The sequence below is a fragment of the Sorghum bicolor genome, chromosome 10 (assembly GCF_000003195.3).
Source record: "Sorghum bicolor cultivar BTx623 chromosome 10, Sorghum_bicolor_NCBIv3, whole genome shotgun sequence".
In the NCBI taxonomy this organism is placed as follows: Eukaryota; Viridiplantae; Streptophyta; class Magnoliopsida; order Poales; family Poaceae; genus Sorghum; species Sorghum bicolor.
The window spans coordinates 13,159,582-13,231,670 of NC_012879.2; the positions used below are offsets into that span (position 1 = coordinate 13,159,582).

A 72,089-nucleotide genomic window follows, 5' to 3' on the forward strand; every position below is an offset into this window, starting at 1 on the left:
AATTTGAAATTTCAAAATTTGAGTGGTCCAAACCATCTCATATGAAAAGTTGACCATTACACCAAATGTGTATCTTGAGAAGGGGAACAAACTTTGTATTCATGACTTTTGCATCTGAGACCATCTCGGGTCCGGTCAAAGTGTATTTTGTCAAAAATCCAATGTTTGACTTGGTCAAACTAGGTCAAACTAGGCAATAAAAGACCTCAAATGAAAAAAAATTGAATACAACATAGTTAGATCTCATCAAGGTCTACCTTTGGTACACAATACATTTTTGCATTTGGAAAAGTTAAAGAAAACTCAGTTCACATGTTTTGAAAACCCAAGGCGTGGCTTGGACAAACCTGGTCAAACGAGTGAGTAAATGACCTCAAATGAAAAACTTTTGAATACAAGGTAGTTAGAGCTCATCAAGATACACATTTCATACATAGGACATTTTTGCATTTGAGAAAGTGTTTGTAAACTCTAGTCACAAAATCTTGAATCACACATAGACTTTATGAAACTACATGCGGGACTTGTGGATTTAGAACTGCACTTTCTTAACGCTTTGTCAAATGCAAAAATGTCCTATATATCAAATGTACATCTTGATGAGTGGAACAAAGTTGCTATTCATGACTTTCGGAGTTGGGGCCATTTAGGGTCCCGAAAACGTGCGTGTAGCAGTAAAAATTTGAAATTTCAAAATTTGAGTGGTCCAAACCATCTCATATGAAAAGTTGACCATTACACCAAATGTGTATCTTGAGAAGGGGAACAAACTTTGTATTCATGACTTTTGCATCTGAGACCATCTCGGGTCCGGTCAAAGTGTATTTTGTCAAAAATCCAATGTTTGACTTGGTCAAACTAGGTCAAACTAGGCAATAAAAGACCTCAAATGAAAAAAAATTGAATACAACATAGTTAGATCTCATCAAGGTCTACCTTTGGTACACAATACATTTTTGCATTTGGAAAAGTTAAAGAAAACTCAGTTCACATGTTTTGAAAACCCAAGGCGTGGCTTGGACAAACCTGGTCAAACGAGTGAGTAAATGACCTCAAATGAAAAACTTTTGAATACAAGGTAGTTAGAGCTCATCAAGATACACATTTCATACATAGGACATTTTTGTATTTGAGAAAGTGTTTGTAAACTCTAGTCACAAAATCTTGAATCACACATAGACTTTATGAAACTACATGCGGGACTTGTGGATTTAGAACTGCACTTTCTTAACGCTTTGTCAAATGCAAAAATGTCCTATATATCAAATGTACATCTTGATGAGTGGAACAAAGTTGCTATTCATGACTTTCGGAGTTGGGGCCATTTAGGGTCCCGAAAACGTGCGTGTAGCAGTAAAAATTTGAAATTTCAAAATTTGAGTGGTCCAAACCATCTCATATGAAAAGTTGACCATTACACCAAATGTGTATCTTGAGAAGGGGAACAAACTTTGTATTCATGACTTTTGCATCTGAGACCATCTCGGGTCCGGTCAAAGTGTATTTTGTCAAAAATCCAATGTTTGACTTGGTCAAACTAGGTCAAACTAGGCAATAAAAGACCTCAAATGAAAAAAAATTGAATACAACATAGTTAGATCTCATCAAGGTCTACCTTTGGTACACAATACATTTTTGCATTTGGAAAAGTTAAAGAAAACTCAGTTCACATGTTTTGAAAACCCAAGGCGTGGCTTGGACAAACCTGGTCAAACGAGTGAGTAAATGACCTCAAATGAAAAACTTTTGAATACAAGGTAGTTAGAGCTCATCAAGATACACATTTCATACATAGGACATTTTTGTATTTGAGAAAGTGTTTGTAAACTCTAGTCACAAAATCTTGAATCACACATAGACTTTATGAAACTACATGCGGGACTTGTGGATTTAGAACTGCACTTTCTTAACGCTTTGTCAAATGCAAAAATGTCCTATATATCAAATGTACATCTTGATGAGTGGAACAAAGTTGCTATTCATGACTTTCGGAGTTGGGGCCATTTAGGGTCCCGAAAACGTGCGTGTAGCAGTAAAAATTTGAAATTTCAAAATTTGAGTGGTCCAAACCATCTCATATGAAAAGTTGACCATTACACCAAATGTGTATCTTGAGAAGGGGAACAAACTTTGTATTCATGACTTTTGCATCTGAGACCATCTCGGGTCCGGTCAAAGTGTATTTTGTCAAAAATCCAATGTTTGACTTGGTCAAAGTAGACAAAAATGAATAAACTTTGCATATATATATATATATATAAACTAATCATAAAAATGTATGAAATAATTCAAAATTATTACATATTAGGTCAAGTGAGGCACTAAAGAATTTTTAAGTTTACACAATTTTATTTTTTAATTCCAAACCAATTTAGTTTGAAATTATATAATGTATATAAATTAAAGATACAAAAACTTGGAATAGTTTGAAATTATATAATATATATAAATTATATATAAAAATACATGGAATAAATTAAAATTATTATATAAATACATTTTAAACTTTAACTAAATTAAAAAAATGATTTTAAATTTCAAGAAAACCACAATAAGGGCGGTTCACATCTGAACCGCCCTTACAGTGGGGCTGCCCTCCATAAAACCCCCTTCCGTTCGCAGCGCCTAAGCCAGGGCGTTCTCATTCGCAGTTGGACGCCGTCAGGCTGCCCGATTCCCCCCGATCGGAACCCTAGCCGCCGCCGCCCGATTCCACGCCACCACTCTCCTCCCCCTCCCCCTTCGCCGGTGCCGTGCAACGCCACCACTCTCCTCCCCGCGCTCTCCTCCCCCTCCCCCTTCGCTGGTGCCCGTGCCACGCCACCACTCTGCTGCCGCCGGGAGCCAGATCTGCACACGGCCGCCCGCCCACGCGCGCCTCCACGAGCTCGGCGAGTCTGGCCGAGGACCTCGGTCGTCCACGAGCTCTTCGTCGGCGCGTCCACGAGCTCTTCTTCCGCGAGCTCGGCGACCTGCTTCCGTCCATGTGCGAGCCCGTGCGCTCCGCCCTGTCAGAACCCTAGACGTCGCCGAGGGCCGAAGATCCACGCGCGGCCGCCCGCCCGTCGGTGAGCCTGGGCACTCCGCCTGCTAGGAACCCTAGGCGCCGCCCGTCCGCGACTCTCTCCTTCTCCTCCAAAGGTATGTGAGTTTGCTCACTTTGCTTTTTTGAAACCATCTAGTTTCATAGGCTGCTCAGGTATGTGAGTTTGCTCACTTTGCTTTTTTGAAACCATCTAGTTCTATATGCATGATCTGCAGTAGATTTTAGGTGCCTAGCAAAGTCACAAAGGTATATATACTTGTTGTCTGTACTGGTGTCTGCGAGGGTTATAACTATGTTTGAAATTCTGGTAGCTCTGTGTTTGAAGTCTTGTAGACATTGCTGCAGTAGTTGAAGCAGCTGGATGGTTTTACCTTTGCACGTTCTGAATATATCAAACTTTTGGTAATAGAAGTCTCTTTCATTTCTGCTATCAGCAGATAGCTATAATCCGGGGCTCTGATGTCATAATCGATGTCGATCATACTACTGTAATTGTCTTTTAGAGCTATGTTGTCTGGTTAATGATGCTTTTGCCTGAGTCATATTTGACATGAATATTATTATAGATTCAGGAAATGTTCCCTCAATCATCTATTATCTTTATGTTTGACTCTGAACTCTATTTGTATGATCTTTGACTTCTAGTTTGTTCCATTATCATTTTATAGTCAATCTGTTTACTTTGACTTCTATGCCTTGCATTAGCTTATCATTTGATAGTCAATCTGTTTCTTATTTCTCCCACAAGTTACATAGTTTAGTCACTGGTTACCTATTACTGGTTACGTTCTGGTGGCTTACTGTCATTTTAATTTGTGGCTTACTGTAATCCTACTACTACTGCTTTTGTACTACAACTGTACTACTACTCTCTCTATGACAGTTTTATATACTGAGGCATAATTACTGTTGTTTATATAGCAGGCTGCTTATATGCCACTCCTCTCTACTACTACTACTACTACTACTACTCTACTGTTGTGGTGGCTTACTGGGATAATTTTGAATTGGTGACATTTTTTGAACCGTGCCCCTCTATACTACTACTATACCCTCTCTCCTCTACTATTGTTTTGCCGATGATGAAATTGTCTAATTCAATACATTATTTTAGAATATGAGCTGATGATCCAAAACTTATGAGTAACTTGGCATCATTACTAGCCGCCTCTATAGTGCCTTGTTCTCTATTTTGATGCCTTGATGCTCCAAGTTCTTGATCAAATGATGCTAGACATGTTTCTGAGGCCTTTTTTAAACCTTTCCCTCTCCTCACCTCTCCTTCCTCTCTGCTCCTTCTATCTCTCTTCTATTCTCTACTCTCATCCTCTCTCCAACACTACTGCACTAGTCTACTACTAGTGCTAGCTGCTGCTCTACTCTAGTACTCTACTAGTACTACACTACTGTTGGGGCTTACTGTAATCCTACTACTACTGCTGTTGTGCCCAACTCTCCTACTACCCTCTCTATGACAGTTTTATAAACTGTGCTCCTCTATACTACTACTACTACTCTCCTCTTCTATTTTTCTTCTCTCCTTTGTTTTGCCGATGATGAGATTGTCTAAGTCCATTCATTGTATGGAATATGAGCTGATGATCAGGAACTTGTGAGGAACTTGGCATCGTTACCAGCGGCCCCTATATGACCTCATCTTCTCTATTACGATGCCTTTATGCTCCAAGTTCATGATCAAATGATGATTGACATGGTACTGAGGCCTTTACTACTTGTACTACTTTTTTTTTCAAAATTTCTTGCTCGATGATACAAAAGGTGTAGTGAGACAACATGACAGTCAAATACCCATAGCTTCTCCTAGACCGAAAGCTTCTGGGGGAAACTCGTCTCGAATGGAGTGCCATTGGATACTAGCCTCCCCCAGAGGTTTTCGGTCTTGTAGTGCAAATGGGTTTTCTCTTAACCTATTACTGACTGTCATATAAGTCTATGATCTATGATCACCACAGAGCAGCGGATGGCTCTATAAAGCAGCAACCCGCTAATTTGAGGGCACATTAGTTTCTTCTTCTTCTTCTACTACTACCAAACTAATTTGTCTCCTTTGTGTGTTCTCTCTCCTATCTTCTCCTCTCATCTGCTGCTGCTGCTACTACTAAAGCACTGCTACTACTACTAAAGCACTGCTGCTCTCTCTTCTCCTCTCTTCAACCTACTTCTCTGTTTTGATGCCTTGATGCTCCAAGTTCTTGATCAAATGATGGTAGACATATTTCTAAGGCCTTTTTAAAACCTTTCCCTCTCCTCACCTCTCCTTCCTCTCTGCTCTTTCTGTCTCTCTTCTATTTTCTACTCTCATCCTCTCTCCAACACTGCTGCACTAGTCTACTACTAGTCCTAGCTGCTGCTGCTGCTGCTACTACTACTACTACTACTACTACTACTACTACTACTACTACTACTACTACTACTACTACTACTACTACTACTACTACTACTACTAATACTACTACTAAAGCACTGCTGCTCTCTCTTCTCCTCTCTTCAACCTACTTCTCTGTTTTGATGCCTTGATGCTCCAAGTTCTTGATCAAATGATGGTAGACATATTTCTAAGGCCTTTTTTAAACCTTTCCCTCTCCTCACCTCTCCTTCCTCTCTGCTCTTTCTGTCTCTCTTCTATTTTCTACTCTCATCCTCTCTACAACACTGCTGCACTAGTCTACTACTAGTCCTAGCTGCTGCTCTACTCTAGTACTCTACTAGTACTACACTACTGTTGGGGCTTACTGTCATTATAATTTGTGGCTTACTGTAATCCTACTACTACTGCTGTTGTGCTCCAACTCTACTACTACTGCACTAGTCTACTACTAGTGCTAGCTGCTGCTCTACTCTAGTCCTAATTCTACTACTCTTCTCTCCTACTTCTATGATTTTTCTTCTCTCCTTTGTTTTGCCGATGATTAGATTGTCTAAGTCCATTCATTATATGGAATATGAGCTGATGATCAGGAACTTGTGAGGAACTTGGCATCGTTACCAGCGGCCCCTATATGACCTCATCTTCTCTATTACGATGCCTTTATGCTCCAAGTTCATGATCAAATGATGATTGACATGGTACTGAGGCCTTTACTACTTGTAATACTTTTTTTTTTCAAAATTTCTTGCTCGATGATACTAAAGGTGTAGTGAGACAACATGACAGTCAAATACCCATAGCTTCTCCTAGACCGAAAGCTTCTGGGGGAAACTCGTCTCGAATGGAGTGCCATTGGATACTAGCCTCCCCCAGAGGTTTTCGGTCTTGTAGTGCAAATGGGTTTTCTCTTAACCTATTACTGACTGTCATATAAGTCTATGATCTATGATCACCACAGAGCAGCGGATGGCTCTATAAAGCAGCAACCCGCTAATTTGAGGGCACATTTGTTTCTTCTTCTTCTTCTTCTTCTACTACTACCAAACTAATTTGTCTCCTTTGTGTGTTCTCTCTCCTATCTTCTCCTCTCATCTGCTGCTGCTGCTACTACTAAAGCACTGCTGCTACTACTAAAGCACTGCTGCTCTCTCTTCTCCTCTCTTCAACCTACTTCTCTGTTTTGATGCCTTGATGCTCCAAGTTCTTGATCAAATGATGGTAGACATATTTCTAAGGCCTTTTTAAAACCTTTCCCTCTCCTCACCTCTCCTTCCTCTCTGCTCTTTCTGTCTCTCTTCTATTTTCTACTCTCATCCTCTCTCCAACACTGCTGCACTAGTCTACTACTAGTCCTAGCTGCTGCTGCTGCTACTACTACTACTACTACTACTACTACTACTACTACTAGTACTACTACTACTACTACTACTACTACTACTACTACTACTACTACTACTACTACTACTACTACTACTACTACTACTACTACTACTACTACTACTACTACTACTACTACTACTACTACTACTACTACTACTACTACTACTACTACTACTAATACTACTACTAAAGCACTGCTGCTCTCTCTTCTCCTCTCTTCAACCTACTACTACTACTACTAAAGCACTGCTGCTGCTACGACTACTACTAATGCTGCTGCTGCTACTACTACTACTACTAAAGCACACTTTATTCCTTTCATCTGTTAGAACAAATCACGAAATGACACGGACAACAAGCAATGCAGCCCGATCCAACGAACATGAAGAGCACCCTAGCCCTAGAGAGCAAGAAATACATGATCAGTTTTCTCAGGAACAGTTTGATGAAGAAGTGGGCAATGGTGTAGCATTTATGCTTACTCAGGAGGAGTCTGGCGAGGAGCAAGGGGGAGAAGCGGGAAGAGGAGAGACTGATGAAGGATCTAGCAAGGACGATGACTCAACCTCGGGATATGAAAGTCCTGAGGATCCACACCCATGTGAACCTAGACGGAAGCCAACGACGGATGAGTTGGACAAGGACTTTGACCCAAACGAGGAGGTAGGGATATGAAGGTCACTTAGTAAACCATAAATTTTGGTAACGATATGGTTGTGTTACCTCTACTAACACTTTGACCTGTTGTTTATACAGGTCCCTCCTAAACCTCCAAAAAGACCACGTCGGCGTCCGACACGTTTCGCCGGACACGACGGGGCAAGGGAAAGGAGGGCAGAGGCAACAGGCACAGAGACTACGATTGTGGCCTCTGCTCCGCAACCTGAAGGCACAACCTCGGCCTCGACTACCAAAGTGAAAAGGAAAGGAGGGGTCAGAAAGCCAAACCACTATCCAAATGCAAAAATGGTTTATGTGATTGATGAGGTTGGGGAAGAAGGGCAGATCCTTAAGCCAAAGGAGTTCCAATCAAAATTCCGCAATGCAATTGGGGCCCTAGTCAGAGACAAGTTGAACCCATCAATCCGTAATTGGCACGACTATCCAGAGGACATAAAGGATGACCTATGGAAAAATCGTCTGTTGGTCAATTTTAATTTTAGGATTCCGGCAGAGAAGCTACCCCTAGTAAGACGACGTGCTATGAAGATGATGGGAGAATCCTTCCGACGTTGGAGGAATGAGCTGAACACCGAGTACATCAAAAAGGGGTTAACTCCGTACCATAAGTATGGACACATCACTCCTGCTATCTGGGCGTTGCTCGTGGCTGAGAAGACTGCACCAGAATCTTTGGCCTTAAGTGAAAAGAACAGCTTGCAGGCGAAGAAGAACATCCACCACCCTCGTCTAGGCCCCGGTGGCTACGAGGGCAAGGAAGAGATGTTTAGAAAGATGGAAGAGGAGGCCGTAGCTGCTGGGAATACAAAAGTAATGAAATTGAAGCCACGCACCAAGCGTTGGCTCTTTGCCAGGAATCTTGAAGAATCAGGCAGCAGTCTGAAATTTGCCAAGCCAGAGACCGAGGAGGCAGTGTCAAGGATAATGAAATATTCTGAAGACATCGAGGAGGGCTCATTCACTCCTTCTAGAGAGAAGGACGAGCTTAGCCTTGGCTTGGGAAACCCCGAGCACCCAGGCCGTGTCAGGGGGTTAGGGAAACATAAGACCTGGAAGGAAGGATTTCGAGAGGATGTGGAGATGTACAAGAAACATGGTAGAAACCGGGAGGAGAGTCTTGCCACCCTAGTGAAGACCCTAGTTGCCAAGGAACTACAGGAGCAAGGACTGTCTACTGAGCGACGGTCACAAATGGAGCCGCCTAGGGATTTGGTTCTAGTTGGTAGCCCTCCAAATGTTCAAAGCAGCCAAGGTTCCAATGCAGCCTCCGCCTCAGTCGATCACATACGGGTGCCAACTCGTTGCATCCTGTTGATTCCCATCGGTAGGGGACAGGAGATGGCTGAGGTGGCAACGGGTCTGGCACATCCTCCAATTCCAGGCGACATCTGGCACCATAAACCGGTCCCGGCCGACTATAGTAAGGTTGAGGTGCATACCGTGAATCCCGAGTACGCGAAGCATAAGATTGAACACCCAACTAGCGAGGGGATTCGTGAGCTTGGACTACTCATGAAACAGTTCATCCTATGGTACAAAAAGGATATTGTGTTGAATGTTTCCTCGCCAACTCCAAGTGATGTACACCTGGAGAGAGTCCACCTTGAGGATGGAGCGGTGTATTCACCGTCTCATGAGGACCACTTGATGCATGAGAGGGTACCGGCTTCTCCAACCGCTGGTGAGCAAGGGGTCGAGCCAGGGCATGATGAGACGCCACATGAGCCTCAAATAGGTGAACCTTCTGTAGCTCGTGCGGAGCCAGAGCATGAGATGCCACATGTGCCTCAGAGTCCGCAATCTTCTACAGCTCGTGCCGAGCCAAAGCGTGATGAGACACCACATGTGCCTCATAGCCCAAAACCTTCTACAGCTCGTGCCGAGTCAGAGCATGACGAGACACCACATGTGCCTCCTAAGCCACAACATTCTCCAGCTCGCCCCGAGCAAGGCCATGATGAGATGGCACAGACTTTTCAACAAGCACCGCCGACACATGAAGAACTACTCCCTCTAGTATGTGAAGCTCGTGAAAAGATCCCCATCATGATAAGGTCGACAGGGTCAAAATCTTTTGTGGATATGAATGTCTCGGGTATGTACAAGTGGTATGCTCATGACCAGTTCAAGCCTGAGAACCAAGGCCCGAACAAATTTGCCTACAGGATGCCCACTGACACCTCAGACTACACAACGATAACAAAGTATCCAGATGTTGAAACCATCAAGTGGTCAAAGGATTGCCCGAAAGAATATGTAAAAGGCAAACGTTTCCTACCAAACCGGGTCTTGTGTAAGATGCCATATGGAATGAGAAGGTTCCATGATTGGTACTACTTGCATGTTTCACGTACAGAACTGAATGTGTTGGAAGCAGTAATACCTGCTCGCACATTTGGAGGCCCTGCTTCGGGTATTGCCTTTGACTTCAGCGACATCCAATCATGCTTTCACCTTAGTTCAATGTCGATGAATCTGATTCGCACTTGGTGCCTGTAAGTCCTCTTCCTCTTGATATGATTTGAAAGTAACCTAGTTGGATTTTGCTAAAACTAACTTACGTCATGATTTTTAGAATGCAAGCAAACTTTATGAAATCTACACGCTCAACGAAAGCCGGGTATGTAGACCCTATGCCTATAGCACAAATAAATTTTAATTACCCATCGAGATGGGAATTGGATGCGCCACAGCTAGCTGCTGGAGGGACGTTGGCGGAGAAAGAAAAGATCCGTGCGGCCAAAATAAGAGAAGAGTCTCTTAAGGTTGCGGCATGGCTTGCCGTATGTTTAAAGAATCTCCAACACTTCGAAACAATATGGATTCCATACCACTTCAAGTAAGTTCGATTAATTGTATACTTAACGATTGTTCGGTTTATCTTATTTTGATGCAAAGGTACTTATGTATTTATTTAAAATTGTTGTAGCAATCACTGGATAGTCATAGGTCTCGATGTCGGGATGAACATGGCATGGATTTGTGATTCTGCAGATTTTGACCCTCACACATATAAAGACTTCATGTCAATTCTCATTACGTAAGCAAATTTGTAATCCTAGTAACCTTATATGATTCACTTTAATATCGACTTCTGCATACTACAAGTCACATCGATTCTCATTCAAACAGGGCATTCAGGGCCTATGTCAAGAATCACAAAGGAAGGCATGATCCAGGTCTGGGGAGCCACTTGCGTTTCAAATCTCTATGTTCGGTAAGTGCGACTTAGTTTGGCATAAAATTACTAATTTTTTCAGTACTTATACTTGACACATCTCCATTTGCAAATTGAAACAAAGTTTCCCAAGCAAAGGCCAGGGAGTCTGCATTGTGGATACTATGTATGTGCTTTCATCAGTAACACAAAAGGCTACAGGAGACACCCTGAATTGGTAAGTTTGAATCTCTTAGTGGGTTGTAGTATGAAAACATAGTATTTCTCACTTAGCTTTGCAATCTCTTCTTTACACTAGACCTAAACTTGTCTTTTACGATCTTGTAGTGGAAAGAAGAAAAAGGACTAAAAAGGGATGTCTACAGGGATGATGACCTCTTAGAGATTGTCGGTGACCTTTGCAACTTTATAATGGACCATGTTGTTTATTACAAAGGTGATTACCATAACCCACAGTCCGACTTAGGTAGCAATCCTCTTTACCAGCACCTCCGTCAGTGGGATAGGCTATGTCTAGGTCGTTGATTACATGTGAACTTGTTGGAATGGACTGTGATCGATTTGTATTAGTACCTGAAAAATTTCGGACTCTTTTGGATGGATTTGGACATGGAAACATTTTGGACTTGAAATGTGGTGCTGTGTATATGTATGGATATTTATGTTGTGAATCTGTGATGTTTTCTGTCTCTGATTATATATGTATATATGTATGTGGTGCTGTGCTGTGCTGTCAACTCGATTATTGTAATTTTTATTTTTTTTTCTGAAAAATAACTGTAGGGGCGGTTCTAGATAGAGCCGCCCTTGCAAATACAGATAATAGAGGCGGCTGAGACACAAGCCGCCCTTACTAAGGCTCACTATAAGGGCGGCTGGAAGCACCAACCGCTCTTACAGTAGGCCACTGTAAGGGCGGCTGTTGTTTCCAACCGCCCTTACAGTGGGCCTCTGTAAGGGCGGCTGGTGTTGAACCGCCCTTACAGTGAATTCCACTGTAAGAGCGTTTGCATAAGGGCGGTTGGGCCAGCCGCCCTTACAGAGCTTATTTAGCCGCCCCTGCAGTACCTGACTGTAGTAGTGAGTGAGGAGTGCAACCGAGTGGCGATTGGGCACTACAAAGAGGTGGTGAAGATGCTAGAAGGTTTCAGGAGTGAACCCTCATTATACTATGAGTGCTAAAGAAAATCAAGTAGCAACAATTAATCAAGTTCAAGTCCATTCATAAGTCATAGATCGAGAAGTAGTCTCACAATCCATCATCCGTACACAACCTTGTTTAGTTCTATTTTTTTTTTGCAAAATAGGAATAGTAGCACTTTCGTTTTTATTTGACAAATATTGTCCGATCATAGACTAACTAGACTCAAAAGATTCATCTCGCAAATTACAGATAAACTGTGTAATTAGTTATTTGTTTTATCTATATTTAGTGCTCCATGCATGTGTCGCAAGATTTGATGTGATGGGAAATCTGAGAAATTTTGCAAAATATTTTGGAAACTAAACAAGGAGCAAATCGAGTTCAATTCAATGTTGTTGCCACCACTTGTGCTCACCTGCACGGTGTCCGGGGCTACGTTACCATGGAAGTAGGAGCGGTAGGAGGAGAAGCCACTTCCAGAGTTTTGGGGAAGAGAAGGTGAAATGGAGCCGAGTGGAAGAGAAGCCATTGGCCAAGGAGAGGAAGGATCGAGCTAGTTAGGGTTTGGTTTTGGAAGGGTACCTAGGCCTTGTTTATACATGGGGCAAGGTAACGGGCCCACATTTAATCAAGCCACACATGTGTCGCCTACTCGTCAGGTCTAGGCAACAACCCAATCATGGCAAGCCTCTATGGGCCATGACGACATAGGCCCAATTTAATGTTGGTTGTGCTTGGGCTGGGCCAAAAATGTAGGCCTCACAACAATCTAACATAGTCTTTGGTAGGGAACTTCGAGTCATAGAGCTCGTTAAAACAAAGAGGAGGGGGGAAATTGGGTCTTTAGAAGTTTGTAAGTCTTGGTGCTTTGCTTGATTTACACTAGAAAAAAACTAATCTAGCTAACAAGATGTGCACCTATGTTTTTTCTAGTGTTCTCTATCTAGTATCTACTCAAACCCACAAAGAGTTTAGCAACCTATAACCAAACCTCTCAACTAGCCTATACTAATCCAGAAATGGTAAAGGTCACACAAGACAAGCACAATGCAGAAGCTTAAATATATATGGTATGTAAATAGATCAAGAAGGACAAATTGCTAGAGACGCGAGAATCCTATAGTGCCAAATTGTTAGTTGCCAAAACATAATCCTTAATCCACGTTGGAGTTCCATTGAGGTACACTCTTGGTCAGCAAGCATTCACACGACCACGATGTTGAGTTTGCCACAAAGGCTTGCATCCACTAAGGCAAGTGTCGCAAGACACTAAGACTCATCACTGCAAAACCCAACTCTCGATTACCTTGATGTCATCCACTATAGAGTTTCTCCAGCAAGGCAAGGGTCTCCTCGTCAACCACACGCCAAGTCGCTGCCTTTCCATACCAAGCTCGGAGATTCAACATTGTCATAGAGGAAACAAGGCTCCAAATTGCTCTGGCTCTCTAGATTACAAGTGCACAAATCACAAACAATGTAGCTGAAAAGCTAATAAAGCCTAATCCCTACGCTAAAGATGGCACTAAGCACAACTAAGCCTTTGGATGTGAACACTAAGCTCTCAATGGTGATTTTAGTGACCTAGATTTGCACTAGCTAGATCTGACATACTTTAACAAACCCCAAATGACCAGTGGTATGGGATATACATATATTCTTCCCAGTTCAGACAAATAGAGTTAGTAAAAGGTTGGCATTTTTTGTATTGGCCGAATGATGTGGTGTTCACAGCATGCCTTTGGACTAGCCGTTGCTCCCTTTGTTGATGTCATTTGTCTAGCGCTTTACTTCCTTTCAATGATGGACCATCCGTCCTATTGATTTGCACATTATTGTATCATCTTTGTGCTTCATCGAATGCCGCCACTACAGTCCATATAGATTGTGTCTGACCCTAGTCTCTGTGGATTATCTAGAGATTTTAGTTTGTACGACACTCTTCTTTGACCTTTGCCGCACTGTGCAGCCTGTTCATTTGAACAATGCTCTCAATCACCGTATCATTTAACATTGAACACTACTTCTATTAGCTTGGCACTCATATTTATGAGACAGATCGTCAAACCGAGTCAATCTTCTCTATTTTCTCGATTTTTTGGTGGTCTCTTCTCTAATGTTCACACAACACTTGTTTTCTTGCATCCCTATATCTAAAGTGAACCTATGTAATACATCTTAGCGAAGGATGTTTACACTGAAAGCATAAGAGCTTGTTTTAATGATTAAGTTGTCATCATAATCACTAAAATTTGAATGGGATATAATCAAGGGCCCATGATCCTTACATCTGGCTGTTTGGTTCATTTCTTATATAAGTCTGGCTAGCCAAACTAAGTCAGGCTAGCCAAGCCTGTCTTTAGCAAGCCAAGACCCGTTTGTTTGGTTGCATGCGCTGCGGAGCCTAGCTAGGATAAACTTGTGTTTGGTTGGTTGGCTTGGACTGTATACAGTCACCTTTTTCTTGAGAGGGTGAGTTTACCCCCCTTGAAGCATTCTGTCGAACATCTTGGCACCGTGCTCTGACTGGTAGGTGAGGGAGAGGCAGTGCGGACGACCTCGCTGATGACGACCTCAGCGCCCGACGCGCCAGACCCAACAATCAAGTGCTGGCCGGCGGGTTCCTATAGCTCGATGATTCTACTCTGACCGCACTTTGGGCATATGAGCCGAGGAGGCTAGTCCCCGGACCAGAGAACTCCATCCTCTGATGCGACCTTGGCTCCCTACTACAGGTGCCTAACGACTCACCCGAACCCGAACCAGGTAGCCACGTACTTGTCGAGGCTCGCATGCGCTGCGACGAGAACAAAGAGAGAATCCAAGCATGAGAACCCACCAAATATGTGGACAAAAATCCACCAAAACCATGAAATGTGTCCGCTCACCTTCCTGGATGCGTGCGATGGCATCCCAAAAGAAGACGAACGCTGATCCATCGTGCTTGCCCTCCGCAGACGCCTTCTCGTACTGAGGCGGCAGCACCTACACCGGTGGCGGCGCGACCTTCACAGGAGCCGGTGCGAGAGCAGGTGAACACCACCGCAGGCGCCGCGACCGGGCTCTCGTAGTTCCGCGGTGATGGAGAAGGGGAGAGCGATGGGGCTGCCCTTGTGGGGTGGGTGTGGAGAAATCCGAGCGCGGGGACTCGGGCAGTGGCGTGGGGTGGGTGTGGAGAAATCCGAGCGCGGGGACTCGGGCAGTGGCGTGCGCAACGTGCCCCGCAGAGTGCTAGCGGGAGACGACGACGTGATGAAGACGGCGGACGCTCCACTCCCTCCTTCGACCGTTGAGATTTCCGTAGGTGAGGGGCGAGCGGTGACGAGAAAAGCGTACGGGGCTGGCTCGGGCTTGGCTCCAGGAGAACAGCCGTTTGGGCCGTTCAATCCTGGCCAGGCTCCAGGCGTACGGCAGGCCAAAAGAGCTATGGCTGCATTGGGCTGCCAACCAAACACACCCATATTTTTTTTTTGGACACCGTGGCACCTTGTGTGTACTAGTCTAGTACAGGTCTATATACGTTACTACTTACTAGTCAAAACTTCACCAACCAAGCTTTTCCAGCAGTGTATCCGCTGGCTGAAATTTGCCCGTTGCATCTGTGTCACGACGTCGTCTTAAAGGCAACTATTTTGGTCATACATACTGGCAAAGATGGACCCAACTCACATGTAAGTTAGCTTATGCATGTATAGTTGCAATACAAACACATGTCAGATTTTTTTTTCAGCTAGTACACTCTCTACTGGCCTAGCAGGCTAGCGCCAGCATTTCCTCACCTAAAATTTCCAGATGTGTGCTTGCTTCACTGTCATCCTGTCAAGATGGGGTGAAAAATCAGATGCCACAGCTAATATCAGAGGCAGCACGTACGAAATAACATCTCGTATACAGATATATAGGAGGTTTACCCAACAACTCGTCAACTATCATAGTTATGGATTATATTAAGGATTGGTTGGTCCCTTCGTATGGTCTTCTTCCTTTGTATAAAAGGTTTCTAGGCGAGTTGTGACTTGTGAGATATCACACCTGGATGTACTAATTAAATAGCAGATAGCGATTTCGTAGTGGATTAGTATCTACGTATGGATTGCGGTGCTATAGTGGACACTTAAGTTTCAATAGTGGAATATTTAAAATAGTCAGAGTATATGCCAATACTAATATATACAATCTTTTCTTAAAAATAATAAAAAGTTTTTAGTTAATTATTTCGATATAAAATCACAAATTAAGAAGCACATAATTGAATAAATATAAAGAAAACATGCATGTGGAGACAAATTATCATTAAAGTTCTTATATCATTTGAAAAGAATATCATTAATCATCCCCATCATTCTTTATCATGGTCTAAATGACTATCTTAACACTTTTATTACCATTAGAACCATCCATTCTAAGAATGAAAACAGACAAAAACGAACGAAAAATACCTCTACTATTTATGTTTTAATATTTTTTTGATTGATGAAAACCAGACAACCAGGAGTGGAAATGGTAGTGAGATAAACGATAATATGAAAATAGAACTTAGGCCAGGATTACATATCACGTGTATGGTAATCAAGATACAAAAGTAAAAGGAATTAGTAAACAAATAATAAATCTCACATGAGTAAACGTGAATAATAAGCTTAGTAAGCTGCTCAGCTTGGCTACTTCCTGCTGCTACGTACGCTCCTATATATAAGTCCTTAGGACTGACCGCTTGTGCTACACTGCATGCACTCATGCATACTGTCGCCACAGCCAGACCCAAGAAACAGCAAGACGCAAGGGCTAAACCAAGGCAATTAGGCAACAGGAACAAGCTTCAAGCTAGTTGTCACATATTTAGGCGAACGGTACTAGCTGACTAGCAAGCAAAGTAGCGAAATGGACACCATGTATTCCGTTGGCCGCGAGAGGGAGGGCCGGGCATGGAAACAGACAACAACAGGCTAGCGATGGATTCCGTAGCCGGGCATGGGGCGACGATCAATGGAGCGGGATCGAATACGCCAGAAGGCGGCGACTGAGGGAGCTCGGCAATCGCGTGTACTAAAAAATGCAAAATACAAAATGCTTAATACTTTGGAATAATGGGATGAAGCTAAACAACTTTATAGGTCAAGCTAAACAAAGTGGCTTATCCAGCCCTCTCTCCAATTCTTAATTTCTTTTCATCCATGCATGAAGCTGCTAGTAAAGTTGTTTTGCTAAATACTTTACCTAGAAAGTTGTCCATAAAAATATTTTATGAATAACTTTTTATAGGAGTAACTTTTTATGAATAGCTCAGCTTTACGTAGAAAGTTGTCCATAAAATATTTTTTAAAAAACAACTTCACTAGTGAAACTGAGCTGTGACTTAGTACTATCTTGGTCTAAGTTCTCTCACTGAGTTTGAGACGAGACGGTTAATTGAGGATGTTGTTTATCACGTGGCACATGACTGCTACATATTACACTTTCTCTTGCGTTATGAATCCAAGTAATAACTTGTTTTTTACTGCTTTTTATTTAGATGTACAGAAGGCTCTTTAGATCTGTAAGATTAATAGTTGGATGCTACTCTCTGTCCATGTCAGTCTAACTTTTTTTTAACTTTGATCAACTTTATAGAAAAGAGCATCAATATCTATAACATAAAATGAGTATCTTATAAAAACATATTCTATGATAAATCTAACGTTATTAATTTGGAACTATAAATCTTATCGTTTTTTTCTATAAATTTGGTTAAAGTTTTAAAAGTTTAACTTAAGACGACAACTCTAGAAGTTGCAGCTTTCAAGAACAAAGGAAATAAAAATTATCTGAGATCTATTTGGATCCTTAACTAATAAATCTAGTTAATGTTTTAACTACTATCTAACAACAATTACTAGCTATTAGCTGGTTTCTCCTAGCTAACACAACAAATAGTTAGCTGGGGGTAATTATAAACAAGGGCATAGTCAACTCAACATTGAAATGATAAATCAAGTGATATTAATTATGGAAACAAAATTGAAACATATTACTACCATTGAAGAAAAAAGATATTTGTAAAAAACAAGGCAAGCGCGCGGGAGACCAAATTTATGCGTACGTAAATATAGCCTTTGCTAATTAACGTTGCAAACATAAGAAAACGCGTCGCTCAAGCGAAGTTTGAAATGGAAATGCAGGTCCTGCACGCGTTACTGAAAACTGGACGGTGCAACCCCTTTCCAGCACTGAATTTTGTCCATCACAAGCACAACACGTCCTCAAGCCAACCATTTTTGTCATACATGCTACTGAAGATGGTCCCTGTAGGCATGCAGTAGAGCATGCACAGAATTGCAATACAAACAAAAACAAGGCCACATATATATATATCTCACATTTATCACTCTGTATCTCAAATCTCAGCACTAGCAGTAACAACAGAAAAAAACCATCACCTAGCGTTTCCAGTTGTTTGCTCCACTGGCATCCATTCAAGACTGTATTGTCAAGAAGAGAAAAAGGACACCAGCTAAACATTAGGAGGAGCGCAAATATTTGTGAGCATTTATTTGAAGCTTGATGTTTATGTATGTATGGGTCTTTGTTTTCCTTAAGATATATCAGATGTGACACTCGTTTGAGTGTTTTTATCCAAAAAATAAAAAAAAAGTAAGATAAAACTTTGGTAGATGTGATGCGGTGATCTTTAACCGTTGGATTTCGTCTGATGGTCTAGACTCTAGTCGTCTACACCAAGGTGGAAGGGAGAAATTAATATATAAATGCTCATTTCTCGCTGTTACTATTTGCTATATACACAACGGCTATTTGCTGAGTTGTGAGATGAAATCTTTGTTTTGTTTTGTCATCTTCGTCACTGGGTCTGGGTTTCACCTCCCGAATTTAATTTTGATTACCCTTTAATAATTATTTGAGCTGCACCATATATGGGGGTCCTTTCCTCTTCTTGAAAACACCCAGCCAGCAGTCCAGCACACAGGAAGCAAACCTTCCGGTTTCACGAGCACAATGCCTCTCGCCGCAGTCCTCCCCATCCTCCTCCTCGTCCTCGTCCTCGGCGCGTCTCCGGCGTGCCACGGCGCCGCTGCGACCCACAACATCACGGCGATCCTGGCCGCGCACCCGGACCTCTCCGACTTCAGCGCCGCGCTGGTGAGCACGGGCGCCGCGGCGGAGATCGACAGCCGCCAAACCATCACGGTGCTCGCCGTCGACAACGCCGTCATGGCGCGGCTCAAGGCGCAGAAGCCGGACCCGAAGGAGCTGCAGCGCGTGATCTACCTCCACGTCCTCCTCGACTACTTCGACGCCGCCAAGCTGGGCAGCATCCAGGGCGGCTTCGCCCAGGTCACCAGCCTGTACCAGGCCACCGGCAAGGCGCAGGGGAGCGACGGGATCCTCAACATCACCGTGTTCACCGACAGCCGCGTGGCGGCGTTCACGCCGTCCACCGGCCCCTCCAACAGGCTGCCGACCGCCTTCTACCAGCGCTCCATCAAGGAAGTACCCTCCGACATCGCCGTCCTGCAGGTGAAGGACCTGATCTGGTCTCCGGCGACGGCGGACGGAGTGCAGGCTCCCGCGGCCGCTCCCGCTCCCGCGCCCGCGCCGCAGCCCGGCGCGGCGCCGGAGTTGACGGATCTACTGTCCAAGAACGGGTGCGGTGGCTTCGCCGGCCTCCTCGCCGGGACGGCCGACGCGGTGGCGGCGTACGACCGCAGCGCCGGCGCCGCCGCCGGGCTCACCGTCTTCTGCCCGGCCGACAAGGCGGTGGATGCCTTCAACTCCACCTTCAAGAACCTCACCGCCGACGCCCGGCTCGCGGTCCTGCTGTACCACGGCGTGGCGGCGCACTACTCCGCGCAGTCGCTCAAGGCGATCAACGGGGACGTGGGCACGCTCGCCACCGACGGATCCAAGAACCACGAGTACAACCTCACCGTGCGTGCCGACGGGGACACGGTGAAGCTGTCGTCCGCGTCCGCCAGCAACGCCACGGTGACCAAGACGCTGCTCGACAAGGCGCGGCTCGCCGTCTACCTCATCGACGCGGTGTTGCTGCCAACGGAGCTGTCTAAGGGCGGCCAGGGCCGCACTGCGCCCGCCCCTGCGCCGGCGACGTCGCCTGCACATGCACCTACGCCTACGCCTGCCATTGCGCCGCCGCCTGCCATTGCACCGGTCTCGCCGCCGGCAGCTGCACAAGCACCCACACCCACACTTGCCCCTGCTCCGGAGGCTGCACCACCTACGCACAGGCGTCGCCCTGCGCCATCGCCTGAGGACACTACCCCAGCTCCTTCGCCGGACGAGGACGGCCAATCGCCAGCAGATCAGGAGAACAACGGAGCAAGGGACACGGCGTCTTGGACTCTTGGCGCGGCGGCGGCGGCCGCGGCCACGGCGCTGGCGGCCGTGTTCCTCTTTTGATGAAGGGTTTAAGCTTTAGCTAGATTGACGTCGATTGGGATCCATCATCAAGCCTATACCAGTGTAGAATGAAGACAATGTTTATGGGCATGTATTGGCCAAAAAAAATAATATCATCCTGCTTGTGCCTGCTTAACTAATGGTTGTGCCGTTTTCAATTTTGTTAATTCTATCTGATATGTCTTCATCCTGCGATTGCTAAGCGAGCTCTTGTCATCAGCTCCAGTTTCAAACGGGCCAATGCAAGAGCAATCAAAAATTTTCCCCTGGAATTTCAACTGAAAACCAGTGTTTTAAATCTTTGGCCAAGACATTTAGCGACCGACCTCAAAAACTGCCCAGTGTAGTGGACTAAAGTGCAGGTAACAACTAAATTGTACATCGAAAAAATAGCTAAATATACTCCTCAAACAGCTGTAGCCCCAGAGATAGCGGCAGCTATAACCGAAGATTTAGAACCTTGCTGAAAACCAATTTATGCATTAGTAGCGTGATAATGATTTCCTAAGCATCTCATCTGCTTAGGAAATTCCTAAATTGCTCATAAAAGAGGAAAATCTTTTTTGAATACCTCATCTTACAACCTGGCATCCGTTAGATATTCATCACAACACAAGACACCCCAACCCCCCAACACACCACAAGATGTGAAGAAAAGTTGTAGCTGGTTTTGAACTAGCCAGCTTATTGTTAAACTAATAAAAGCCAGTAATTTAATCATCATTAGTCCATTAGCTGTCTCCAGTAAGCTAGTAGAGACATCTATATGATTATATCAATAACTAACAATCTATCTACCTAGTAGAAGCTAAGTGATCCAAACAGCCCCAATTTTTTATTAGCCTACTCTTTATTATCTACAACATTTTATTAGTTTTAGCTGATCCAAATAGCTCTAAGTTAATGTGAAATGAGATCCTTGAATCGACACGCTGAATTGATGCCTAGTGAACTTTGAGTGCACAACTAGCACCATTTTTATTGAACAACCAACTAGATCCAGTTAGCTTTGATAAACAAACTGGAATGACCAAGGTAGGTGAAAAACAAGGCATATACTTCTGATGCGTCTCCATCTTTAAACCAGAATTAACAAATATACTCTTGTTCATGAACATATTTTCTTCAAATATAATTAAGATAAGTTTATATAGTTGTCGGCGATCCTTAGCCCGAGAAATGAAATCCTGGAGGATAAATGGTACTAAAGTAGCTTTCACCTGAGAGTATTATTCCAAGGTATCAAATTCATGGAGAAAGAGAAGTAGCTAACTATAAATCTAGCTTAGTACAAGGATGGGAGGGCAAGGATAAAGAGCTAGAGGAGGATGATAAGAGTTAAGGTTCACTTAGACTGACTCCAACAGAGTAGCAACAATATGACCCATCCCCAAATTGCGTTGCACATAGTGTTTTTGGGGATGAAACATACCTCCAACAGAGTAGGCAAATATGTGACTCATTTTGGGTGGGAGGCTACACAGAACCCAAATAAGGGTGTTCTCCCCGTCTTTCTGCGTGTCCACACAGGGCCCACCACCACGTCATGCGCCTCAACCGCCTTTGATCTGCTTGGTCTCCTGTGCCATGATGACGATGGAGCAGGCGAGAAGCATGGTGACCACCAGGGGCAGCACCAAGCAAGCTCCCCTCCGCTTCGGCGAGTCGGCCGCCTCTACCTCACCTCCACCATGCGAGCGCAAGCTCGTCAGCCACCTCCAGTGTAGAGAAGGAGGTTGAGGATGGAGACCTAAGGCCTGCCTCCACTCCGACATGGACAGAGCCAGGGTGGACGCATGCCCTCGGCCCCTGCTAGAACTCCTTCCTTGAGTGCAACCTCTTGCAAGTCGCGGCTTCTCCCTCCACCGCATACGGGAGCAGTCATAGATCCTTCCTTGCGTGATAGCGAGCTCTGATGGCGTGGCAGCGAGTTCCGATGGCAAGATCCGCAGCGAGCTCTGCTGCGGCAGTGGCTTCTACGGCGTGGATGCAGGACAAATGGGGGCTCTACTTTTGGGATGGCTGTATTTGATAAGATAAGGTGTGGGTGCCTTACCCTCTTAGTGTAACTGACCCAAAACATAGAATGAGTGTGGTATTTGGGTTCTCATTATTGGAGACAGTCTTAGAGCCTCTCTAGCAGTACTACATAAACACAGTACCTATTTCACTCTTTGGGTAGCCACCAATTTTAATACTAACTATATTTTGTTGTTGTCCCTAGCAGTACTATCTACACCCTGGCACCCAAACTTAGTTTAATAGTCAATGATATGTGAGACCCATATGTCATGTCCTCATTTCTTGGCTACCATCGATGAACTCAGCAAAAGAACCACGCCGTGGACAGGGGTGGTCTATAGGGAGGTATGCCGCCAGAAAAGCAGCCGGTGAGGGAGGCTCACAGCTGGTAAGAGCTACTATTGAGGGAGCCCCGCAGTGGAGTGGTGAGCTGGTGGCATGGCAGGCCGCCACACAACCACACAGTATCTATCTACCCACGCCTACATGGCCACGCCTGCACAGTCCAACACAGACGTGGCCTCCCTCACAGCCTCACTTCCTCCTGCGCCGCCCTCGCAGAGCCGCCGACATCATAGAGGGTACCCCACGCCCTCACTAGAGAGGACCACCGGGCTGGCAGGGGTGGGATCTAGGGACAAGCGGTAGGTTCTAGGGCCATAGCGGCTGGAGAGGCTCTCGCGCCCTCACTAGAGAGGACCTCTGCACCAGAAGAGGGGTGGCACGAGGGTGAGTGGCAAACGCGAGCGACTTTAGGCGATTCCGAGCGTGGGAAGGAAAGCGGCGAAGGAAAAAATAGGTAGTCTCATTTGCTAGCCCAATAGAAGTAGGTAGTGGGATGGGCAATTTGTTGGCCCAAGAAAAGTAGGTTGAGTGTGTTTTTTGGCCTCTACTACCCATATAGAAGATAGGTAGTGGGTTTAGTTAGCTTGCTAGAGATTCTCTTAGAAGCTAAACTAATATGCATTAGAAGAATTTATCAAAAAAATGCATTACAAGAACCTAACTATAATAATTTCTCTAGCTTCAATGTGGCAGATGCTCCACTAGCCATAGATAGGGATGAGAAAGTGGTTAGCACATGTGTATGGGCTCTAATATACTAATGAACATGGTGGAATTCAAAGGGCTAATAGGCATTGTCACCACCTACCTCCTACCATGGCTATCATGGGGTGGCAAGCATACCCAGATAATGTCTAGCCTGAACACCATGTTTGCGCTAGAAACACACTCGTGCTACCTGAGATAGCAAATGTAAGAACAATAAATAGAACAATCTATATATTGCTCATGATGTACCAGCAAAGCAAATAAATAATAAAGTAAAGTATTGTAAAAATAGAGGAAGACTAGATGTTACCAAAACTTAGACGAAGACTTCACTTGATGTTTAGCTTCATCACCAAGTACAAAGTAGAGGAGAAACCCACACCTCTACCTCTCCTTGTCATTCGATCTCACCTCCCCTCTCTATCACTATTTTATATTTACAAAATGTTAGGGATTCTCCTTCTCTTTTTTATCTCTTCCCTTCTGTGTGCTTGCAAATAAAGAGGACACCACTATTTATAGTCCTAGGTAGTGAGGGGATGAATATATAGACAAGGATGGTTTGGAGTGGGATTCAAGTTTTGGCCACCTGGCCTTACTATGGCTACTTGGACATCCAATTCATTGACATTTGATTGTGCGCTTGAGAATAAGCTCCTAAGGTTAGTTCCATGCTCTCTAAGGTGGTTGTTTCAAAATGGACATGATTGATAGGCTGATCGATCTTCATGGTTGCCATCCGACACTATATTTGAGTGTGGATGGTGCAGATGAAATCCTTGTGGTGGTTGACATCTCCTTGACTTGGTTGCATTTTGTTTGGAGCCATTTGAGGTCGATTGATGAGGACATCCCAACCAAGCATGCTCCCTCCAATTCCACGCCAACCTCTACACCGACTACACCGGCACCAGCCCAAGCCATTGATGGAGCAATTACACGTACCCGAGCCAAGAAGCTACAACAAGAGGTGAACGCGCTACTTTGCGAGAGTTCTATTAATGTTAATGAGAATATTATACTACCTAAGTGTTCTACTTTGGTTGTGCTTAGGTATACACATGATGAGGGAGGTGACCTGGATCGCAAGGATTGGAACAACACGGTGCAGAACGGACCAGTTGAAAGAAAGGCAGATCGGACCAGTGCGGTGCAGAACGGACCAGTTGAAAGAAAAGCTCATAACTTTCACTTTCGAGATGCTATGAAGGCCCATGAACACTTGTTGGAAAGCTCTTCGAGTCTGCTTTCCAATGAATCAAGTGGCGACCAGTTTGGATACTCCATATTGCCTGCAGACCAGAATTAGTACAGACTGCTCAGAAGGTCAACAGTCTGTCGTGATAGAATGTTGGTACAACTTGCCAAGTAAAACTGTACCACTCTACAGCGTTTCGTGGTGCATGGCATACGTTGCTGGAAAGCTCTTGGAGTCTAGTTTCACACCCAAGAAACGGTTCATCATTTGGACTTCCCAATAAAAAGTTATGGTCAGTTTATTGGAAACTGCTCTGGAGGCCAACAGTCACGCGAAGCCACTTTGAGAATCCATTTCGAGGGGACCTTTCACATTGCCTTCCCTCAGAAACTCTATGTCGTTTTCATACCTATCTAGCAGGGCTATTGCTAGTATAAATACCCCCTAAGACTCATTGTAATCGGAAGACTTTGATAATGGAAATACAGAACCCCTTTGTTCAGCTGCGTGCTAACAAATTCAGAGAGTGATCTCTACCCCTTTGCTCTTGTGTTTTCCTTCGCGGAGATTACAGAAGCGGCCGCGTCATCGGCACCCAATCCGTGCTCCTGATCCTCGAGTTCAGGTTGCGTAGGTTGGTTCTTTGAGAGTGTGGTTGGGCGAATCCTTGGTTCAGGCTGCCGTATAGAGACGGTGGTTGGCTCCTTGTGCGTGTCGTCAGGTTGCACTAGTTATCCTCGCTGCTTGCAGCAAGTTATCGGCTGATCTTCAGCTAGTTATCCATCCTACGTCGTGAAGATCGGGACAACGACCTCACCATCGATAGGCCTACATAAGGGTCCTTGGGCTTGTAGCAAGCTTCAACACCAAGTTAACCAGGGTCCTTAGGTCAGAGTACAACAAAATGGATTTTTTTTTGGAAAAAATCCTTTCTAATTTAAGGAGATGAGCCAAAAATATCATATCTCCAAAAATAAGAAATGGTTTTCCAATGTTTCACACCCGGCCCAATTTGGAATTTGGCCTATTGTGGCCCGTGTGCATGTTATGAGATAATTGTGGAGGATTTAGTCCCAGCTTGACTATTAAGAGTGGGTTAGATCAACATATAAGGCTTCTAGAGTCCATCCCACCATCCACAGGTTAATCCTTTTAGGCAAAGCAAGGATAAAAGTGTAAGTAGGATGGTGGTAGGTGTGGTTCGCTCATCATGTAGAGTGGATTTGAGCCATTTAGACTTGAAAGGATCTAATTGGCCTAGAGGGGGGGGTGAATAGGCGTATCTTAAAAACCTGAAACTCAAAAGCTCAAGTTGCGGAAGTTAAATGCCTGCCGGTACTACCGATAGCTTGGGCCGGTACTACTGGTGTAAGACCGCCAGTACTACCGACGCAACTGATGGTACTACCGATGCCCTATGAGAGCTACGAAATCAGAGTAGATTGAGTTTTGATTTCAGATCTGAGAGTTACCCCACTCTCCTAGATGTAGTAGAGGATGATGTTGAAGTTCCCTTGGCTCGGTTCTTCTCCAAAACGTAGATTGGCCCTTGTTCACCTATGAAAGGAAGTAGAGAGGAAGAACACGAAGAACACAAGAACAAGGGTAGTCGATGCTACCTCCACAGCAAGACAAGATATTTTTCCCAAGGTTCGGCAATCCCCACGAAGGAGTTCCTACGTCCCCGTTGTTGAGGTGACCACGAAGGTCCGACCACTTAGGTCTCCTCCCTCAAGCAACCATTGAGGTTAGCTCGAGATTTCCACTAAGAATCAAAGGGGGATACAAACACTTCGGGGTGCCCTCACAAATGAATCAACACGGGCAACCACGAAGAACGCCTAGCCGGCTAGGGTTCCAAGAACCCAAGAGTAACAAATGCAAACCAAACCAGCAAGATGAAGAAACCAAGTGCTCAAATCACAAATCAAAGCTCCCAACTCTCTAATCTCACTTCTCTAGCTCGAATCTCTCAAGGAGTGAAGTCTAGGAGCAAAGAGGGAGAGAGAGTGGGTGAGTCAAAGCTTGGAGACTATTTTCTCAGATGTAGAGTTGAAGGAATGGGAGAGCTCACGGTTAGAAATGAGGGAAGAGCTATTTATACATAGGTCCTGAACAACTACCGGTACTACCGGGGCAACCACCGGTACCACCGGCTACCTCAGATCTAACGGTAAGAAGTCTCTAGGATTTGCGAGAAATAAGCCTACCGGTACCACTGGGCTTTTGTCGGTACTACCGACCATTGCCGTTACCACCGGTGGAAGGCCGGTACCACCGACAGTTCAAATCTCCGCAACCAAAGTCAGCGCAGATTTGGCCTGCCGGTACTACCGGCGTTTCACACCGGTACTACTGGTGCTGGCCGGTACCACCGGCCCGAGCCCGGTACTATCGGTAGTTCATTTTCTCGCAAAACTCTGGAGAAGGGCTGGCACTGCCGGTACCACCGGCCCTGAGGGTCGGTACTACCGGCTCACCCTGGCAGAGAAGAAATTTCCTAGTGGTTCGTGCGTGCAAGTGTGTCTCTCAAGCGCAAGAGCTAAGTTGACCTAAGCACCCTTATCCTCATCTTACCAACTTGATTTGCATCCCTCTTGATAGTGCGGCGTTTCCTATAACTCAAACAAAGAATAAAAACTTTGTAGCCACTTGAGTCGAAACACCGTTCATCCATTAGAAATTTAGGGGTGCCATAATTCACCAAATGTTTTCGTTCAATTCCATCAATGGACTAACACCTGTAGATTATGCTCGATAAACATGTTAGTCCCTAATTTGGTTGTCATTAATTATCAAAACCCACATCGGGGGCGAATGCATTTACAAACTCCCCCTTTTTGGTAATTGATGACAACCAACTTAGGCTTATAAAAATTGAAAGAATTGAAGCTTTTGAATTCCAAAAATTCAAGTTGAGCTCCCCCTTAATGTATGCATTGGATTCAGAATTTCAAATCTTGATTACAATCAAGATGGCATACATTAAGAACAAGCTCCCCCTAAATTTTGCAATCCGTGGGGTGCCTAAGTGTGTGTGAGATAATAAAGTGTGATGCATATGACAAGATATATCACAAAGAATAAAAAGAAAGAACTTGAATGGTTATGCAAGAAATAAAAGGACTTAGCTTATCATAACCATTCATAAACAACATTGCATCAGCACAATCTCAAATCAGCTAACACAAGCAGGATATAATAAAGAAGCAAAGGTGTTTAGCTTACAATCAACCATCACACACACAAAGTTTAAGTTTACCACATGGTTCACCACACGATAATCCTAATACCAAGCCTAATACCATATGAGATAAGCCTAACACTCCCCCTTTGGCATCAAATGCCAAAAAGGGTAGGCTTCATGAAGCTCCAAGGGGCAAAGGCAGTAGGTGAACTACTCAACAATATCATCATCATCATCAAAGGCACTGGTTCACTGAAAACCCTGTTGCTGCTCAAACTCAGTGTCACGCTACACCTCATCATCCTGTGCTGCACCATTGCCATTATCATCTGTTGCTAGCCCTTTCCCTTTGCTTGGACTTAGCCTAAATACATCTGACATTCCAGTCTAGGTGCTTACTGTCTTGCTAGAATGCAAAGCCAATGACTTGCTCAATGATATACATGAGATACAGAGCATAGGGGAAGGACTGGTTGGAGGTCTAGGAACCCTCCTCAATGTGATGCCACAGGAGATCTGTCACACTGAGCCTCTTCTTAAGCCCAAAGCAAACAAGGATGGTTGCATCATGATTCTGAACTGAAGTAGCATCACCAACCTTTGGTCAATAGTAGCACGGAGTAAATTGTTGAGCACATAGAAATGGGGCTTTAGACCTTCCGTCTTACCATTTGCCTTAGTCGGATCATCATCAGGCTGCTTCAATGAAATCAGCCCTACCCACACCATTTGGATAATGACCATATAAGCTAGGAGCATCATAGTCATCGTGATCAAACCCAAGAAGGTGGGAGAACTGGCGGTAATCATAGTGGCAGTGAAGGCCCTCAGTCATCTAGTGAAGTATCTTGTGCTCTACATCAATATAAACTGTGGCCCAAAACTGACAAATAACCTCTGTGTTCCAGTTATGCTTGAATGTCATAAGTTGCAGGAGGTCAAAAACCAGTGAGCAGAAATTCTAAAGGAGGTGAACCACATAGTATACTCAAACCAACTCAAATTTGTCCAGATTTCATGAAGCCATTACATAACTATGGACACATTTGAGCGGTGAAAAATAGATTTTGAAAGATTTACACAATTTTTCACAAGAGTTTTTGCGTATTCGAATACACACATGCACACACTAAGCATAATATCAAGCCTAGATGCACAAAGGTAAAGCAGAGATTCAATCATGGAATGATATACCTTTTGATCAATGGCCTTGTCGTCTCCATCAAGGTTAAGATGTCCAGTTGTTGGCATTGGTGTCTTTATGGGTTTGGCCTTGTCAATGTCAAACTTCTTTAGCATGTCGGTGGTGTACTTGGTTTGACTTATGAACGTGTCGTCTTTGAGTTGCTTGATTTGAAATCCAAGAAAGTATGTCAACTCCCCCATCATGGACATCTCGAACTCTTGGTCACGATCCTACTAAATTGCTCACTGAAGTCCGCATTAGTACTACCAAATATAATGTCATCGACATATATTTGGCATAAAAAAAATATCATTATTGACTTTGCGAGTAAATAAAGTGAGATCAGCCTTTCCAATCTCAACCCTTGTTTGAGTAGGAAATCCTTGATACAATCATACCAAGCTCTAGGGGCTTGTTTAAGACCATAGAGTGCCTTGTCAAGCTTGTAGACGTGGTCGGGATGATGTGGATCTTCAAAACCCAGCGGTTGCTCCACATACACGGTTTCAGAGAGGGGGCCGTTGAATAATGCACTTTTCACATCCATTTGAAATAACTTGAAATCATGGTGAGTAGCAAAGGCAAGTAACATATGAATAGATTCAAGCCTAGCTGCAGGTGCATAGGTCTCCCCAAAATCCAAACCTTTGATTTGACTGAAACCTTTGGCTACCAATCGTGCCTTGTTCCTTGTGACCATGCCATACTCATCTTCTTTGTTACGGAAGACCCATTTGGTACCTAACACATTTTGCTTGGGTCTTTCCACCAAGGACTAGACTTTCTTCTTAGTGAAGTTGTTTAGCTCCTCTTGCATGGCAATCACCCCATCTGGGTCCTTCAAAGCATTCTTCACCCTATTTGGCAACATCGAGGAGACAAAAGAGTAATATTCACAAAAACCAACTAAACGAGAGTGTGTTGTTACCCCTCGTTGTGTGTCTCCCAAAATGCTGTCAACGGGATGATCCCATTGGATGGAGTGATGAACTCTTGGGTGAGGCACTGCTGTTCTTGTTTGAATTAGACCATCATCTTCATCTTCATAGTCTTGGTTGATTGGAGAATCAAGATCTTGACTGTCTCGATCACCACCTTGGTTGGGTCTTGAGCTTGTGGTGGATCTTGACTAGCTTGTTCCCTTGAGTCATGACCCCTTCTTGAAGTGGAAGCATCATCATGGGTATTGGTTGACCCATGATGCAAGTTTGGATCATGAGGAATTTGCATATGTGCATCATCTTCTTCTTCTTAAACGGGTCTTACTTTACCGGTAGCAAGCTTCTTGATTACTTGGTGAGATGGTTCTTCTTTACCTAAAATTTCAGCATTGACTTGCTCCTTTTGAGAGCTGTCGCTTTCATCAAAGCTCATGTCTACCGCTATCTCAATTTGACCGGTGGTCTCATTGAGAACATGATAGCCATGTTCATTAGTAGCATAACCAAATAAGAAACCTTCATCAACCTTTGGTGCAAACTTAGAGCTTTTGGATTTCTTATTAAGTATGAAATACTTGCATCCAAAAACTCTAAAGTAGTCCACCTTAGGCTTTTTACCGGTTAGAAGCTCGTAGGCGGTTTTCTGACTCAACTTGTGGAGGTATAAGCGGTTGATAGTATGACATGCCGTGTTGACGGCTTCTACCCAATAGTCTTTTTCTGAAATCTTGTATTCATCCAACATTGCTATTATGGCTTCAATGAGCGTCCGGTTCTTCCTCTCCACAACACCATTTTGTTGTGGAGTGTATGGAAACGAGAATTCATGCTTGATGCCTTCTTTATCAAATAAAGCTTCAATGTTGGTGTTTCTAAACTCTCTCCTGTTGTCACTTCTCACTTTCTTGATCTTCACTTCAAACTTATTTTTAGCTCTTCTTTCAAACTTCTTGAAGATCCCTTGTGTTTCACCTTTATCTCTCAAAAAGAACACCCAAGTGAAACGAGAAAAATCATCAACAATTACAAAACCATATTTGTTACCTCCAATGCTTATATAAGCATTGGGTCTAAATAAGTCCATGTGAAGTAACTCAAGTGGTCTTGATGTAGTCACGATGTTCTTAGCGGGATGCTTGGCTCCAACTTGCTTTCCCGCTTGACATGCACTGCAAATTCTATCTTTCTCAAAAGAAACATTTGTTAGTCCTAGGATGTATCCACCTCTTTGAAGATCGGCCAAGTTCCTCATCCCAACATGAGCTAGATGGCGATGCCATAACCAGCCCATGCTAGAGTTTGCCACTAAACAAGTCTTGGACCCCACTCTACTAGCTGAGAAATCAACTAGATAGAGCTTGCCCTTTAGTTGACCCATAAAAGCAATAGAGGAATCCGACCTTCTAGAGACTTCCACACCCTTATCCGTAAAGAGACAATTGTAGCCCTTCTCACGAAGTTGTGAGATGGACAACAAATTGTATCCCAACGAATTCACAAGTAATACATTTGAAATTGAATTATCATTTGAGATAGCAATTTTACCCAAACCAAGGATATCTCCTTTACTATTGTCACCAAAGACATTCCTTTCACATGCAACATGATTTGGTTGAAAGGAGGTGAACATGTTCTTCTCTCCGGTCATATGATTGGTGCATCCACTATCAAGCACACATTTTGGTCCACCGGAGGAGTATTCCTACAACATAAGATTAAGCTTTTGTTTTAGGTCCCGAGATGGGACCTAGGGGGTTAGAAATCTAAGACTTGGGCACCCAAACACTCCTTAAGATTTGTCTCTTCTTAAGGGCACCCACATACTTCACAACAATCTTGCCATCCTTGTCCCAACAACACATGTAATCACAAATGTGATTGCGTGAAATAGGCACTTGTTGCTTGGGCACCTCCACTTGCTTCTTCTTGATGTTCTTGTTGTTTGTAAGTGGACTTGTAGGAGTAGCAACATTGTTCACCTTGTCAATAAGGTCACCAAGAGGCACACTCTTGTTGAACTTCACACAAGCCACCCCATTTATCATGTTTCTTCCATTGGCTTTACCATTGTACCTATTGTAACTGAGGCCATCCTTGATTATGGGGTGCCTTGATGCCTTGAACACATTTGCCGGTTGCTTGTCCTTGCACTTGCAACCAATCTTGACAATTGTGTTTAATCTTTGGATCTCCTTGTCCTTCTTTGCTAGCTCAACAAGGTTAGTAACACAAGCATTTATATCAACATTTAAGCATCTTTCACAGCTTTTACTTGTTGAAGCTTTGGAATCCTTGGAAATGGTAGAGGTGCTAGTCCAAAGCTTGTCATAGTTTAGTTCAAGCTCATGATATTTAGTTGTCAAGCTTGTAAGGCTCTCTTGAGCCAAACTATGATCATTCTTTAGGCTAGCCAAAGAGTCATTAAGTGAAGAATGTCCCTTAGACAAATGATCATTAGCATCTTTGGCTAAAGACAATTCTACACTCAACTTATCAGCCCTCTCCTTTTCCTTGGAGAGACATGCTTCAAGTCCTTGGTTCTTCTCCCTTTCCTTTAGGAGCAATTCCCCTTGCGACTCAATGCATGACTCAAGCTTATCTTTAGCATATATTAGCTTTAGGATTTTAGTTGCAGCAGTTTTACCATATTTCTTAATGAGATTTGATGCATAGTTTTCATCATCTTCATCATCACTATCATATTTACTAGTGGTGTGAGTGGGAGAGTCAAATTGTACCTTATCTCCTCTTGCCATGAGACATGTAGGAGTGTCATGGTCGTCGTTGGAGAGGTTGGCGAAGAGTCTAGGTGATGAAGAAGTGTGGGTGAAGAGAGAGGTCGATGACGCATTGTTGGTGAAGATGTTTGTTGAGGAAGATGCCTCTTGTATGGCGAGGGCAGCCATACTCTTCTTCTTATTATCATTGTCATCATCACTGTCACTGTCGGATTGCCATTCTTGGCCTAGATGTGCTTCACCTCTCTTCTTGTCCTTATACTTCTTGTCACCTTGCTCATTGTATCTTGACTTCTTCTCTTTGTTAGGACAATCGGCCGCAAGATGGCCGGTGTCACCACACTCATAGCAAAACCTCTTCTTGTATGGCTTGTTTTCTCCATATCTCCTCATATTATCTTTCTTCATTCTCAAGTAATTTTTGTAGTTTCCCACTAGCATAGCTTGCTCTTTATTCATCATCATCATTATGCTTATGCTCACAACACCCTTTGTTACAATGACTTGAATCACTTCCATGTGATGCTGTGAGTGCAATGCTGTTTCTTTGATTCATTGCTTCCTTAGCTTCATCATCCAAGACTTCATGATGCATCAACTTTGCAAGCATCTCTTGAGGTGTGATCGTGTGGTAATTGTCTTTCTCCATAATGACGGAGGCAAGCATATTGTTCTTTTGTCTATACACCCTACATATCTTTCTTGCTGCAGAGTTCTCATCCCATGTTGTTGCTCCAAGTGCTCTAATTTGGTTGATCAAGGACATGAATCTATCAAACATGGCCTTTGTTGTTTCTCCCTCAATCATGCAAAAATTCTCAATCTTACTTTGTAAGAGTTCAATGTTTCCAACTCTTACACTTTTATCTCCTTCAAATTACACCTTCAAAGTGTCCTAGATTTGCTTTGCATTCACCATACCATTTACTTTGTTGTTGTCCTCCGGAGTGAGGCATTGCAAGATCAAGGTGGCTGCCATTGCATTTAGGTGAAAGTCTCTCTCATCTTCAGGTGTCCACTCATTTGGATCTTGCGGCGGATTTACGCCAATGTCCACCACTTCCCAACATCTTGCGGCTATGAGATGTAGCTTCATCCTATGAGCCCAATCGGTGTACCTTACACCATCAAATGTTGGTGGTTTTCCAGGATTGATCATTGACAAGGTTGGATTCTTGCTTGAACCACCACAGTCAAAGCTAGCTTTGTTGTAGTTCTTTGATGTTTTGCTACTATCTTCATTTTCATCTTTGCTACCCGATTCATGATTCTTTTTGCCCAGGAGCTCTCTCATCTTGTCAAGCTCTGCCTGCATCTTCTGCATTTGCTCTTGTTGCTGTAGCTGCAAGGATGCAGTGATCTGTGCTGTGATCTGATCAACAATTTCCTTTTGTGCTATTGGATCCATCTTGGCCAATGTTGCTCCTCACGCGGTGAAGCGTTTGTACGAGGAACCTTGCTTTGATACCAATTGAAAGGATCTAATTGGCCTAGAGGGGGGGGGGTGAATAGGCGTATCTTAAAAACCTGAAACTCAAAAGCTCAAGTTGCGAAAGTTAAATGCCTGCCGGTACTACCGACAGTTTGGGCCGATACTACTGGTGTAAGACAGCTAGTACTACCAACGCAACTGATGGTACTACCGACGCCCTATGAGAGCTACGAAATTAGAGTAGATTGAGTTTTGATTTCAGATCTGAGAGTTACCCCACTCTCCTAGATGTAGTAGAGGATGATGTTGTAGTTTCCTTGGCTCGGTTCTTCTCCAAAACGTAGATCGGCCCTTGTTCACCTATGAAAAGAAGTAGAGAGGAAGAACACGAAGAACACAAGAACAAGGGTAGTCGATGCTACCTCCACAGCAAGACAAGATATTTTTCCCGAGGTTCGGCAATCCCCATGAAGGAGTTCCTGTCCCCGTTGTTGAGGTGAACACGAAGGTCCGACCACTTAGGTCTCCTCCCTCAAGCAACCACTGAGGTTAGCTCGAGATTTCCACTAAGAATCAAAGGGGGATACAAACACTTCGGGGTGCCCTCACAAATGAATCAACACGGGCAACCACGAAGAACGCCTAGCCGGCTAGGGTTCCAAGAACCCAAGAGTAACAAATACAAACAAAACCAGCAAGACGAAGAAACCAAGTGCTCAAGTCACAAATCGAAGCTCCCAACTCTCTAATCTCACTTCTCTAGCTCGAATCTCTCAAGGAGTGAAGTCTAGGAGCAAAGAGGGAGAGAGAGTGGGTGAGTCAAAGCTTGAAGACTATTTTCTCAGATGTAGAGTTGAAGGAATGGGAGAGCTCACGGTTAGAAATGAGGGAAGAGCTATTTATATATAGGTCCTGAACAACTGCCGGTACTACCGGGGCAACCACCGGTACCACCGGCTACCTCAGATCTAACGGTAAGAAGTCTCTAGGATTTGCGAGAAATAAGCCTACCGGTACCACCGGGCTTTTGTCGGTACTACCGACCATTGCCGGTACCACCGGTGGAAGGCCGATACCACAGGCAGTTCAAATCTCCGCAACCAAAGTCAGCGCAGATTTGGCCTGCCGGTACTACCGGCATTTCACACTGGTACTACTGGTGCTGGCCGGTACCACCGGCCCGAGCCCGGTACTACCAGTAGTTCATTTTCTCGCAAAACTCAGGTGAAGTGCTGGCACTGCCGGTACCACCGGCCCTGAGGGTCGGTACTACCGGCTCACCCTGGCAGAGAAGAAATTTCCTAGTGGTTTGTGCGTGCAAGTGTGTCTCTCAAGCGCAAGAGCTAAGTTGTCCTGAGCACCCTTATCCTCATCTTACCAACTTGATTTGCATCCCTCTTGATAGTGCGGCGTTTCCTATAACTCAAACAAAGAATAAAAACTTTGTAGCCACTTGAGTCGAAACACCGTTCATCCATTAGAAATTTAGGGGTGCTATAATTCACCGAATGTTTTCGTTCAATTCCATCAATGGACTAGCACCTGTAGATTATGCTCGATAAACATGTTAGTCCCTAATTTGGTTGTCATTAATTATCAAAACCCACATCGGGGGCGAATGCACTTACAAGACTCTAGGGCGTTATAAATGGTATCAGAGCCGACCTTCGTGGCTATGGGCGCGTGCGGGGCAGGAGCGCATACAATGAGTTCATGATTCGTGTAGGTCCTGCGCGGTGCAGGCGTGGCACATGCGCCGACACTGGAGTATGGTCGCGTGTGCTAAGAGAGAACGTTCCTGGTCATCGGGTTCTTTGAGGTGGGGTGTATGTCACACCCAGCCCAATTTGTAATTTGGCCTGTTGTGGTGAATGTGCATGTTATGAGATAATTATGGAGGATTTAGTCCCACCTTAACTATTAGAGTCCATCCCACCATCCCTAGGTTTATTGTTTTACGCGAAGCGAGGACGAAAGCGTATGTGAGATGGTGGTAGGTGTGGCTCGCTCAGCGTGCAAAGTGGATCTGAGCCGTTTGGACTCTAGGATGTTACACAGTGCAGTTGATATTTATGAAGATAGCCAAGAAACAACGACCTCTCAAAATCAATTAGCAGAGGAGGGTATTTTAAGACGTTGACATATGAAATTAGAAGCATTTTCTACCATTAAAAAGCACTATCCATAGGAAGACCCCTAGCACCAACAAAAAACCCGACTCCCTCATAAATTTCTCATTTCTCCCACCCAATTCCCACCTCTCTCCTCTCTCAACTTCTTCTCGAGGAACCTTGTGCCCACGGGAATAAAGATGCTTTCAATCACATTCATCCTACAATTTGATGTTTAGCCAATGGAATAAACTAAGAATTTAAAGGGTCAATAGTTACCAACCTTAAAACAAGGAAGTGAAATGGATCCTTCAAGATTTGGGAGTCTCCATGGATAAATTGGTGGAAAACACCCCAACAATGGTGAAATAAAGGTAGGAGTCAGAGGTAAAAAGAGTGGAGAGAGTGAGAAAAAGACAGGAGAACTCGGGTTTTCTTCTAGTACATTTTCACCACTTGTTCAATCCTTGAATAAGTGGTGAAACTAGTTTTATCTAAAGATTGAGTAATACGTGGTGTGTAGTGCCCATCATACGAATGGTGAGAAGTGTTTCCACCACCAGTTTGCTATATGATCCAATGGTAAAAATTATGGGAGTATTCACCGCTAGTTTGAATGCCTACCATGCTCAGTCGATTTTTGAATCGTTGGTGAAATGTTATGACTGCTGGTTCTAGTCAAATTGGCAATAAAAATTGTGTAGAGAAAATAAATTTTGTAGTATCTAGTGTTGGTGAAAAATAGCTTGGCTTATAAATGACTAAGCCCATGCAAAGATTGTTGGCCTGAGATAACCAGAATCTATAGATAAATGGGTCTTAAACGAAAGTACAGTTGTTATAAAATTGTTATGTGAAAATTGTTTGACATGGGCTAGTGAAAAATGAGTAGGGATTGTAATTAGGATCAAATACAAATTGGCTACTTCCTACAAGGGCCTTGATGGGCCACATGATATTTGTGACATTTTATAGCGCACAAAAAAGTTTCTTGATTTGTGGGCCTTTGATGGTCCATAAGGCATTTGTGTACCTAACAATAATTGAAAAATAAATATCATAACTTAATGATGAAAGGATGATCGTCATAAGATCTATGATGAGAACAAGTTGTCATCACAAGCCATGGTTTAACATGCATGATAGGTGAGGATTGATTTTCATCACACATGAATCATAGATTTTATAATGTAACATAATTTCCAATTTAGATCATCACATAAGGTCACATGTGTTCTTATGCACTAAAATTCATAATGGAGGACTTCACAAAGAAGAGTTTGATCTAATAAGTGGCAAGAGAAACTTTTTTGATAGTCGAAGTATTTGTATTGAAGTTACTTTTGGGGGTCTATTTTTAATTTGCCTAAGTATTTTGGCAATCATTAATATTCATTATTTCTAGAGACAATTTATATATCTCTTAAATTTATTCTCCCCCACATTTCCTTTTCTCCACCTTCTTATGACAAGTGGCTTCCTTTTATTGACAACCGAATGGCACGTGGTGGACATGCAAAGATTTCTTAAGACACGTGTTTCCTTTTGTCCACCTTCTCTTGGCAAGTGGCTTCCTTTCATTCACAACCAAATGACACATGGTGAACATGCAAAGATTTCTTAAGACACGTGTAGCTTCTTGTTGCACTGGATGGCTATAAATAAATGACTTATGTTGATGCAGAGAACATTTGAAGGCAGCAGGACAAAAGGAAACATGTGTCCTAGTTGATGAGTTCTGTATCAAACTTGATCATGGATGATCAGAGGCGAGTTACATGAGTCAACTGCCTCAACAACCATTAGGCAACCATGGAAAGGTACAAATTATCATCTCAGTGATTTTGCATCCCATTCTACCATGCTTTGTACAACCAAAGAAACAAATATCATACTATTAAGCCTAATGAGTTATGTATCAAACATGATATAATCTAGATGGGAGGAGATAAACAGATCATGGATGCTTCGTAATCCAAGAAAATGGCTAATAGCTAATGCTCCAATCCAAGTGTTGTATTGGACTTGTGGGCTTCTTATTAAATCTAACTTGCCATTTTGTCAGTATCATTTGTGGGCTTCAATCTCATATCTTTTTTCTTGAAATAAAAGTTCTCATACCTTTTTTCTTAAAATAAAAGGCACATCAATCTAAATCATTTATTTTGTCAAAAGTGCTTTTGGGCTTCTGAAACCATTTGTTTCTAAATACAATGCACCACAATCTAAATTGTTCTTTTGTAAGTAGCGCCTTATCTAGTCTAATTTAACTACCCAAAACATATTGTTAATTTAGATATGAAATTCTAATCACTACTAGCGGTATTCCTCATACTCCAAATATACAAAGATAGCAAAACTTACCTTCTGCACCATCATGACGAATGCTTGGTGAGCTCTATGCATGCTTTTTGTGTTTGTTATTTTTAGTGAACAAAATTTATTTATTATAACCATCTAATAAAGAAAGAGAATTTACATGTGTCATATATGTTTTTGTATGTGTGCAACTTAAAATTGACATTGCTGAAGAAAGTCACATGTTATTGATAAGTGGCTTCCTTCATCTGCAATCAATGACAAGTGTCACACATGAAAAAGCATATATGACACATGTAAATTCTCTTTGTTTACTGAATGGTTATAAAAAATGGATTTTGTGCATTGAGAATAACAAACATTGCAACCATGTATGGAGCTCAAACAAATGATCATTAAGATAGTGTAGAAGCTATGTTTTCCTACTAATATTCCTTAGGAGGACGTGGAATATATTCATTAGCTCTTGGTATTTTGGATCTAAACAATATGACATGGGTAGTTATAGCAGACCAAATATAGTGCTACCAACAAATAGATGAGTTACATTGAGATGCCTTTTATTTCAAAAAAGGGTTAGGAAAGCCAACAAGTGCTATTGACAAAATGACAAGTCACATTGTGGAGCCCTTCTTTTGAAAGAAAAGATTAAGATGCCTACAAATGATACCCAAAAATAGCAAGTTATATTTAAGATGCCCACAAGTTCAATAGAATACTTGGGTCGGAACATTGGTTGTTAGTCATTTTCTCGGATGACGAAGTGTCCATGATTTGTGTAAGTGTGTATCTTCTCCCAAGGTTTGATGCAGAACTAAACAGGCTTGTTACTATGATTTTTTTCTTTGGTAGTCAAAAAGCATGTTGGAATAATGGGATTGAAGCAAAAACACCAAGGTAAAACTTTTGGAATACCAAGGATAAGTCACAACTTTATAATTGAAAGGATATGTAGTGGGAAAAGTTGGACAGAATAGGGTCAGGATGAAATGCATGTCACATGAAAGGTGTATATTTTTCTTTAATTGAATGTCAAACAATTGTACTATTTTAGTAGAGCTCTTCGTACTTCCTAAAGAGCACATAATCCTAGAAACTACCATATATGCATCATATGCCAAGCCCTACTACAAAACTCCAAGATCACCGGTGAGGCAAAGGAGATCACGTACTATCGATGATAATGTACCTAGGGTACCTCACCTCATGGAAAATAACCTAAACAGGACGAGGTACACCAAGCAGGCTACATGGGAAGCCTAAACCAGATGGGATGCCTCATCTACTTGGAAGATAAGGGATAGCAATATGTATTTAGAAACCAACTCTATTTGGTAGATTTCCTTGTAACAAACTATAAAATCCACTTGTAAACCAATCGAGACTCTATCTATATCCCAGACCTTGGACTATTTAATGAGGGGTTTGGAGCCCTGATTGGTATCCCAAGGCCTCTCATCGTCATATCTAGGCAACTAGCCATCATCAACCCCTTGTAAACTCCAGCACACGTGCCTGACCAAGAATAAATCTATGTCTTGTGTGCTACCCTTCTAATTCTCTGTGTGTGATTTGCTAATCTTCATTGCTAGATTAAATAATTCTGGCAGTTGGCTGTTGACACTTGCTAACACCACTTGAATACTAGGTTGTCATCCCCAGCATGGCACTAGAGTGTACTATGGTATTTATACGCACACAGATAATCCGCAAGCGCACGGATACCGTTATAGCTTTTTCCCGGTTAAAGGTTTTATCGTATCCACAGGGAAACGGGAGAACTGATCTACGCTCTAACTTAACCAAGATAAGTAAATAGGTGTGAATAGGAAAGATGGTAGAATCGAATAAGAACAATATTAAAGGTAAGATAACAGTGATTGATAATATGGGAATAGAGAGTAGAGCAATTCTAGTATATGGGCGATGGTAGCAGAATAGAGAGGATAACTATGGTTTCTCTACTTCAAAGGGGTATGTCTATGTCTGGGACGAACCACGTGATAAGAGTACACCACAAAGGATGCTTATCCATAGGCCGATAAACCCTACCCGTCCTGCTAACGAGAGGTGGACTACAGGGGACCAACGTAACTGTCACCTACGTGGCCTACCACACGATCCAGCTAGTCAGGGGATATCCACAAGTAATCTAGGTCTAAGCACCACGCTTACACCTATACTACAACTCTAACCTATAGGGTCCTATAGATTAGAAGTACTCAAAAGAGTTGTGAACCAGAACATACATGATTAGTAATTGCATAATGAATTAGAAATAGATTACCAGAGTCATCCCATGAGCAAGCTTGATTAGAGCTTGATCATGGCGAAGTACAACCGGAGGAAGAACCGACAGGCCGGCCTCTCCTCTAATCCTCCTTCGCTCTCCATCTCGCTACTATCTAGATCTACTCTAGTTTAGAGAAGAGAGGAGAGCTCTCATCTCTAAACCCTAGCTTTTGCTCTGTCTATGAATAATGAATAATGATCAAGGGGGTGCCTCCTCCAGGGGCCAGGGGGTCTGGTTTTATAGTCCCCTCAAGTGAACCTGGGCCGTCGGATCAAACCGACATTGATTGAACAGTTTAGATTCATCCTTTAGGTCGGTGGAGATCTCCCGCGAAGCAGAGTCCTGATTGGACTCCTGGAGAGGGCGGGCGCCCAGGGGAACAGGGCGGGCGCCCTGCCTCTGGCCCCGTTTCGCCTCCGCTTCGGTCTCGTGGCTTCTGGAGTCTTCTAGATGTAAGATAATTGCGCAACACGTTAATATCTTTACGTAATCCCGACATGTGGGCCTTTCTTCCTTATTTCCTGATAACCCCCTGCAGAAATAGACAAACACCAAAACTCGTGGAATTCTGTCAGATAAAACCCTAAGTCTTGATGTTGATTTCATTTGGATCCTTTTCTTTGTTTATTTGATAGTTAAATTTGATACTTAAGGACCGTCAACAAACTCCCCCAAGCTTACCTCTTGCTCGTCCCTGAGCAAGGATAGACTCAGCTATGGATCATAAGTTGTTGCAATATCTTTAAAAATTGACGGTACACATGCTTTTAAATGAGGTCTCATCTCTGAGTTAGAGTAAACTGTCAAGACTTAAAACTTACTTACTTTACCTTTCACCATGGGACTTGTAACCGTCACTTCTGTCTTGAGTGGTTAAAAGATAGAACAGTCCAGTCAAGTGCCATGTCGCTTATTCTTGATCAGCTATAGCTCTGGAGTTTTTGCAGATTTTCAAATAAAACTCAGAGATTCCTTTGTATGACTCTCTCATATATCTCTTTTGTGGTATTTCTGGATCCTTACCAAGGCAGTGATGGTATATGCCTTCTCTCAAAATATGTGGTATTTGTGGTATAAGGGATAGTGACATTGTCTTCTCTCTCACCCTACTCTAATAAGGCTTTAATATCTGGAGCTCATAGGTGGGAGATAAAATATACATACTTACAAGACATTTATTGTATAGTCAAACCATGGATCCAAAGAAACAAATCAATAAGCCAAATCAAGATGTGCATGTGTGGCGAATGAATAGTGTATGGTGATGATGGTGATAACAATGGTGAAAGTCTAATTCTACTTTTGCTCTTTTGAGGGGATACATACCTTCCTTGCTTTTTGAAACTTTATGAGGAGAATGAGATGCTCTTCTTTTTCTTTTCTCTCAGATGGATATCTTGTACCCCTAATTCTACTGTCGGACACTTGTCCATTTTTACCTCTCGTCTCACTTTTTTTCTTTTCTTTCGAGGTTCCGGGCATTTGCCCCTTTTTATTTCCTCATTTATTTATTATTTTTTTTCTTTTTTTTCAGAGCACTCATCTCTTGAGATAATATAGCATGTGGTAGTAGCAAGATAAATTGAGCATTTATTTCACAAGGAAAAAACACAGATGTTTTTGGCTATTCTCTCCCGAATTAGGAGTAGAATATTTTTGGGTGGTTCTGGAGATGGACATGGATGGATATATGTGGATGGTACTTCCAGAGTAGAAGTAGCATATATGAGTGAATGTGCAAGTGAATCTTGATTTAACCACATGACAAGCTCCTAAGGGTCTACACAGCTTGACCACACTCAATGCTCATAAGCAGTAAATAATAAATGTGTGGCTCAAAGTCTAGCAAGCATGTATATATGGCTGTGGTAGGAATTTATACTCTCATCATACAGGAACTCATCATGCAACATTTTAAAGATTTTTCAAAGATAAAATTCTCCAGAATTCTAGCATCTCTAGGAATAGATAAACAGCAGCTCAACCTTCCCATATCATATCCGTTAACAACTTAGATTTCAGATCAAGTTTTCATCCCACAAGTTTAGATCTAGAGCAAGCTTTAAATTATAACAGTTATGTCTAAACTTGAGAGAGAACTTTAAATTTGCAAATTAGGCAGAGCAACTATTCATCATATCCATGCTAGAGTTTTATTATTAAGATTCATAGCAAACTTTATTTATTTATTTATTTATTTATTTAGCAAACTAAGAAAAGTGTATATATATATATAAGCATAAAATATTTATTTGGTTTTTCATAGTTTATGTATTTTAATATTCTAATATAAGTATAAAGATAGGTAGAAATACTTAGCGAGATAAATGGGGGTGCTCTCCCCCAAGCTGAATTTTGACGTAATTTCTCTTGATGTAGCTAGCAGGTGGCAGAGGTGTATTTGAAAGTCAGCAGCATTCTGACAGCGATTAGAATGTCCTCCGTCTGCTAGTCTTCTTGATTCTTAAATTCTGTGGAGCTCAAATAGACAACAAAGCTTGTGGAACTAATTAAGTGTTAGCATAAATATCTAGCCTTCATCACGTTGAGCTTCCTCAATAAATATTACTCCCTGTTTTTATATTTTTATTTTATAAAGTAGAAAAGAAATATTTATTTTATTTTTATGCCACCACAGTGAAGGTACTTATGGGTTTTATGCCACTTGGGGCTTAGTATTTTTTAACATTTTTATTTTCTTTTCAAGATAGCATGATTAACTAATAATCTATTTGAGGAAAGTAAATAACTAAAGGGAAAAGGGAATGCAGAAAGGATAAATATGGATAACTACCAATCTTACCTTTCGGCGAGGGTTCAATGTTTTAAGTCTTCTTGACAAGACTTTTCACCGTGTTCATTCTTCAGGTGCGTCATTTGATTGAGGTGCGGACCTTGACGTCTGCACCTTTTAATACGGTGTCACCCACGTTCTTCGTTTGCCCAGCAGTTCGAAGTGCAGTGTTAGCAGTATCTTGCTCAGTGTGTTTGAGCTCGTAGTGTACCTGCTCATAGAGACAAGGAAGAGATCAAATGCATGGGCCCTGTTGGTGGAAAACACCAACAGAACCAAAAGTGTATTTGTTCTTCTCTAACCTTAAGCATAGTGAGCAAGACAAGTTGATGGATGATAAGTTCATGAGTGTAGCACTTATAACATTTGTCAGATCATATCGCTCAACCTTATGGAAAGATAATCTATCTATGTATATGTCTTTTTTCTTTATATCTCTCAATGATTGAATGTGTAACATTTTAGCTCATATGATTAGGAGTGTGGGATCATGGAGGTAGTACTAAGAACAAGGATTAAAGGACTAAACATGTTGAATCAGTTGGGTTGGTTAATCTAGAGTTGTAAATCATACACGTTTGTCTCTTTTATTTATATGAATGCCAGAACCAAGGAGAAGCTTATAAAAGTGATAGTCAAGTACCTTAAGATGTTACCTTGCTCGAAGAGTGATGGTACAGTATCATCTTGTGGAAGCTTTCCTTTCTTAGCGGTTGTGCGTCGTGTTTGTGGCACCCTCCATGGATCATCTCTCTATGATGAATGAGCTATGTCCTTCTTGTGCAAATTGTTAAACTTCATATGTCACTCTCTTCATCTCTGATGTGAGTTTATCTCAGGACTTCCCAAATCGATATTGAAAGTTTTTCTGCAGGGGTTAGTCCGACAAAATATACCAATATCTACTCAAGCAGTTTTTAGTCAATAACCAAACTAGACTCCATGTCTAATCAGATTAAGGAAGGCTATTTAACCTAAGCACCATGCTTAATTTAAATGCCAATGGAAGTATGGCGAGTACTTCCAAACCAACACTTGCTAGTAAATAGACAAAGGTAGCATGACAACATTTATAGAGATCTACTCAAGTGGAGATGAAGTAGTGCGATTAGTATTTAACAAATTGAGCATGTTTCAAAGGTAGGGACAACCAGCATAGCAACATGGCAAAGGATGTTTTTATGTAAAGTACTCCCCCAAGCTTGAATTTTGCAAAATTCAAGTTTGGATGAATTTAATTCAATGTTGTATGATGATTGGTTGGACATACCTTGTGCTTGTCATTCATCCGATCTTCTTGCTCCAATCTTAGAAAGGTTAGTGACAAGAATACCCGAAGGAATATATTTTTTTTACAATTATCCTTATATGCTCAATACACAAGGTAATGTTGCAAATAATTAAAAGCTCATGTTACGATCTGATCAGTGCTTATTTTAAGACACTATGCTTGTCCTTGGGAAACCATCAGTTTATGTTGGCGAAGTGGTTTCCCCTCCGATGCCAACCTATATCTAGATCAACTCAATGAGATCTGCAATATTTATTATAGACATATGCATCGACAACCACCCTTTTAAAGTTTTTATAAATAGAAAGGAAGAGGGGGTTGGAGATCTCAAGTGTGGTGATGTCGGAGAGACCAATAGATTGGGAAGATGTTGCATATGAGCATGGAGTAAACGAAGTGGCTATGAAATAAATTCCGTGCTCATTAATGTTATCTTTGTCTCCAATCTGAATGTTCGGAGTTTCTCCTGGATTGGTCTCACCTATGTCCTCTTCTGTAGTTGGATGAATCTCATCTTCAAAGGGAGTCAAGAACTCACCATTTGAAATTGAGCCAAAGTCAGAACCCATTAAGGCTTCTTCCTTATCCATCCATTCTACACATTCTAGCCATTTAGAACTTGTGATCAAAATAGGGGAGGTGTTAGAATTTTCTATATGGCTTAGCTCTCCTTCTATGGCATTACTTGACATGCCATCCTTATGGTCTTCATGACTCCTATGGTTTGGTTGTCTTGGTGAATTGCTAGGATCATCATGAGACTAAAAAGAAGAGGGATAAGAGGGATCTCTAAGGTCAAGGATGGATTTAGAACTTGTGAACATGGAAGGGGAGTAGATAGAATTGTCTATATGGCTTAGCTCTCCTTCACTTGATATGTCATCCTTGACTTCTTCATGATAGGAACCAGGACATTCTCTAAGAGAAACATTATTGCAATAATTTGAATTATCCCTGCTTGAAGGTCTCTTATAGAACTAGAAGTCTAAACCATCAGCATCTAAAAGATTTAAGGTCGGAATTCCTTCCTCCCTTGGAGAATTTTGGGGTATTGATGGTTTAGGATCGATAGCTAAAGTTTGGGATTGAAGTGGTTGTGATCCGGCTATCGAAACTTCTTCTTCTTGTCTAGGAACTGGTTCTTTCTCTTTCTTAGGGATATAAAAGCTAGGAGACTTTCCGCTCATTAAATCAATCAAATTCCAAGCTTCACTAGCGGATAGGTGGTGGAAAGATCCTCCAGAGGCCGCATGAAGGGTTTGCTTATTTTTCCTACTAAGGCCCTCAAAAAAGTGAATTAGAAGAACTTCTTCTGGAATAGAAAGTTTTGGGCGAGTGAGAGTTAGGTTAATAAAGCGGTCCCATGATTTGCCAAGAGATTCTTCTTCCAGTTGTCTAAAAGAAAGAATCTCACGCCGAAGTTCCACCACTTTGGAGATTGGAAAATATTTAGAAAGAAAACTACTATATAACTCCTTCCAATCTCCATGAACACTCCCTACTTTGAGTTTATACCAATGTCTAGCTTTTCCCGTTAAAGAGAACGGAAAGAGCTTCCATTTAAGGGTCTCATCGGACATGCCTTCTATGCGAAGGAGGTCACAGACTCGATAAAACTCTCTTAGGTGTGTGTATGGGTTTTCCTCACCTTCTCCTGAGAAAGGTTGTTTTTGAATAAATTCTATGTATTCGGGGTCTATCTCAAAACTAGATGCTATGATAGGCTTTGAAGATTTTGGTGGTTCGAGATGTGTGCCCATAGGTCTATGAAATTCATAGATAGACATGTTTGAATTCATAATAGACCAGAGATCAAGGATTAGATAAGAAGAAAGAATAGCAGAGATGAGGCAAAGGATAAAAGGAAAATATTATTATTATTATTTTTATTATTTTTTTATAAAATGATTAAACTTGTTCGTAGTCAACTCAGCAACCGTTTCCCCGGCAACGGCGCCAAAAATGCTTGTTGACACTTGCTAACACCACTTGAATACTAGGTTGTCATCCCCAGCATGGCACTAGAGTGTACTATGGTATTTATACGCACACAGATAATCCGCAAGCGCACGGATACCGTTATAGCTTTTTCCCGGTTAAAGGTTTTATCGTATCCACAGGGAAACGGGAGAACTGATCTATGCTCTAACTTAACCAAGATAAGTAAATAGGTGTGAATAGGAAAGATGGTAGAATCGAATAAGAACAATATTAAAGGTAAGATAACAGTGATTGATAATATGGGAATAGAGAGTAGAGCAATTCTAGTATATGGGCGATGGTAGCAGAATAGAGAGGATAACTATGGTTTCTCTACTTCAAAGGGGTATGTCTATGTCTGGGACGAACCACGTGATAAGAGTACACCACAAAGGATGCTTATCCAAAGGCCGATAAACCCTACCCGTCCTGCTAACGAGAGGTGGACTACAGGGGACCAACGTAACTGTCACCTACGTGGCCTACCACACGATCCAGCTAGTCAGGGGATATCCACAAGTAATCTAGGTCTAAGCACCACGCTTACACCTATACTACAACTCTAACCTATAGGGTCCTATAGATTAGAAGTACTCAAAAGAGTTGTGAACCAGAACATACATGATTAGTAATTGCATAATGAATTAGAAATAGATTACCAGAGTCATCCCATGAGCAAGCTTGATTAGAGCTTGATCATGGCGAAGTACAACCGGAGGAAGAACCGACAGGCCGGCCTCTCCTCTAATCCTCCTTCGCTCTCCATCTCGCTACTATCTAGATCTACTCTAGTTTAGAGAAGAGAGGAGAGCTCTCATCTCTAAACCCTAGCTTTTGCTCTGTCTATGAATAATGAATAATGATCAAGGGGGTGCCTCCTCCAGGGGCCAGGGGGTCTGGTTTTATAGTCCCCTCAAGTGAACCTGGGCCGTCGGATCAAACCGACATTGATTGAACAGTTTAGATTCATCCTTTAGGTCGGTGGAGATCTCCCGCGAAGCAGAGTCCTGATTGGACTCCTAGAGAGGGCGGGCGCCTAGGGGAACAGGGCGGGCGCCCTGCCTCTGGCCCCGTTTCGCCTCCACTTCGGTCTCGTGGCTTCTGGAGTCTTTTAGATGTAAGATAATTGCGCAGCACGTTAATATCTTTACGTAATCCCGACATGTGGGCCTTTCTTCCTTATTTCCTGATAACCCCCTGCAGAAATAGACAAACACCAAAACTCATGGAATTCTGTGAGATAAAACCCTAAGTCTTGATGTTGATTTCATTTGGATCCTTTTCTTTGTTTATTTGATAGTTAAATTTGATACTTAAGGACCGTCAACATTGGCACGCTAGGTAGAGGCCTTTGTATACAAATCTATTCCAGGTGTTTCAGATGGGGATTTCTTCAACAACCTCATCTGTGGCAACTTGGCTTCTTGTGACTACATCCTTCAATAGTATATGATGACACTCAACATGCTAAGGCAAATTCACAGTAGTGCATGATGATCCTTGTAGCCAACGATGACACTGACATTCAGCAACATGACTCAACATCTAGAAATTAAATAGTTTGATTGATCAGGGGAAAGCCCTAGTTTGGTTTCAGATAATTGATGAAACCTATTCAGACTAACCCTTGTCTAAGCAATGAATGAGTTAGGGTGGTCCAAGTCTATGTGGTTGAACTAGATGATGGTTATGGTGATGGAGATGGCCTAATATGGATCAAGTGCTACGACTTAGAAAATAAGAAAGAGAAAACAAAAAAAGGGTCAACGCAAAGGTATAAATCGTAAGGTCATTTTATTTTGCCAGTCAAGACACAATAAAGTGCGTGATTAGATTTAGGATAGATAACCATAATATAAAGAGGGGAAATATTTAATTGCAATGATTAGTGCCACTAAGTGTGAGTCTTATTTGTATATTGTTGACACCATTTTTGGACACGTACCCGGGGATCAGTAAAGTATAGATCGGCAGATGGGGCAACGGTAACTAGTCTGCAGGAAAGTTGCCGATGAGGATGGTTGCCGATGAAGAGACGATTGAATGTGACTAAGTCCAAAGGTGGTGACGCGTTCTTGCCGATGATCAGTATTAGTGTTTGCCGATGGCCATAACAGGGGGTTTGCCGATGATTGTGAGGGAAAGCGTGGAGATTGCCGATTAATCTGTGGCGGTGTCCCGGTCGGTTACAAGGGGATAGTTTTATGTTTTCCTTAGTTATTTGAATTCGTTTTGTATACGGATTCCGTTTAATTTGGAAATCGAGTCCTAGTCGTGTCTGATTGTAGCTCTTTGAGCATGGTATAAATGTAGACCCTAGGGCCTTGTAATGAAGGAATCAATCAATTAATCAAACACAAGTTTTTACTCATATTCCAGCATCTACTTTTTCGACGACTTCGTCATATTTTCCTTTTTTTCTACGAGTTCTTAGGGATTCGTTGACTTAAGCTCGGCGTATTCTCGAGTTCTGCGTGAACACCTCTTGGCCGTGACATCCGGGCGCATCGCTGTTGTCAGGACCAAAGTGTTCGAGTTATCACCTTTGCTGATAGTAAGGTCAAATCGGCTGGCACGCCTTAACGTTTGAATCGGGTATTAGCCCTTTGTGTTTGCAGATCAGCTTTTGCATCAACACATATTTTGGCACGCTCGGTGGGACCAATTCAAGATCAAGATCAAGATCAACATGTCGAATACCGATTTCGACCTGGAGAACGTCATCCCCGTGACGGAAGCCAATCTCAGAGATGAGCAGAAGCAAGCTATTGCAAAAGCCATGGATGATTACAAGCAACAATGTTTGAAGTCCTTTAGCATCAATAGGAGTGGCGAGGTGATCCAGAAGGAAGCACTGCCGGCACCTCGGCAGGTTACTTTTGAGGCCAATCCTGGTAAACTTCAAGACATGGTTGATAGTGCTATTAACCCTGCCTTGATCAATCAAGCTGGTGTGCTGTCCAATACGGTTTTCAATGCCGTGGCTAGAACTTTCAAAGAAGGACAATTGCCACCAAATTATGTGGGCCCTGTCTATCATCCGCCGGAATCACCAGTGGTTACAGCTCCATCGGGTTCCACAGCCGCTGCGGGTATAGAGGTTACTTCTCCTCCGAGCACATTGGGGATCACTAATGCGCAATCTACACCGATGATGACCAATCCATTAACATCTGATGAGCAAGTCAAGCTTGCCACAGATCTATTGGCATCGGCAATGTCGGGATCTGTTCCTCCCAACTGGTGGGGTTATGGTATGCCCCCAGAGATGATGTTGAAGACGTCTAGCACATCTCAAACGGTTGACATGAGAGGCAAGGCTCCTATAGCATCGGCACCACCAAATCTGCCGATGAATCAGAGTCCCCAGTATACTACAACTACTACTGCAAGACTAACACTGGGAATTCTCAAGCTCCAACGTTCCAGATGCCTAACGCATCGGCAGATTCAATGCTGATGCAGCAGAGGTTTATGACACAGCCAGGGTATGTCAATTCGATGATGATGCCCGATTTCCAGCCATCGGCAGGATTTATGCCGATGAATGCTAACAGTGGACGGACAGGGCAGTCAGTCTTTCCACAGATGCCTCAACAGAATCATCAAGCTCCAGGATTTCAACAAGGCCAGATCCAGCCTAGGTTTCAGAATCAAGGGTTGGCCAACCAGCCGATGAATCTTGGTCGGCAAATTGGTGGCCAGATGATCAACCCTGTGTTCCATGCAGATCGTGCACCTCAGAGACACGTGGAAGCTTATCAGCAGGTGCCAGATCCGCAACCACCTCATCGGCCAGATGCCGACGCTTATTGGGCCGATAAGATTGCTGAAGTAATGAGGGACCAATTTGGGATAAAGCCCAAAGTCAACACTTACTCTTATCGGACACCGTATCCTCCTGCGTACGATTTAATTCCACTTCCAAATCGGTACAAGGTACCAGATTTCACTAAGTTTTCTGGGCAGAATGATACATCTACCATGGAGCATGTCAACAGATTCATCATTCAATGTGGTGAAGCAGCTAACAGAGATGAGTTAAGGGTTCGATTGTTTTCGTCATCATTGTCTGGATCAGCGTTCACTTGGTTTATATCGTTACCTCCCAACTCAGTGATTATTTGGGCCGATCTAGAGAAGCAATTCCACAAATACTTCTTTTCTGGAGTCCATGAGAAGAAGATCACCGATTTGGTTAGATTGAAACAACGCAATGATGAATCGGTTGAAAGCTTTGTGCAGAGATTGCGAGAAGTTAAGAACAAGTGCTATAGTCTGGTTCTGGACGATCGGCAGCTAGCCGATTTGGCTTTTCAAGGGCTGTTGCCACATATCAGAGACAAGTACGCTTCTCAGGAGTTCGAAAGTCTGAGTAACTTGGTGCAAAGGATTTCTAACCAAGATATTAAACCTTTTGAACCCAAGAGAGCATGGAATAAAAAGGTATCGTTTTTCGATGAAGCAACGAGCTCGGATTCTGATGAGGAGCGAGTCATCGGCTTAGCAGAGTGGGTGAAGAACAAAAAGTCGATGTCTTGCCCTTTTGGGCTTAAGGATCCAGAAAAGTTTGCATTCGACATTACTAAAGCCGATAGGATATTTGACTTTCTACTTTAGGAAGGTCAAATCAAGTTATCGCCTAATCATGTTATTCCATCGGCTGAAGAATTAAAGAAGATGAAATACTGTAAGTGGCATAATGCAACCTCTCACAGCACCAATGAGTGCAAGGTTTTTAGGCAACAGCTGCAATCGGCTATAGAATCTGGGAGAATCAAGTTTGATAGTTCTAAAGCACAGAAGCCGAGGAAGATTGATCAACACCCTTTTCCGACAAACATGTTGGATGCTAAGGGGAAAACCAAGGTTTTGACGTCAGAAGCAGCTGAAAGAAGTGCATCGGTCGATCCTCAACATCAGATTACTGTTGCCGATGCCAAAGGAAAAGGTTTGATCCAGGAGGGAACTAACTCGGGAAGGCCTCCCCGATCCGGTATAGTGATAACTCATAGAAGGCCTCGGGAGACTTGGCAGCAACGTGAGGATCGGTATTGGCACCAGCAAGAGGGCTATCGTCGGGAAGAAGAAAGACACCGACAGGAGTGGAATCGGCATAGGGATCATTGGAATTGTCCGTTCTTTATCCATTGCTGGGAGCAGAACATTAAATTGCCCACTGTTAGGGACTACCCTGAGTGCAATGGCTATGATTGGTATGACAGACCTAATCGGCAGTATCAGAGTGATGATCGGCGGTTTAATGGGCCGATTAGGGGGAGAACGTCAGTTCATGATCGGTTAGGGGGCAGACTCAGCGTGCACGACAGGCCTGGTGATCGCGTTGAATACTTTCCCAGGAATCAGGAAGAGCTTGAAGAGATGGCCAACGCACGAGTTCCCGATGAGTTCATATTTTGCAGGGATGCTAATACCTATCGTGTGGAGTCAAGGGAAAATCGTCATCCTCTAGCAAGGCAACCACAACTTCCTCCATGGTGTCCAGAGGGGTTGACTAGGACACAGAAAAGAAGGTTGCAGCGCGAAAGACGAGAAGATTTGATCAAGGGAGAGAATTCTGGCCAATCTAGGGATCAGCAGCAACCGGATCCTAAGGGAAAAGGGCCATCGGCAGATGTTAACATGGTATTTATGTTGCCGATGGAGTTCCTTGCGCCATCCAGTGATGACAAGGAGCTGGATTTTTCCGACCAGATAGCTCAGCTGGCTCTGGATCCAATGACGGCTATCTTTGAAAAGCCTGCCGATAATGAAAGGCAGCATCTTAAAGCCCTATTTGTCAAAGGAAGAGTTGATGGTCAGCCGATGACCAAGATATTAGTTGATGGTGGGGCTGCTATTAATATCATGCCATATGCAGTCTATTGGAAACTTGGGAAAGGAGATCAAGACTTGACCAAGACCGATATGATGCTAAAAGACTTTGAGGGAAATGTGTCTCCAGTTAAGGGGGCAATATGCATCGAGTTGACCATCAGCAGCAAGACCTTGCCGACAACTTTCTTCGTGATCAGTGGAAAAAGGTGCTTATAATCTGTTGCTAGGAAGAGATTGGATCCATGCCAATTGTTGCATCCCATCAACAATGCACCAATGTTTGGTTCAGTGGGTAGGTGACAAGATTGAAATTATCCCGGGAGATTCTTCTTATGTTATTGCATCGGCAGAAGCGGACACTTACGAAAAGACCAGGTGTATCTCGAGAGAAGTTTGGGAGAAGGATTTCATCAAAGTTGCCGATTATGAAATTCCACCGATCCAAGCAGTCGGTTCTGATGATGAGTTTTAATGGATAGGTTCGCCGATGATGGAAAGTTAGGACAGGGGTTCACATCGGTCGATGATTTGGTAGAGGTAGATATAGGTAGTGGTGATAAGCCTAGACCTACTTTTATTAGTGCTAAGTTAAATTCTGAGTGTAAGCAGCAGTTAACCGATTTGTTAAAGGAATATAAAGATTGCTTTGCTTGGGATTATACTGAGATGCCTGGTTTAGACCGATCGATTGTTGAACATCGGTTACCCATCAAGTCTAGATTTCGGCCACATCAATAGCCAGGTCACCGATGTAATCCTAATATTCTTCCTGACATTAAGGCCGAAATAACCAAACTTATTGAAGCTAAATTTATTCGGCAGTGTCGGTATGCCGAGTGGATTTCCAATATTGTTCTAGTTTACAAGAAGAATGGGAAGCTCCGAGTTTGCATTGATTTCAGGAATCTTAATAAAGCTACGCCGATGGATGGTTACCCAATGCCAGTTGCCGATCTGCTAGTTGATGCTGCGGCTGGGCACGGATCATCAGTTTTATGGATGACAATGCAGGATATAATCAAATATTCATGGCTGAAGAAGATATTCCAAAGACTGCATTTAGATGTCCTGGTCATGTTGGGTTGTTTGAATGGATAGTCATGACCTTTGGTTTGAAAAATGCTGGTGCTACTTATCAGAGGGCTATGAATTTTATCTTTCATGAGTTCATCGGCAAGCTGGTGGAAATTTATATTGATGATGTGGTGGTTAAGTCTGGAGATTTCACAAAGCATCTTGCCGATTTGCGAAAGGTGTTGGAATGCACAAGGAAACATGGTTTAAAGATGAATCCCAATAAGTGTGCCTTTGGTGTATCGGCAGGGCAGTTTCTTGGTTTCATGGTGCATCAGAGAGGAATTGAAATTAATAGACGATCTATTGATGCTATCAACAAAATTGTTGCCCCTACTAACAAGACTGAGCTCCAATCCTTGATCGGCAAGGTAAATTTTATCAGGCGGTTTATATCTAATTTGTCTGGTAAGATTCGTGCTTTCAGTCCTTTACTTAAATTGAAAGCCGATCAAGAGTTCATATGGGGGAAAGAGCAACAGTTGGCTTTAGATGAAATCAAGAATTATTTGATAAATCCTCCAGTTCTGATTCCACCTCAGCAAGGAAAGCCCTTCAGATTATATTTATCTACCGATGGGATGGTCATCGGTTCAGCTTTGATTCAAGAATTTGAAGGGAAGGAGCGTGTAATTTACTATTTAAGCAAGAGATTGGTTGATGCTGAGATCAGGTATTCGGCCATTGAAAAGTTATGTTTATGCCTATATTTCTCGTGTATTAAGTTGAGGCACTATTTGTTATCGGCTGAATGCACCGTTATATGCAAAGATGACGTGGTCCGATATATGCTATCTATGTCGATTATGAGTGGCCGAATCGGTAAGTGGATCTTGGCACTGTCGGAATTCGATCTGCGGTACGAATCGGCTAAGGCGGTTAAAAGGGCAGGTTATGGCCGATTTTGTGACTCAACATCGCGGTGCAGTGGAGACTTTGGAAATTGTACCTTGGACGCTCTTCTTTGATGGATCCACGTGTGACCGGGGGGCAGGAATCGGCATAGCGTTAATTGCCCCTCGGGGAAGGAAGTATGAGTTCTCCTTGCCGATTGTTGCCACATCAACGAATAATCAAGTCGAGTATCAAGCTTTGATAAAGGGGTTGGAATTGTTAAGAGAAGTCCATGCTGATGCTGTTGAAGTCTTCGGGGATTCTATGCTGGTTATAAATCAATTGGCTGGAAGCTATGAATGCCGAAGCGAAGTTTTGATAGCTTATTATGAAAAAAGTATGCGACTATTAAAGGAATTCAAAGATTTCTGATTAGAGCATGTTCCTCGGTTGCATAATGAGGAGGCTAATCGGTTGGCTCAGCATGCCTGAGGGTATCAACCTATGGTTAACATGTTATCGGCAATCAGTGCTGATGATTGGAGAAAAGAAATCGTTGATTATTTAAAGGATCCATTCAAGAAAGTTGAGAGACGTGTTCGATTTCAAGCCACCAAGTATGTGCTCCTCGAGGATGAGTTATATTATCGGACAATTGATGGAGTTCTTCTCAAATGCTTAGGTGATGATGAGGCTAAAAGTTTGATGGGAGAAATCCATGAAGGAGTGTGTGGAGCACATCAGTTGACTTTTAAGATGAAATGGATGATTAGGAGAAATGGGTATTATTGGCTGACTATACTTGAGGATTGTTTTAAGTATTTCAAAGGGTGTCAAGGATGTCAGAAGTTTGGCAATATTCAAAGAGCGCCCGCATCGGCCATGAATCTCATTATTAAACCTTGGCCGTTCCGGGGGTGGGCTATTGATCTAATCGGCCAGATTTATCCACCATCTAGCAAAGGGCATAAGTTTATCTTGGTTGCCACCGATTATTTCACCAAGTGGGTTGAAGCTATTCCTTTGAAGAAAGTCACATCGGCCAACATGATTGATTTTGTGAAAGAGCATATTATTTACCAATTTGGTATTCCTCAAACAATTACTACCGATCAGGGTACTATGTTTACATCGGGGGAGTTCAATGAGTTTGCAATCGGTATGGGGATTAAGGTGTTGAATTCTTCTCCTTATTATGCTCAAGCTAATGGGCAGGCTGAGGCATCTAATAAAGGGATTATTAAACTTATTAAACGGAAGATTGAGGAAAATCCTAGAAGGTGGCATACATTGTTGAATGAAGCTTTATGGTCATATCGGATGGCTTGTCATGGGTCGACCAAAGTTTCACCTTATCAGTTGGTGTATGGACATGATGTAGTGCTACCTTGGGAAATTAAGACTGGATCTAGACGACTATCTTTTCAAGATCAATTGGCTGCCGATGATTATGCTGCTTTGATGATAGACGAGTTGGATGATTTAGCAGGGCATCGGCTAAAGGCTTTAGTGAGCATAGAAGAAAATAAGAAGAGAGTTGCCAGATGGTATGATAAGAAAGTAAAGCTAAGGAGTTTGCCGATGGAGACTTAGTATGGAAACTAATTTTACCGATCGGAACTAAAAATTCAAAATTTGGGAAGTGGTCTCCCAATTGGGAAGGTCCCTATTGGATAAATCGATCTGCTCCTGGCAATGCTTATATTTTAGAAACTCTCGAAGGAGTTAAATTTCCCAGGGTGTTGAATGGCAAATATTTAAAGAAATATTATCCCAGCATATGGATTGATGCATGAATATTTAAGTGCCGATAAACATGCCTATCGGCTGGGTTAAAGTGTATCTGGGGCCGGACTTAATGTTTTAAAAGGGTACCGATAACAGTCCTATCGGCTAGACCAAAATGATCAGGAGTGCTTTAAAAGAAAGAGGCGAAACACGCCGCCGATGAAGAGCTCATATGTTTAGCAGAGCCTGGATCGTCGATATGGCGCGTAGACGAATCTGATTGGCTTCTTCTATCTCCTTCATGTCTTCATCGGCAGACCCCTCTACTGGCTTCAGTTTCTTCTTCATCTGCAAAGCCTTGTGAGCTTGGATGTTTCGCTCCTATTCGAGGGTCTTGATTGCTTCAGGCAGCTGGCTTTCTTCCTGTTGAGCTTGGGATAGAGCTTTTTCTACTTGTTTGAGTTCTACCAACAGAGCTTCTCTCTTCGCCGATAGATCAGAGATCTTTTGCTTTAGCACATCTCCTGAGGATTTCAAAATGCCAATGCTCTTATGCTTTTCATCGGCAAGGAGCTTCACTTTCATCATGTCTTCTGATAGCTGGGCGTGAGTAGCTCTATCGGCAAGGCGCTGAGCGGCCTTTTGGTACTGAAGCTGTCGACTCTCCAAGTGAGCAGCCTTTTAGAGGATCTCGGCATCGGCAGGAATTTGGCCTCTGAGAGCCTTGAATAGGGCTTTGGCCGGATCGGAGTTATCAACCAGTTGGGCCGTGTCTTGATGAAGGAGGGCTGACAAATCTTCCAATTTTGCTCTAATCTCTGCCGATGAGATTCCAACTGCTCGAGAAGAACTTGCCTCCTCGCCTTCATCCTCAGAGAGTTCGATGGCGAAGGAGAACAAGCTGTCGGGAGAATCTTGTTCCTGAAAAAGGAGATAAAATAAGTTATTTTCAAGTGCCGATGATGATAAAATGGAAATCGGGTAACTTACTTGTTTTAGAGGTATCTCTCGCCTCTAACTAGTTGAGGCCGTTGGAATCACAGGCTGATCGGCTGGAATTGCCAATGAGACTATATCAACTGAAAGATCAACAAGAGATGATTAATAAAGTGGAAAGATGGATCCATCGGCAGTGATTTTACGGATAGTATTTTACCTTGAGGGAGTGCAGTACTTGTCTGGACCGAGGAGACTACCGATGGTATGATTGAGCTCACTGGATCGGCGGTCTATTCGTGTACATCAGCCGATGTTTCTTCTGCATGAAGTTCTTCTAGCTGAAGGTCTTCTGGCTGGGGCTCTTCTTGTGGTTGAGGGGGAGATGGTACTTGCTGTGTCTGGGCTTCTGGAGAAGAAGGGGATGATTCTACTGGGATCGGAGACCTTGGGGGAGGAGGAGGCGTTGCTGTTCTCTGGCGCTTCGCTTGTGATCTAGTACTCTTGGAACCTTTCCTCTTCGGTTGACTGGACTGGGGGGCATCGGCAGTCGTACTTCTGGTCTTTGCTGATGTACCGGTATGCTGATACAACAATGAAAAAGTTTATGAGTACAAGTGTAACAGGTATAAGAATGGAATCGGTATAAGTTGAAGAATTAAAAATTTACCTTGAAGGCTTGTGCTAAAGCAGTGGCAGCTACCGATGGGGATGTCTTCGTTCGCTTGGTGGTAACTTTTTTGAGACGCACACCCCGATGCATTATAGCAGCCAAGGTTGGAGCGTTGTTGCCGATCAAAGAGATCGGGCCCGATGGAAGGAGTTCAATCGGCCTACCACTCCTGCTGACTAATGGTGGTGTATCATCGACATGTATACAACAAAGAAAGTAAGTTACCGATGGAAAATGAGAGTGAAAGGATTGAAGCGTCGGTTTAAAGTACTTATAGTATTATCAGGGATTTTGTATTTGGGGTCGATCATGCCACGGTATGCGAGAGCCGATGTGCAGAACAGGTGTTCTTTCCACTCTTCCCACCACTGTTTGTATGCCTGAGTGATGAAGAGAGCTGTGATCCAAGCCGATAGATCAACATCTGTATCGGCGTTTCGTGGGAGTTGAGCTACCCCGATCCATTCCAGATTGCTGGTGATGGTCTCCCTCGGCTTTATCACATCGATGTAACAAAGTGCAATCGGCAGTTGGCCGAAAGCCAGTTGGCGAGCTAGTGCCGATGGGTTATAAAATTCATAAGTCAGATTGGAGGCTTTCCCACTACCAAAGAAGTTCACTAGTATGGCTCTTGGGGTGATGATTGCCATCATCACGTCACGGTCCTTGTTGAGAGCATCATTGAAAGGGTGGAAAGTCAAAGGGAATCTAGTGTCTGGATCTTCATAAGGCATCCATGCCCGCTGTTCTCTGGTCAGTCCCTCGTACAGAGTTTGAAAGAATCGGCTGACCTGGTCTTCATTGCCACCAGTGCCAGGTAAGACTATGGCCGCTTCGCCAAAGTTCAAGGGAGAGCGAGTTGCCGACTCTTCTTCATCCAGTTCATAATCTTTGTATATGTCCCTGGGGAAGCGCTGTGCAAAGAGGTCGAATTCAAGGCGCTTATGCTTGTGGAGATTAAGCCACATGTTGATGAACCACCAAGGACCCCCTAAGTTGCCGATGGGTTGGCCGAGCAAAAGTTTCCTGGCTACTTGGTGGAGGAGGTGATAAGCCGAGCCGAGCAAGTATCGGCCAAGAGGAAATCAGCCGCCATCGGCTAGTCTTTCTGCTGCCGATAAGTAAACAGAAGTTGGTCCCATCGATCGGCCACAGAATACAAATTTATCCAGCCACATATTCAGAAAAGTGGTCTGCTCCTTTGCATTGACAGGACCTATTTTTCGGTACTTCTGAATGTACCCGGACCAACCGCCGATAGCACGAGTTTCTACCTTAGAACTGGGTCTGGTGTCAAACAGGTGGCTGTTATCGGCAGTGGATATATCTAAGCCGGTGAGCATAAGTACATCAGCAAGTATAGGAGAAGCAGGGCCATGGCCAAACACAAAAGCATTGAGTGTGTCTGACCAAAAGTGTGAAGCAACGATCAGTAGTGACTCATTTCTCTCCATATTGGCAAGAGACAATCTAATGCACTGATCTAGTTTCCGCTCGCCCCATTGAACCTCGTTTGAATGGCTGACTCTCAAGAACCAATCCTTCCATCCCTTGGTAGGACTGGGCCAGGAACGGAAGCATCTTTCCATAGATCTAGGGAAAAGTTTTCGGCCCTAAAAGGAACTCCGTTTGTTTCTGCGTTTATCAGATCGGTGGGATCTGAGTTTCCTAGCAGGCCAAGACATTGGAGGTGATGTTGATCGGTAGGAATAACGATCTTATCGGCCAAATCCTAGAAATTTTTGAGGATAAAAGAAAGAACAGAAAGAAAGGGAAGTGTTCAGTAAAAGGAATTGCGGATGAACAGGGATACAGTAGAGGTACGAAAAAAAGGGGGTAGTGAACTGACCTCAGGCACGGTAAAGTTGATGGCCATGTTCTCACAAGGAAGAAGATCGAAGACTTGGGAGATTGGTGAAGAAGGCCTTCGTTGAAGTTCTTGGAGTCCTCGGATGGTGCCGCCGCCGTGAAAGTGGATTTTGGGCTGTAGAATGACAAGATGGAGAAGGAGTACCCGAGAAGGAAGTATTTATAGGAAAAAACGGGCAGGGGCAGATCTGACTTATCTCTTTGCCGCATCCGTGAAATCTGAGGGAGTTCAGGTGGATATGGTAACTGTTTGCACGGTAATCAAGGGATTGCGCAGGTGATTTGACGGCAAGCGGTCATGATTTTGAAGATATTTCACTGTATAAGATCTCCTGGTCGGTCCATCGGTAGTTCCCTCCAACGATAATATTGCCGATGGGCGCATAAAGTGGAGAGATTCGTTTCAGGAGGTTGAGGAATTCGAGGAATATGCAAGTGAATCGGGCCGAGGTTGTTCGGATTTGACGAGCGGTTACCAAATTGGGAGAATTAATTGCGAAAAGACATCATTACTGTAGAGAATTTTGGAGCATTAATGATTTTATACTCCGAAATTGGGGGGCATGTGTTGACACCGTTTTTGGACAAGTACCCGGGGATCAGTAAAGTATAGATCGACAGATGGGGCAACGGTAACTAGTCTGCAGGAAAGTTGCCAATGAGGATGGTTGCCGATGAAGAGACGATTGAATGTGACTAAGTCCAAAGGTGGTAACGCGTTCTTGCCGATGATCAGTATTAGTGTTTGCCGATGGCCATAACAGGGGGTCTGCCGATGATTCTGAGGGAAAGCGCGGAGATTGCCGATTAATCTGTGGCGGTGTCCCGGTCGGTTACAAGGGGATAGTTTTATGTTTTCCTTAGTTATTTGAATTCGTTTTGTATACGGATTCCATTTAATTTGGAAATCGAGTCCTAGTCGTGTCTGATTGTAGCTCTTTGCGTAGGGTATAAATGTAGACCCTAGGGCCTTGTAATGAAGGAATCAATCAATTAATCAAACATAAGTTGTTACTCATATTCCAGCATCTACTTTTTCGATGAATTCGTCATATTTTCCTTTTTTCTACGAGTTCTTAGGGATTCGTCGACTTAAGCTCGGCGTATTCTCGAGTTCCGCATGAACACCTCTTGGCTGTGACATCCGGGCGCATCGCTGTTGTCAGGACCAAAGTGTTCAAGTTATCACCTTTGTCGATAGTAAGGTCAAATCGGCTGGCACGCCTTAACGTTTGAATCGGGTCTTAGTCCTTTGTGTTTGCAGATCAGCTTTTGCATCAACATATATACTTTTTGCTTAGTGATGTGGTGAGATGCATAAGAAAAACTTTGAAAATTCTTTGTGAAAAGCTATCTCTTGTGCTAAAATTGGTTTGGTGCTTTTTGAAAAGAGATAGCACTTGTTTTTGGAAAGTTGTGGATTGTGAACAAGAATTTATTGCTCATTGGGCTTATTATTCTAGGCGTGGGTCCTATGTTGGTTGGCCAAAATTAACTAGATTTATATCTGGACTGAGCTAAAACTTCCAAAGTGGGAGGCTCACCACCTGAGTGAGGAGCGTCTGAGCCTGTCGTCCGTTTTAGGCCGCCCCGTCGAACTAGGAGAAGGTGCAAGCTTTAGAGCCACAGGGAGCACCGTGTTTACCCACACTATGGGGCATTTGGATTGTTCTGGTCTATCAAGCTCGCATGAGTGCATGCGTTGGAGCATGTGGCCGAGGAGAGCGGTACGCCTATGTGGCTCTTGCTAGGGAGCATTACCAACAAGAGACTGTCTGAGTGCGACATGCGTGTTAGGCTTGTGATGGGTGAGTGTGTCATTGGGTCGAGCGAGTGTTGGGTGCTATCCCAGGCAGCATGCGATGGGGAGTCCATCTGAAGGGGTATTTGGCTAGCTCCGCCTTTCTTCCTATTCACTTTTGTCCCCTTTGCTCATTCTTTAGAACCCTAAGAGAAGAACAAATCTCTCTCCACTCCTCTTTCACTCTTAGCATTTATGCTCCATTCAAGTGAGAGATCGAGCTCTAGTGTTGATCTTGAGAGCTTCAAGAGAATCTCCTCCCTCTCCTCTCCCTCTCCTAGCTTGTTACTTATTTGAGAGAGGATTCAGAGGAAACCCTAGTATGTGCATTTGAGATTGTATATTTGATGGCATTAGGTGGTGATTTCAATTGTGAATTTCTTGTTACTCTTGGTGATTGTTGTCACCTATACAGTTGGTGATTAGTTGATTGGTGAGTAGATTTGGTGATTGTGTCCACCCCCAATGAAAGATTATATTTGTGAGGGGTTCTTGGGCTTATTCCATAGAGGAGCACCAAAAGCCACTTTATTAGATTACTCGTAGCTTATGGATCCTCATCTTGTATTGGTTGTGCAGCTCCCAATTGTGGGTTAGGCATGTGATGCCTATTAGCGCGTTAACCACCAAGTGAGTGAATCGCTACAAGGGGGACTAGCTTGCCGACAAGGAAGTAAACATCAGAAGAAAATCATTGTGTCAACTAGAATTCATTGTGATTGATTTTTTGCTTGCCTAGTTTGATATATCATCCACCACTTCTCTTGTATTTACTTCCATATATATACTTGTGTAGTGGTAGTTGTATTTGAGCTAGTGTAGCTTAGTTGATTAACTAGAAGTAATTAGTTGATCTAATTAGTTAGCTCACTAGCTCCTAGTTGGTAGAGACATAGCTCTTGAGTGTGTGCCATAGTGATTATAACTAACAAGCATTTTGGGTAGGTGGCTTGCCTATTTGTGTAGATCTAGAGCAAAACACAATTACATCATTTGTTTTAGTAATCATGTTGCTCTAGTTGTTTTGAATAATTTTTATTAGTCTATTCACCCCTCTAGCCATTTAAGACCATTCATCAGGTTCACCCATGTCTTTGACCATGATCTAGATGGGGTTTTGTCTCCTAGTGCGTGTTGAGGGCTGCAACTTAGCATCCTTGACACCCTCAGGCTACTCCTCGACTGACTTGTGAAACTTGTTATTTGATAAATAAGCTCATGATATGCTCATTTCATTTTATTCTATGGTATGTTGATGGTGTTTTTGAGATGTAAAAGTACAACATTTCTACCATGTACAAGCTCACCCAAGCTTAACCATCACCTGGGACAAGAGAAGACAAATACTTAGCCTTGATGGATCAAGAGTTGCTACTATGCTTCACATTTCAATAGTATCATGTGTACAACAATATACTCTTTCTTGATGGTGGTGACGACTTGACCTTTAGCTTTTCTTGCCTTCTTGGCTTAGGTGTTAGCATATTTGGGCGATCTTTCTTTTCCCTGTTCTTTGGTTAGTAAACATGATATCTTCAATTGTCTTGGGCACACCCTTAGTATGATTCTTGCGTACCATCCTCTTTGCTCATTCTATGAGTTGCATTACTTCTTATTCATCATCAAAGGAGGAGATGGAAGCTTCATCATCTTCTTCATTGTCATGTTCATCTTTACTTGAGGAGCTTGAGCTTGAGCTTGTCTCAACTTGCTTCTTGCCCTTCATCTTTTTGTCCTCATCACATGTGAGAGCTCTGCTTTTGCTTGATGAAGTGGCTGCTTGATCCATCTTGCATGGCACCTCAAATGCCACTCTTGCTAATGATAAGTGTGGGGTTCATTGTGTTCATGTAGCACCCCAAAATACATTTTGTACGTATGTTAGAAAGCATAAAATGGTAAATACATAATTAGGAGTCCTAGTGAGTGGCAAAAAAAATAATTTTTTATGTCGCTTGGATGGATAATCAGAGACCATAAATGCGTGGAGCTCCTAGAATTCTTTCAGATGCATTGCTCATATGCATCATTTGGAATTTGGGTCATGGAGATATAAATTTCAGAAGTTTTAAGGAGGAAGAAAAAATATAATCAGGAGACATGTTACTGTAGCTTGACGCTCACGTCACTACAGTACCTGTGGTGGCCTTTTATATTCCCCCTCCCAAGGCCTTTAGGTGTCATCCATAGCTTTTCATATTCAGGAGAAAGAAAAGAAGAGAGGGGAGAAGAGAAAGGAGAGGAGAGAAGGGAGGAGGTGGGAGGAACTAGGGTTTCGCTCGTGGATCGCTGTTGTGTTCGTTCCTCATCTAAACTCATTGGGGGTAAGATCCTTCTTTTCTCTTTTGGTTTTGTGGGAAATCGATGCTAGGGTTTGGCAATTCCTTTGGATTAGTTGACAGGTTAGGGTTCAAATCTCAAAATTAGGCCCTGCTGTGTTTTTCAGATTGCACAGTTGTAAATGGTATGCTGTTTTGGGCTATTTTTATGTATCTAAAAAATCATAAAAAATATATTCAAGCATCAGACTTTAATATCTTAGTTTTGGCATAAAGATCTCCCTTGAAGCCCTTATGGTTTAGGAGATATGGTCGTTGTTTGTTGATGCATTTGCGCTGTCTGAAATCCGGACACAGTTAGATACATTCAGTTTTATGTTGTCATTCCTCCATAATATCATGGAATGATCTAAATAAAACTTGTTTGTTAAATATCATATATTTTCGACCATTATAGCTCCAGTTATGTGTGTTTTAGTCAGCTGTTGTTGTTCTGCTATCTAAAAAGTGTAGTGGGATTCTTGGCTCGTTATGAGTATCTTTCAGTCCTTAAAATCCAAAGATTATAACATGAAAGTTGTAGAATATTATTTAAGTTTTCTATATTGATAAAGACCATCATTTTTGGATAAGCATAACTCTAGTTATGAATTTTAGAAGTTTGCTACCTTGTTTTTGTCGTCAGAAACATTCAGTCAAGTTTAGAGGCTATTTATGCTATTTTATAGATCTCATATGCCAGATTGATTTATATAAAAGTTGTAGATAATGGAGTTTTATATCTTCTATAAAAATTTCATAATTTCTGAAATGTAACCTATCCACACTAAAAATGTAAAGTAGGGTTGGTCCTGTTGATTGGTTGTTTGGTTGTTGTTTTGAGGAGAGTGATGGTGCAGGCCATAGAAGTGTTTTGTTTGTCATTTGTGAATGTTTCAATGAGTTTATTTTCTGAAGTGATGATGTTTAAACAGGTTGTGCGCGTTTGGATCATTCTTAGCTCATGTTCTTGCATCGCTGTTTTGAGGCAAGTAAACGTAGTGGTGGTTGCTACAGCCTGACTTGTTGTTTGTTCTACCTACACTTTGTTATAACATTAACGGAACTAAGATGATCTACCTATTATGAATTAAGGTATTCTTTATAGTACTATTTGTTATGATCATAATTTTTGAATCTCATATGTCATCTGGAAGGTAAGTGGTATGTTTTATAATTGTGGAAACATATGGCATGTGTGGGAAGTATTTATCTTTCTTCATGAGGTAAGTGCGATATATTTGATTGTGGAGGTATTTGACATATGTGGCAACTACTCTTGCAGTCACATCATATCATTGCATCATATTGCATTGCATGGCATTCATGGATGTCACCACTTGCTAGCCGCGTCTGTATCAGTACAACATCGTACGTTGCCCTAGGAGGGGTACGATGCAGCTTCATACCTTGTTGGGTATGGAGGCAGTGGACATGCATATGCATTGCATCTGCACTCTGAGGTTTACTTGCATTGAGGATGTGGATATGAGGCATTTTTTCTATTTGAAGAGGTGGTTTATTTATTGAATACCATGATGATGTTTACTCCATTATGTTGCTATCACTTGATAAATAATATGACTATGAATTATTAATTTCTTATGTTGTCATATCTTCCACTTTTTAATCATTGCTTAATTAACTTGTAGATTTAATGACATGTTCAGGTAGTTTGCTTGCTGAGATTTATTCTCACCCCTCTATCTTTTCAGGTGCTTTGTTGGATGCTTTGCTTGAAGGGATGGGATTAGCGGCACATATTCACGGTTTCACCAACAATTAGATAATCTTGGCTTGTTGTAATAAACTTAGTGTACCATCAAGGCGATCCTTCATGATTTAATAAAAATATTTAAGTTGAAACTTTACTTAATATAAGTTTTGTCCTTGTTGTTGCTTCCGCGCTTTACTTTGATGTTGGATTTTTGTTGCCAAGTTTTATATTCTGGCTTGAGGGAAGGGATATTAGTGACATCTTAGGCCTTTGGTGCCTAGGGTGTTACAGCTCAAGTCTTCCATGTTGTTTAGGATGGTGACAATGGATGCATATTTATTCATGGGTAGGACTAGGGATGAAAATGGTACAAATATTTTTCGAATTTGAGATCGAATTCGTTTAGAGAGGTTTAGATCTATCCGTATCCGAGTCCGAATATTCAACATTCGATACCGTATCTGTATCCAAATACTTAAATCGTATATTTATGATGTTGTTGGTGCAAAAATTTGCTTCTTGCTCAACAATCTCGGTGGCTCTCAGAGGGTGTGTAGAAGCTAGAGTTCTGGACCTCCTGAGCCTCAACGCACGAGCTTAGCTTAGTGATTTAAATCTGGGGCGTGCCAGTCAATTTGACCTGAAATTGATAAGAAAGAAAGACAAATGTCAAGTTATGGAATCTGCCGGTTGCTGCCACACAGTTCCAGAATATATGGCTTTGAACAAGTTGGTGACCAAAGAAAATTGACTAAAAAGTCAACTCCTAATGATAATATGATGATAATGCATTATGACATTTGTTATCTGATTATTGAATTATTTACAGATTTGATCGAACAATTGAATTTACAAGTAAAAGCAACTAGATCGGCTATTTAGCCGATACACTATTTGTATACAAGAGATAGTTTATGTATATTTATCCTTTTATTTATTAAATAAACATTAACTCATTAAAACTGGTCTAAAGCCCTACGGTTTTAACAAGTTCCTTTCATAAATGTGTTAAATTTATATTCACCTGGTCTAAAGGCTAGCAGGCTTCAATGAACTCAACACAAATTACTAGTCTGTTTAATACCATAATCGGATTCAACACAAATGAACGCTATTTGTTGAAGCTTAAATGGATCGGCTATTTAGCCGATACAGGGTCCATGAAACACGAACAAGATCTATTTATCTTGCCATAATCGAATTTGGTTTTGAATAAATAAATATCTCAAACGCACAACATGTAACAATCAAGATCAACAGATTAGTTATCTTAAAGTTATTTGATAATCGTTATTTATCAGAATTCACTACAAGTATTTGTATTTAAAGCTTGAACTAATCTGTCAGATCTTGATTGAGCAAAATATTGTTGTAATAAATAAAACATTAATCTTTAAATAATATTGGTAACTTATTGAATCTATTAAATTGTCAATTTAATAGAGCTGATAACTAACTCAAATCTATCTTTATAAGAGATTAAAACAATGCAGCCTTACAAATAAGATCTAAGTCGATAACTAGTTCAAATTAAGCTTAACACGAGTTCAGATGATGCAGTCATGATAAACTAAACATGAACCGTGACAATACTTAGAAGCAAACCGAAGGTCGAAATAAACCGATGCAGCTTGATTTGTCAAAGGTCTTGTCGAGATCTACTCTTACTCCTACTCCTAAGGTTGGTGGCTAGAGACGAAAAGGGTTTATATATTGATTGTGTATATCTTCTTACAAGAATCGGGTTTCTAATATTTATAGCCCAGAAACCTAGTCATATGTCCTAATGTGTCCTAATATTACACGACTACTCAAAAAGGTAATCCAGACTCCAATTCTTTCTTCATGGCGAAACCCGACATGTCTTCTCACGTCTTGCCTTGATACGACATCCCCTTGATCGACTGTTTCTATCCATGCTTCTGTTTAGTCGATCCACTATCCGGTTGTCCCTCCTTTCCACGAAGTAGGCCCACATGCAATTTTTTGTCTCGCCAAAATTTAGGATTAACACATGCCCCCAATTTTGGGATAAAATTGATTTTATTCCAAAATTGCCAATTATCCAATCTTAATCAAAATCGACGCGGACATATTGATGAATCCGTTTACTTCTCTGTTCTTCTCTGTCCGTCAGTCTTAAAAAGCTAGGTTTTCCCTCCAAAGTAATTCCAGTCAAAAATTCGAAACCCACACAACCCACAGGACCTCGACATGATTCAACACCATCCAATTGAGCTCTCAACTCAGTGATTTCTTCACTCCAATGGCGTCCATCGACAATATCCCTGAGATATCTCTCCTTCTTCTGTTTCTTCTGATCTCTTTTGCTCTTTCAACCCCTTTTCATTTTCCTTCCTACACCCAAGATCTTCATAACCAAATATTCATCCTTGTCGAGGACAACTTGCACAAGATTTTCTTAGGCCCCATGGGTGACTCAGATCTAAGCAGGGCAATTATCGCCGAGACCAACAGAATCCCCTTCAAGCACTCTAATATGCATCCAAATCTCTAGGACAAGAAAACCTACATGAGGAACTGGCAATCAATCATCCTAGGCTGGAGAGATTAGCTGATCAAGGTATTGGCTAAAAAGAGAACAGATTGGGAAATTCACAGCTTGGACCAATGCATCTCCCTATCTCTTTCTAACATTAAGAAGAATGAGCCTATGCTCAGAGCTGCTTGCTTTTTCTGGTCCAGTACATACAATGCTTTCTGTTTTAGACAAGGCCCAATGTCTCCAACCTTAGCCGATGTTCACATGCTGACAGGTCTCAACATTGGAGGACAGATCAACCCATTCAGTTTGCTGGTAAAACCCTCTGGCAAACTTGAAAGCATGAGAACTGGGGGTTGGTCCAACTATATCACCACCTTCAAGACTGATAAGAAAACTGTGACTAACAAAGAACATACAACCTTTCTAAATATGTGGTTGGACATATATGTCTTCTGTGGACAAGTCTATGCTCCAACATCCAATTATCATGCTCTGGCAGAGAAAATAGCAGTCAACTCTGAAATCTTACTCGGCAAGTTTGTTCTTGGAGCCCTATACAATCTCATGAATAGAGTCTCCCAGCATTTGATGAAGAGTGAAGTTGTTTCAACAATCACAAGTCCTTGGTGGCTGTTGCAAGTGTGGCTCAACCTACACCTTCACAAGTTGGTGACCCCAGAGCTAATCAACTTGTCCTTTCCTTCTTTGGAGTACTCAGAAGAGCAAGAAGAACAACTCCCAAGGAATCAAAAATTTCACTGTTGCATGTCATTTTGGTGAGGCTGCATCGACAGTTAGCATCACTAGATCAACTACTGATTTCTTCAAACTTTTCTACAGAAATTCCCTAGAGGCAACATTAGAATGGTTTGTATACCCAGATGTTCCAAAATTTGAGCTCTCAACATCATTCAGGTTCCAGACCATCTACAGCGACCCTGAAGAATTTAAAATTCTAAGTCATCTAGTAAGGTCAAGTCTACTACCAGTTGAAATCAGGCATGGCAGGAAGAAACCTCCAACTTAGTGCTTTTTACCTATATGCCATTATAAAAGATCGAAATGACCTACGTACCATTGAAAATTTGAAAAGTTCATGAGTACCCTTTGTCTGAAGTTTTTTTACCTACATGCCACTTCCGTCAATTTTGCATGTAACGACAGTTAAAGTCCAATGAAAAAGATGCTTTTGCCCTAAATTATAAATACACCAAAAAATTCATTCTCTCCTCTAGTGCCAATGTAACTTTCTGTGATTAAAAAACTTCACTTTTTTATGTTTATCATTATTGAAAAAAAAATCACTGTAACAACTTGTATGTGTGCATGTAATTTTTTTTAATAACTATATTAAATTTGAAATTTTGGAATATTCACTATAATGAATATTTTCGATGCATTTCAAATTTATATAACTATTAAAAATTTTCATGTGTACACATACAAGTTGTTATAGGCAAAAGTGAAGTTTCTCCAATCATAGAGGAAAGAATGAAAGTTTTAATGTGTTTTATAACTGAGGGTAATAGCATCTTTTCTATTAGAGTTTAACTGCCGTTAATAGCAAAATTGACGGAAGTGGCATACAGGTAAAAGAAACTTCAGACAAAGGTACTGAGGAACTTTTTAAAACTTCAATGGTATGTAGGTCATTTTGATATTTTATATGGCACATAAGTAAAATGCTCAACTTCTTATGAGTTCTACTGCACTTCAATAGTGGCCAGACAGATGGGCTTTGGTTAGCTGCCTCGAGCCCTTTTCTTTGGTGATAAACTGAAGCCAAGGGAAACTATCGACAACTCAATAGTGTTCAACATGATTCTTCAATTTGAACAAGCTCTACTGCCAGAAGCCATTAGTGGATGGGAATGTGTTCCCTTTACTTCCTCAGCTTTTGATCACTGGTGGTAAGAATGGAGCCAGCACATCTTCAATGAAGGAGTAGCTGTCTATTGCTCCTCCTTAGACCCAGACTTCCAAGCAAATCCTAAGGTACAATCTCATATATTCTATTTCAGAACCCCATACTTCATGATACATCTGTATAATTTTATTTTTTATAGGATCTTGTTGGCCTAACTCCCTAATTGGTGAACTATGATATATGGTGCCTCAATCCAAGGTTGGGCTGGGATGCACCTTCTGTGAAAGCTTTGATGAGAAGGCTAGCATTGAATCTTCCCGACAATCAACCGATTGCTATACTTAAAAGAAAGCAACCAACTGTTTCCCAGAAAACAACCTCAAAGAAGATTAAAGTTACTTCTTATAAACAACTCAAATCTTTAGTTGATAGAGCCATTGAGGTAAACTTTCTCTAATTTCATAACCATGTATTATAACCATGCATCAACTAATTTTTAATCTTTTCTAGGATGCTGCTCAGAAACTTGATGATGAAAGGGAACCTACACATTATGACCCTCTGAAAAGTCTATCTTTTTATAGCAGTAAGGACAACATCAATCCCATCCCATCCATCACTCTAGAAATCTCCTCAGGTAAAATAAATAATAGCCGACAGGACAAATCATTTTATCCTTTCAAACACACTAACTTATTTCTATGAACTCAGGCCTTCAACTCCTTGAAGCAAGCTCATCGGCTATTCCTAGTCTGGACATAATCCTAGTGGCTCAGGTATGATAAAACATCTATTCTTTTTTGATGATAACCTCCAATGAATACTAATTTATCCATTTTATGCAGGAACAAGATTCTTCACCTTATCTGCAATTCTCTCTAGATGATTATATTGATGAAGAAATAATCTTAATTCTAGAAGATACATCTCCAGTCATACCTAATCATGTCAATGCCCAGCTGTAGAGACTCATCACCCATCTTGAGCTGGACATTTCAATCTTGATACAAGATGTAGGGTGTTGACGGGAAATAAGACCAAGTTCTACATACTCAAAAACCCGTCAACAGTCCTTGATTGAAGGAAGATAAGCATCACATGAACATATTTATCACTAATAAAGTTCCACTTGTACTGTTAGCTTGTTCAATGCAGGGAAGAAGGAAATGAGCCCTGTGGGCCCCATAACCTAGGTCGACCGACCGGGGTTTGGGCCCACCAGGGGCTCCCCTCCACGGCATACTCCAAGGAGTCAATCTCAACCCTTGGATCCAAGTGTGCTTGCCGTCAACGGTTCAAACACTTAGCACATGGAAGCAAGCAAGTGTGCAACTAGACTCAATTTTGGACAACACTTCACATGACAAGTGGTGACACCACCAGGAGGCCAGTGGTGGGCCAGGGGCCCCAAAGGTCAGTCGGCCGACCGACCTATTGGGTGATGCCACCTGGCCCAGCCTCCCACTGACTTAAGGATCTTCCAGAAGGACAATGGGACCCACTATTAGCCACAGGGCAGGTCGACCGACCTACATGTGGGCCCCATCTGGAGTCGGTTCACTCCAACCGACCTTCCTCATGTGTGACAATGCTTGAACCGTCCATCTAAGGCGGTCGGGAGGTCGGTGCATCAAAGGGTGGAGAAGGAAGGAGCATGCGGATCGCTAACATGGCACCCCCTCTCTCACCCCTATATAAGGAGGGGTCCTCCATCTCCCATAAGACATCTCTCACATCTTCCATCTATCATTTCATTTCTAAATCCCACTTGGGAGATCAAGTGTAGTGTAGTCTAGTCTAGAGTGGGAGTTAGAGTCGAGTCGAGCGAAGCTCATGTCTCCGGAGCTGTCTTCTGGAGAGTCTGGTATAGCTCTTGTACCTTTTCTCTTGTATTACATTCTTTATATTAATATAGTCTTCCTTTACTTTACTAAGTATTTACTTCAAGTCTTTACTTTGAGTATTGCTTAGTGCATTACTATACTTGTAGTAGTGTTGTGTCTTGTCTTATTAGTGTAGTTGCCTTAGTCAGATTCGTGTCTTCAACACCTTGTGTGTGTTCCACTACCATTAGGGGCTTTGGCTATTTACGTGATAGTTGAAGTTATAAGACTAGTGTAAGCGAGGTGCTTAGGCTAGCGCTTATTAGTGGA

General features: G+C 42.4%; 1 protein-coding gene, 2 long non-coding RNA genes and 1 pseudogene across 3 annotated transcripts; all 4 read left to right on the forward strand.

Moving 5' to 3' along the window:
* LOC8073743 lies at positions 8,459–10,788 on the forward strand. The gene is made up of 4 exons (XM_021450309.1): positions 8,459–9,991; positions 10,072–10,335; positions 10,426–10,536; positions 10,629–10,788. Exons 1-4 carry the CDS (start codon positions 8,577–8,579, stop codon positions 10,726–10,728), a joined length of 1,890 nt encoding a protein of 629 aa, XP_021305984.1. The 5' UTR covers positions 8,459–8,576; the 3' UTR covers positions 10,729–10,788.
* On the forward strand, positions 10,851–11,290 carry LOC110430742. Its single transcript, XR_002448109.1, has 2 exons — positions 10,851–10,891; positions 11,002–11,290. It is a non-coding gene; the product is annotated as an uncharacterized LOC110430742 (long non-coding RNA).
* On the forward strand, positions 18,716–20,370 carry LOC8073744 (annotated as a pseudogene).
* On the forward strand, positions 37,805–39,967 carry LOC110431403. The gene is made up of 2 exons (XR_002448901.1): positions 37,805–37,918; positions 39,644–39,967. It is a non-coding gene; the product is annotated as an uncharacterized LOC110431403 (long non-coding RNA).

Coding starts and splice junctions, on each gene's coding strand:
- LOC8073743 (XM_021450309.1), top strand. CDS start 8,577: ATGTACAAGAAACATGGTAGAAACCGGGAGGAGAGTCTTGCCACCCTA. Junction 9,992..10,071: donor CTGATTCGCACTTGGTGCCT/GTAAGTCCTCTT, acceptor CATGATTTTTAG/AATGCAAGCAAACTTTATGA. Junction 10,537..10,628: donor TTCATGTCAATTCTCATTAC/GTAAGCAAATTT, acceptor TCATTCAAACAG/GGCATTCAGGGCCTATGTCA.